Here is a 60,948-nt window from a genome sequence, read left to right as displayed (position 1 = left end):
TAATTTATTATTAAATTTCATGGAGTCCATTAACACAGTATAAACCAACATTCATGATCTTCATTAAATTATATATAAATATCATTTATATAAAATCTAAAACTTAACTCCCATTCCAGTCCATTTAGTTTGCTCAACAAACTAGAAACTAAATCATCCTCCTTACTTTGGTAGCATGCATAGATTTCTTTTAAAAAATTCATGATACCCCTTTCCAGATCATAAACCAATATTCATGGGTCTTTAAATATGTTATATATATTATTTTAAAACCCCCAACTAAACATGCATTATCTAATGATCCAATGTGTGCAGAGAGAATCCATAATGAAGAAGAGGCTAGGAGGAATTATGAACATGCTTTGTCTAATGAAGAGATCTTGGTTTCTCAAAAGGCTCGAATCAAATGGAAAAACAACCTTGATAGAAACTCAAAAAATTTTTATCAGAAAATCAAGGCTCACAGAGGTAACAATAATGTTACAGGTCTTACACAAGCTGATGGAACATTAGTGCAGGATGATAATGGTATTAAAGATTTGTTATTACAACATTACACTTCTCTGTTCTCTTCTAGAGAGCACGTTAATTCTCCTGATGCTGCCTTCATTTGAAGAACTCTTCTTGGGGAAGTTGCTGACAGCTTGGAAGCCAATATTTCTAGGGATGAAATCAAAGTGTTAATTCACAGTATGGGATTGGATACAGCCCCGGGGCCTGATGGTTTTACTGTGAGGTTTTTCAGGGAGTACTGGGGCATTGTTGGTGAAGATATTAATTCTGCTGTGTTGCATTTTTTTCAATGCTCAGTTATGGATAAAGGGCTTAAAAGCACCTTCATTACTCTTATTCCTAAGATAAAGGTAGCAAACAAGATTAGGGACTTTAGGCCTATTGCTCTTTGTAATGTCATCTATAAGATCATTACCAAATTGTTGGTTAATAGATTGAGTGTTGTTCTTGATCAAATTGTGGGTAAGGAACAAAATGCTTTTGTCAGTGGTAGGAAAATTCAGGATAATCTCATCATTGTTTCTGAATTATTGATAGGCTTTGGAGCTAAGCATACTCCTCCTACTTTAGCTTGAAAGGTGGATCTTCGAAAGGCTTATGACTCAGTTCAATGGGAGTTTCTGTTTAGTCTTCTACAGCTCTATGGCTTCAGAAATAAATGGATTGGTTGGGTTAAAGCAGTAGTGACAACTGTTCGATTTTCTATCATGGTGAATGAAAGTCCACATGGTTTCTTTCAACCTTCAAGAGGCCTTAGACAAGGTTGTCCACTTTCCCCTTTGCTTTTCACTTTGGTCACTGAATATTTATCTTCCATGTTTGAATTTGAGTATCTAAAGGGGAACTTAGTTGCTTCTCCTGCTGCTGTCAAGGCAAATTGTTTGGCCACTTACCAATTTTTTGCTGATGACTTACTTGTGGTTGTGAGAGCTAATATAGCTTCAGTATTCACTTTGCGAAGGATGATGAAACATTTTGAAGAAGTCTCTGGCCTGGCAGTTAATAAAGAAAAATCAGAAGTATATTTTACAAGGTCTGTTAAGAGGAAGAGTACTATGCTGAGAATTTTGGGATGCAGGCAGGGGTCTCTCCCTTTTACTTATTTAGGCCTTCCTATTTCTGACAGAGGAATTAGGAGGTTGGATTGTAAACCTTTGATGGATAAGGTTGTTGCTGCAACTACAAGATGGGCTGGTATGAACTTTTCAAGGGCAGGTCGCATTGAGTTATTAAGGGTTGTGGTTACTTCTATGGTTTTATACTGGTTTTCAGTTTACAGTATTCCTGCTGTTGTCATTAACTTAATTGAAAGAAAGATGATAAATTTTGCTTGGGGGCATAATGAGATCAACTTCAAGCTGCATAGCATGTGTTGGAAAAGAGTCACTTCTCCAAAATAGAAGGAGGTTTTGGTTTAAGGCAAATTAGTGACATTAATAAAGCTACAAAGTGTTCTTTAGCCTGGGACTTCCTTCTTTCGAAGGATAGGTTATGGGTAGCATGGTTCAACAAACACTATTTAACTAATACTTCCTACTGGTCTGTTATTCCAAAGGTTAATCATTCATCCATTTGGAAGAGTATTGTATCAGTCAGAGATACTCTTAAGGTGCAATGCTCTTATCGCATTGGCAATGATGATAAGATTAAAAATTTTATGGATCCATGGTGTGGGGGTCAATATTTATCAGAGGTTTTTAGTTATAGAACCTTGAGACAGGTATCCTCTAATAAGCAGATTGACTTGAGTAGTTTCATCTTTTAAAATCAGTGGCAGTTCGATGATGTTCCATTTGTTGTTCAACAATTTTTCCAACAATTCAGGATTCATGGTGGTGAGGACCAGTTATTATGGAATAATAAATCTTTTACATTCAAAGCTGCTTGGGACTCTTGCAGGGATTCAAAACCTGTAGTTTCTTGGTTTGGTTTGGTTTGGAATGGGGGTAGACCTCGATGGTCTGTGTATAGTGCTTTGATTATTCAAAATGCTGTCCTAATAGGTGCTAATTTACAGCGTAGAGGAATCTCTTTAGCTTTTAGATGTTGCTTGTGTGGCTGCAATGAAGAACATGTTGATCACATGTTTGTGAAATGTGTGTATGCTTGGGAGGTCTGGTGTGGCTTGGCTGGTATATTTCATTGGAGTGTTCAAAAGCTGAACTCTGTTAGCTCCTTCGCTGCTGACTTGCAAACTCAATTTTACATCAAATCTTGTAGGAACAAAGTGCATAAGATGTTGTTTACAGCTTCTATGTATTATTTATGGAATGAATAGAATGGTAGACTTCATACTGATGTTATTCGATCTCCTTAATTCCTAGTCAAATGCATTGTTTGGGATGCTCTTGAAATTGCTGGAATTAGTCTTCAAGATTTTTTAAGTTCATAGGAGTTTAAGGTTATTGCAGGTTTTGTCTGCTCTACCCTAGATGTGCTTGTGTGTCTTAGTGAAGAAATGTCTTCACTTTATTCTTGTACTATATTGTTTTATCTTATAATTTTTTTTCTTCATTTAGGGGAAAAAAAAAAAAAAAACCCCAACAAAACTTCAGTATTGCATTATAGCCCTTGCAGTCCGAAAAACCACAAAAAACCACGTACTGGGCATTTATGAAAGGTAGAGGATGCTCCAATTTTAGGTTGAGGAAGTTCCAATTTAAGTTGAGGAAGCTCCAATTTTAAGTAGAGCAGGCTGCACTCCTCTTGGAACCGCCTCTACAACATGTGGAGCCGGCTCCACTTCAATGGAGCCGTCTCCATTGAAGGGTGGAACCATCTCCACTCTCCCAGCCTCCATTTTTTCCTTCTCCGGCGTGTTCCAGATCCTCTGTCTTCCATTGCTAGGGTTCCTGAGTGTCTAAACTAGATCCCAACACATTCCCAACATGTATATTACACAGTATGCATCATAAATTTCAATTTAAAACATCTAATTATGTATCACAATTCAAGATTACACAATTTACATAAAACTGTTGTAATTTAAAATTGACATGGAATCTGGATCAGTTTTAAAAATAGCATGCAATCCAACTATCAATTTTAAAAGTTGAATTAATCCCTGGAGACTATAAAGAATGCACAGAACACAAGTTTACAGGAAGGAGATAAAATGAAACTTACCTTTAGGTTTCGGTTTGAAACTTTTCAACGTCATCTCTCAATTCTCCGACGACTACCGCCTACCGGCAAACCTCCTACTGCTCGGTTTCAATCCCACAAACCATCCTTTCCTTCCTCCTTGATACGTCCTTCAGTCCACGACTGAACTCCTAATTGGTTCTCTCAGTTTCCCTCTGTTTTTTTCCTCTCAAGAACCCCTCTGTTTTTCCTCTCATGAACCTTTACGTGAATAGGGTTTATTTTTCAACCCTAGCCGACATATACCATTCAATATATATAGGCATTTACTAAAACCTAATTCTAATTTCCAACTCATTATAAGTCGGTTACCCATGTGAATAATATGAAACCCTAAACTATTTATGACGTATACAATTTATAAACAGAAGACTAAACAACATAGTCCACCTAAACACATATGTAAAAATACAAATAAATCATATAAGCTATCAAATAAAATACGTCAATTCAATCGCCAATTAATCAGATAATAAATTTAAATAAATAATTAAACAATTAATTTAAAATAAATAAACAATTACAATAAATAATGAATTTAAATAAATACACATTTAACCAATTAAGCAAATAAGCACATAATTCAAAGAAAATTGAATATAAATTCTAACTTTATCCTTTTGAATATTAGGGGTATTACAACCGAGGACTAGGAATTCGAAGAGGATTCCAGTGGAGGAGATTTCAATATACCCAGGAAAGAGGGTATTGAATCTTACAAATCAAAGATCACGCGAGAGTGATATTTTTCGCTAATAGTATAGTGAACGATACTTGTAGAATTGGTGTAGATCGACCCACATATAGTTAACCTTTCATATTACCTTTAAAAGAGGTAAATAAATGGAACTCTTCATGCGTTTAGGATCGGATGGAGATCTTATCGGAACGCAGCAATGATATTATATCACGTTTCGGGGAATATAGGGATCAGCTTGTGACGTTCTAAGTTGCTTTATTAAGCTACATTAGACGGTTTGCATTCCGTGTATGAGGAGGATAAAGATTAGGCCTTTGGAATTTGCTAAGGCAAATGGATTCTGTTTTGAGCTATAGATTAAGCTTGTGTTTCGAGGTTGGTTGATTACCTTTGAAACTGGCAAAGGAGATTGTGAATCAATCAGGTAAAGTTGAGTTCTAAAAGAGATTTTCTTGCAAGGAGGAACGATGTTTTACGTTGATTTTATTGTATTTTATTATGTGTACATTATGTGTTTCCTTTTTGTTAATTATTCTAGATTGGGAATGTGGTTTAGTTGGGGACAGAAGTATGTGATCAACCAACTACCGTTTTGGAGGAATAGCGTTAATTACGCTAGGATTTTGGGTATGTGGTTATAGGATTTGGTAAGTATACCAACTTTTAACGAATCTAATGAACCTAGATATGCGTGGTTATTGTACGTTTTCAGGATGGGATAGATAAACCAGCAGTTCGAGTCAAATAATATAGATTCGTTTGATATACTTTAACACCACGATGATATATCGGAGATACTGACTTTGCTGAACATCTTCTTGAAAATTTCAAAAGTTGTTCCCTAGTCGACAGGAGGATTTTGTACTGGTTTAAGTACTTATTAGAATGACACCGACTGAGGATAGTCGACGGACTTAATTATTTATCTGTCTATCCTTAATTAAGAATTTGATTCTTGAGGGCGTGTCGTTCGGAAGAGTTGCTGGAGTTGTGATGCGACCCGAGCGTGTGCACAAAATAATGCACAACACTTTAGGTTTAAAATTAATGTCAAGTGGGCATCATATTTTATAATTTATAAAACCGCTAGACACTTATACTCTGAAGTATATAGTGAGTAGGGATCGAACCCAAGAGATTGAACACGTGTTGGGATTAAACTTGATTTTAGTGCTAATGAGATTGCACAAGAGAGAGAGAAAAAGATTTTTGGTGAACTGATTAAACTAGAAATCGAAAGCATGAAATAGAAATGACAATGCAAGTAAATTAAATTAAATTAAACTAAGAATTAAAGAGATATGAAGAGAGTCTTAGGGTTAGGATTCACCACTAAGCTCATGCAATTAACCATATGCTTTCAATTAATGGGGAATTCATTAGTGTAATTATAGATGTAGCCACATTATCATCACAAATCACTATTGTAAGCATAGATTATCAACATCAAGAATGAGTTGTCTACTTAATGACAATTAAACTAAAGTGTAGAACCCATTCAAGACTACGTCATAACCCACCATACACATTCACAAATGTATCAAATAAGAGCACACATCAATCAAGAGAATAATACTAATTGTAATTAGAAGCATGGATTAACATAATCAAGCACAAATTGCCTACTTAACTACAATTAACTAATAACAAGAAAGCTAATTTGTAGAACAACCCATCAAGATTAAGCCTTTATCCATCAAATTAATTGACAATTGTATAAAATAAGTATCATGTTATGGCCATCACTAAACACAACTACAAGAAGTATTTAATGTAGAATATAATCCTAAAGCAATCACACATAGACATGCAAATTATATATAGAATTAATGAAAGAATTAAGTTCTAATCATTTAATGAAGAATAAAATCCCTAATTAATCATACATAGACATACAATCAATTGGAGATTTCAATGGAAGAATTTATCAATACAAACCCTAATTTATCAAATCAAGCATGTATATATTAAGAAATCGCAAGGCCATACAATTTAATTACAACATAATAATTCCCCAAGAAAAGAAATACAAAGGTTAGGGTTATATGAACTTATGGCTCATCCAAGCCCTAAGTGAAGAACTAGCTCATGGAGGAGATGATCATGGTGTCAACAAGTCCTATCTCCATCTTTTGGCCCTTCTTCTTCTTCCTTCAACTGTAGACAAAGCCTCTGTAAAAAATATTCTTGAAACCCTCGCTTTTTTTCTTCCTTTCGTTTTCTTCCAGAGAGAACGATATCACGATACAGATTAAAAAATAATAATCAAAACTTAATTCTCCAAATAATAAATCACTAAACTAATAAATACTAACCCTAAAAACAATGGGCCTCATTGGGCTTAAGTAATAAACCTATTAATGCCCACTAGGTTACAAAATAAGCCCAAACATTAAAATAAAAATATGCAATGTTGTCAAGTCCTGGGGGATTGATCCCCCACCCTGGGGGATCGATCCCCCAGAGTTGGAAAATTCCTTTAAGCCTTATTCAGCTCCATTTTTGCCCCGGGCTATTTGGTTTGCTTCTCCATCTTTGGGAACATCATCAAAGGCCCGAGATTGACCGCTTTGTGTCATTTTCTGAAAATCTTTGCTTAACTCCAAAAAAGCTTAATTATACCGTTCTTAGCTCATTTTAACTTTATTGCCCTGAAATACACATAAACATAAATTAGGACTAAAACAAAAACTTAAGATAGATGCAAAGACTGAAATACCCTAGCTTAGGTGCTGAAATGTGCAACATTTAAGCACTTATCACACCCCCAAACTTAGATATTGCTAGTCCCTAGCAATGAACTACAACATGGAAATGAAACAAACATATATACAACTATGAACTAATTAAGCAAATAAAGATAACACCAATTTCGTAGGGATCATGGTTGCATTTAGCATATGCAACAAGCCTTTTAAACCCCTAGGTTACCCCTAGTGGACGAGTGAAGTCTCGTGAGGGTTTCCAGAAATGGTACCCACAAACATCAACAGCTCTTTCTTACTTGAGAAGTAACGACACATATCAAATAAGTGTTTAAAGTAGACTACTTCAAGTATGCAAATTTTTGCCATTTCTAACCTATTCTCAATATTTCAACATCAAGTAAGCAAAAATGGTCCTCCACACATCAAGCAAGTTAATCATGCAAATTGAATCAATTTTATCATCCTTTTTTAGTGAACCGGCATCAAAATGTGTTGCTATCCTAGCAAATCAAAGTAATGGCATAGCCTTACCCTCAAACTAGCATACAGATATAGTACCAGACATCAAGACATTGAATGAACCTTGTTATTCAATCAAACATTTTTTTTTTTTTTATTTGATTCCATCAATTTTATATAAATATATGCATGGCCATGTGCAATGTCCAAGTTCCTTAAGCTCTCTAATCACCCCATGTAACAAGCGTTGAGCCAACGACTCCCAAACCAGATGGTCTTAGGGCGTTAAGTGTAAAGACACTCCTAAGGGCGTAATGACTCGGAATGACTAGGCTACGAACTCAAACTAATTATACATCTTACATTATTTCTTTGTCTTCCTTTTTAATCAGTTGACATGTTGAAAGAATGCAGTTTTTTTTTTTTTTTGTTCCTCACCTTTGGTGAGTGCTTTTATTTCTTTTCTTTGCAAGGTCATTTTATCAAGAATGAAAACTTCCAAAGCATACTAGCTCAATTGGGATAAATCAAGACAATAATCAACTAAACATGTACCCTACAAATTGAATGCTAGTGTGCGCAAGTGCAAGTGTAGAATTCTAGAATTAAGTCTCAAAGCATTTTCAACCAACAAGATGATGTGTACCACAAGACCAAACATGATATCAAAAATTAAAAATTTACCCCTAAATGGCATCCTAGAGCATACAAGAAGTATTAGACTTTAACAACTTGTTTTTTAAAAGTACTATGCTTCAAAAGTTCAAAATCATTGCTAAATGCATCTCAAATTGCATCATGCATTTAAAACTCGACTTAAAATAGAATGAAGCATGATAACCTTACCCCCAAACTTAAACTGTACATTGTCCTCAATGTGCAAAGAGAACAATGAAAAATGATGGAAAGAGTATACCGTGATGGCAAAGATTATGAAGTCCAGCAATGATCCAGTAGGAAAGATGTCTCTCCCAAACTTGGATGCAAAAACCTAGCTGTAGAACCATACTAGCAAACTCACATCAAATATCATATAGGATAAGCAATGCATACAATCAAAAACAATATAGAACAGGATGCAAAGAGATATGAGATGAAACCCTGGATAAAAAATGAATATGTATAACCAAGCATAAGGGTATACTAGTAACATATATATATATTTTTTATTTATTTATTTATTTTTTTTTTTGTGAAAAAGAATAAGTATACAAGACATAATAAATAAATAAATAAATAACACGGACTAAATTTAACGTCTTTAGTAAGACAGAATGCGACTTTGAAAAATTTTGAATTTTTTTTTTTAAAAGAAATAATTAAATAAATAAAAACATTATTTCAAAATCTACTGAATTGGTTTTTTTTTATTATTATTATTATTTATTTAGTTTGAGTCAACAATTTAATTAAATTTTTTTTTAAATTTTTTTTTTTTTAAATCAACAATTCATTTTTTTTTTATTTATCATGAATGCACATTTTTTTTTTAAATAATCAAGTCCATTTTTTATTTATTTATTTATTTTTAATCATCAATTTAACACTTTTTTTTTATTTTTTATTTTTTTAATTTTTAATTTTTTGTTTTTTTTCTTATTTATTATTATTATTATTATTTAATTTAATTTTTTTCATTTTTTATTATTATTTAATTTTTTTTTTCCTATCTTTTCTTTTTCTTTTTCTTGACAACACGTGCTCGTCGGAGAATGAAGCACGGCCGGAAGGAACCTGCAAACTCGCCGGCGAAGATCCCAGTCGAAAGCACCAGAGAGATCCACCCGAAATTGCCAGAGAGACACAGCCGCGATGTCGGAGAACGAACAGCCGCGAATCGTTGACGAACCCAGCCGCGAATCGCTAGAAAACGAACAGATGGGACGCCGGAAAGACGAACAGAGGTGACGCCGGAAGACGAACAGCCGCGTCGCCGGCGCAGCGAACAAGCCGGCGAAATCTCTACCCAACAGCCTCAAACGCAACCCACAGTCGGCGAAATCCACAACCCAACGCCTAAACTGCCGGTGAAGCGAACAAGCCGGCGAACGAACCAGCCGCGATGATGTAATCTCGGTGACCCAACAGCCGCAGACGCCAGAGAACCAAGCCAAACGCGTCGGAAAAGAAAAACCAGCCGCGGCGATGTAATCTCGGCGACCCAACCTCGTCGGAGAAATACAGCGATTAACACACCCGCCGGAAAGACCCACTTGACGCTGGAAAGTTGTACAGCCGCGATCTCGGAGAAAAACCCAGCGGCAATCGCTGGCCCAGATGCGACAGAGAACGGCGAAGTAAAATCGCCGGGAAATAACCCACCACCCAACAGCGACGCCGTTGAACGACCTCTTCAACACGGCGCAAGAGAGGATAGAACAGAGAGGATCGAATAGAGAGGATAGTCGAAGAACTTAGGTTAAGAGATTTGAGGGTTGGTAGTGAATGCAGACGAGAGAGAGATGGGAAGGCAAGCTAACGGGCTCGATCCATCAGTTAAGGGAATCGATAATTTTAGACACAAAATTGGCCCTTCACTGTGGAATGAGAAAGTGGCGACATAGGTAAAAAGGGATCGATCCACGTGATTGGGGGATCAATCTACTTGGGACATTTTTTTTTGTTGCTCTCTGCCAAGATGGTGATCCATCTTTTGCTTTTTTTTTTTTTTTTTTCTTTAATTTATTTATTTTTTAATATATACAATAAAAATAAAAAATAAAAATAAAAATAATAACTAAAAAGAATATATACCCTGAAATGAAAAATAGATAAAAATAAAAATAATAATAAATAAAATTAAAATAAAATCACTTACCAACTTAAATTTTTTTTATAAGTAAAACTAAAAAGAAAAATATATATACTAAAATTAAATATATATAAAAATTAAAATTAAAATAATACTACTAAAAATTAAAATAAAATCAAATACCAACTTATCCTACCCATCACAACAATTTTTTTTTTTTCTTTTTGAATTTAAAAATACATAAATGTACAAAAGGAAAAGAAAACAAAATAATAATAAAATGCATTTTTTTTTATTTTTTATTTTTGAAAATTCTACGAACAACTAGTGTTTAACGTCTCTAGCAAAACGTTGGGGCGACTCACTAGTCGAAAGAATCAAAAACTGGATATGAGACATCCTCATTGATCCGTTTATCTATTTTCCCCAATGGATCTTCTCTCGCAACAATGAATACATCTCCCAAAAGAATGATTTGGAAAGAAATGGTGAAAGATGCAATTTGTTTCCTCTCATCCACGGTTTTGAAAATAAAGTCCATAATGAGCGGCCTTGCACTTAGTAAGGTAATGTTTTTCAAAGGCTCGGTTAGATTATTAAGAAACTCATTCTCTTCATCATTTTTGTCAACTTCCACATTGATCGCTTTCTCCCCCTTCACTAAAGTCGCCTCAATGACTTCATGCTCAATATTATAGGGAATGTCCTCATAAATTGGATTAGCCATTGGCGTACTTACCACTTCTTCCTCTTCTTGATAAGAAAGAGTACTTGCGATTGAAGGGAGAGGTTCTTTTGAGTTTTTCCATGGCGGGAAGTCTAAGATGGCTACGGAATCCATTAGAGAATTCACTTCATATATGGAGCTTTCAATGTCAAATGATAGGTGTGGTGGTTCACATCTTGCATTAAGTTTCGTCTAGTGGAGGTAATAGGGAAGAGGATGATTGTATCCACCGCTATGGTAATTGAACCTGCGGTGGTTATTGCGCAATCCGTTGCATTTTTAGCAAGTAAAAATACTAACACTTACTATTACCTGGGAAATGGAGGCGGTCAACTTGGAATATTTGAGCTGACCCCACAGGAGGTAGTACCTTACTCAGATGAGTTTAGGGTACTGAAGGAGGATTGATAGTTGTCTTTTTGATTCCAGGAAGGTCGGAGTGACTGAGATATAAATTAGTAAAATTTTACGGTGCAGTCAAATGGTTAGGAGTTGTAGCACGACATACCAGGTTCATCTTGGTGAGCCGGTACGGATAGAAACATGTATATCACTGTCTCTAGGTGTATCACTTGCTAACAAGGTGGAAAATTGAGGCTTGGGTATCATTGGAGGTTTTAGTCACATCCTATATTAACAGGGAAGTAGGACTAATCAGGAGGTAGATGGTTGGTAAAAAGTACCGACATTGGTTGGGATTTTAATTCCATATAGATTAAGAGTCGTGGATCAAGCAAGTTCAATTGTGGACATCATTGTTAGTCGAGTTTGTTTTAACCGGTCGTGTCAGTTCTACATTGCACTGATAACGAAATTATAGTATGTGGTTATCTCTTATGGGAGTTAAACACTGCTATGTCAATGGAGTTTTCAAAGGTGTTAGAGCACCAACTATGTTTCACATCTCTAGATGGGAAATTTGATCGCAATATAATATTGGATTATGGCAAATATGCTTAGGATATATATCCTACGTTGGCATGGGTAATTGAAAACGTTACTTAGCTTTTCAGTTATTATCTGTGCTATTGTTAGTACAAGGAGGTTAGTGCGACAATGTTTGGAATTTTGGATATTATGTTGTACCGATCTCTCACTGGTTGGTCTGGCATGGAAGCGAGGTTATATAATAAGACCTTGACTTTATTTAAGGATACATCGGAGAGAAATACTCTCTTTTGTAAAGGATTGCGCTCGATTTGTAGGCGGCAGTCAGATTTTGTAAACAGTTGAACTCTTTGAGTTTGTTTTCCAGAAATGGTTGGGCGGGATGTCTTTTATATAGGAAGCAATGTATTTTTGGAGAAAGGTTAGTTTTACGTATTACACTGACTTTTCACGGATTTTGTTCATCAATTTAGGCCATAACCTATAGTTCAGCGTTACCAACTTGTTAAGCGCTGCATGCATAGGAATTTTGTGCATATATTCTATGGTTCTTGGAGGACTATGGATTTGTACTCTGGAAAGGATTTTGGGTAAGGATGAATTGTTGTGTCATACAACCTATGTGTAGTTTTTGGTATTTCTTAAATAACGGTACCATAAATTTTTTTATAAGGATTTGGAATTCAGTGGAGCCTGTACATAGAGGCAGAATCCACAACGGAACAGAAATGAATTTAAAATAAAAGAATTCAGAGATTCGTGAATTCCAAGGATGGAATTCCTTTTGTTAGGGGGGAAGAATGTAATACCCCTAATATTCAAAAGGATATAGTTGGAATTTAAATTCAATTTTCTTTGAATTATGTGCTTATTTGCTTAATTGGTTAAATGTGTATTTATTAAAATTCATTATTTATTGTAATTGTTTGTTTATTTTAAATTAATTGTTTAATTGTTTATTTAAATTTATTATCTGATTAATTGATGATTGAATTGACGTGTTTTATTTGATAGCTTATATGATTTATTTCTATTTTTACATATGTGCTTGGGTGGACTATGTTGTTTAGTTTTCTATTTATAAATTGTATACGTCATACATAGTTTAGGCTTTCATATTATTCACATGGGTAACCGATTTATAATGAGTTGGGAATTAGAATTAGGTTTTAGTAAATGCCTATATATATTGAATGGTATACGTCGGCTGGGGTTGAAAAATAAACCCTATTCACGTAAGGGTTCATAAGAGGAAAAAAACAGAGGGAAACTGAGAGAACTAATTAGGAGTTCATTCGTGGACTGAAGGACGTACCAAGGAGGAAGGAAGGGATGGTTTGTGGGATTGAAATCGAGCAGTAGGAGGTTTGCCGGTAGGCGACAGTCGTCGGAGAATTGAGAGATGACGTTGAAAGGTTTCAAACCGAAACCTAAAGGCAAGTTTCATTCTATCTCCTTCCTGTAAACATGTGTTCTGTGTATTCTTTATAGTCTCCAGGGATTAATTCAACTTTTAAAACTGATAGTTCGATCGCATGCTATTTTTAAAATTGATCCAGATTCCATGTCAATTTTAAATTACAACAGTTTTATGTAAATTGTGTAATCTTAAATTGTGATACATAATTAGATGTTTTAAATTGAAATTTATGATGCATACAATGTAGTATACATGTTGGGAATGTGTTGGGATCTACTTTAGACACTTAGGAATCTTAGCAATGGAAAACAGAGGGTCTGGAACACGCCGGAGAAGGAAAAAAATAGAGGCTGAGAGAGTGAAGACGACTCCACCCTTCAATGGAGGCAGCTCCATTGAAGTGGAGCCAGCTCCACATGATGTAGAGGCGGCTCCAAGAGGAGTGGAACTTGCTCTACTTAAACTGGAGCCTCCTCAACTTAAATTGGAGCCTCCTCAACTTAAATTGGAGCCTCCTCAACCTAAAATTGGAGCCTCCTCTACCTTTTACAAATACCTAGTAAGTGGTTTTGGTGGTTTTTCGGACTACAGGGGGTAAAATGCAATACTGAAATTTAAGTGGGGGTTTTTAAAATAATATATATAACATATTTAAAGACCCAGGAATATTTTTTTATGATCTAGAAAGGGGTATCAGGATTATTAAAGAAAACTATGCATGCTACCAAGTAAGGAGGAAGACTTAGTTTCTAATTTATTGAGCAAACTAAATGAACTGGTATGACAGTTATGTTTTAGATTTTATATAAATGATATTTATATATAATTTAATGAAGGTCATGAATGTTGGTTTATATTGTGTTAATGGACTCCATGAAATTTAACAATAATTTACATGTTGTCACGAAATATGGAAGTTTGATTACTAATGGTTGTTCTAACAAATTAAACGAACTAGTATTAAAATACTATTGGGACTTTATATAATGTCCTCCGTCTAGACTTCTGAGTGCCATTATACTAGGTGTAGGAATTATGATTGAGGATTAAATGAACATCATGAGATTTAAATATTAATTTGCATGCCGTTAAGGATTGAGGAGGATAAAAATGCTAGTCTTCGTTTTAGCAACGTAAATGAACTAGTATGGAAGTATTGGTTGGGAATTCTAGTACAATGTGCAATTTATATTTCTAATAATCATTATAACATGCTATGGATGTTAATTGTAGAACTGTATTAAATTTTTGTTCTGTCAATTATATGGAAATGGATGGTGTAAATTGTTTATTATTATTTTAACAATTTAAACGGAGGATCTGTGATTCATGATAGGATCTTAATACTATCTGATTTCTATTATGCTAGTTTCTGGATATACTTGATGTTCATTTGAGTGTGCATCATTTGTGAATCATATACATTATATGCACCGGTATGGGACGGTGGCATATCAGAAATGGATTAGATCAAAAAGCTAAGTCCCACCTCTTCATACATACGGAATGGATTAACTAAAATAGTTAAATCCTATATGGATGTATGTCCTATCAACTAAAACAGTTGAACGACATAACGGATATTTATTCTATCTTTCTGCATTAGGAAGGAATTTATGTATATACTTATGGTACCGTGATACGAGCTTGAGTCTCCTAATCACGGTTAGGGTGCGTATATCGCAAAGGTTGAGTAGTTAGATAAAACTGATATTCCCTGGTAGGTCTAGGTACTTGGCCGCTGGAAAGCGTGTTTTATATGTCACCTTCTACCTAGGCTGAACTATATAATAGGCTAGTGATCATCCTATAGTGTGTGTGTGTATATATATATATATATATATATATATATATATATATATATATATGGACTATTTTAGATATTGCCGAGCTATCTACGATGTATCTGCGTATCGGGTTTATATACGGATTGTAGTAGGATGGAACTTGCATGTGGGCCTGACCCACTCTTATTTTTCAGGTGTTCGTTAGTACTAGGCTTAGGGCTTAATCGTGTGGATGCAAATACAGACACTCACTCTTCCGATTACATAGGATTTCCTTTCTTATTTTAGTTTTGGATTTTGGTTTTGTATTTATTGTTCGTTTGGAGTTATTAGGGGTCCACTAGATGGATTCCCGAGTTGTACGGATTTGAAGGATTTAAATGATATTAATTTCTTATTTAAAGTTTGAGAATTTTTATTTTAGATTTCGTTCAGCGCATAATTATTTTTATTCTTAATTCAGTTTTTATTTATGCTTGATTACATATTGATTGTCTGATATCCCTTGGATCTGTGCTCGGACTTGATCACCCGTGACTTTAGAATCGAGGCTCCATGAATGACCTTGGAAAATTAGACTTGTGGGAGCTTCCATTAGATTAGAACACTAACCCTAATTTCTAGAGAGAGAAAATATATTCCTTTTTACTTCTTCCATAAAGCTTCCCTAAAATATACATAGACCATGTATATATAGGCAATATAAAGATAAGAAAAAGGAAACAATAAATTCTTCTTAATCTCTAATTCACATGTCTCGAATCTAATAGGATTCCAATACTAAGTTGGGCTATGAGTGAGAATCCTTTGAGTTTATTATTTTCTTGGTTACAATGAATTAATAATTGGCTCGGTCTATGGACCTAATTAAATTAATTCATTAATTAATTTCTACTCCACTAAAAGAAATTAATTGAACTCCAATTAAATAATAAATAACCTTTAAGTCAATATTGCACTTTGACCCTTCTATGCATAATTAGTTATATGATAAATAAAGTCATCAATCCGACTACATAATTAATATATTTATTTTGGTACCTTTGATTATTTCTGGCTCGATCACAATAAAACATTTGTTGAACAAAAATAATAATTTAAATAAATAAATATATAATAAATTATTTTGTCTAAAAACACACAAAGGCCTTCGAATATAATTCGTGATCAATCATATCAATACAAAATAAATACAAGTAGCATTGATGCAAATATTGAGAATATAACCCTCTAACTATTAATTACATGACTACTTAAAGTGTCGATCTAAGGATCCCGAAGTATCCGTCGAACAAATCAAAGTAATTATTAATTAATGAAAGAGTCTATACTTCTCTCATACTTAATAATCAAATGCCATGACAGTGATAGGGAGCAATTGCATATGACGACTCTCGCAATATATCTCAACCTAAAGCGGATCCAATTCAAGTCTTAATTAATTATGAGTTCATCTATAATTACCGACTATGAACAATTTATAAATACTATTTATATTCATGTATTGATCGTCATCACATACATATGTAAATATATCTTGTAATGAAGTGGACATTATCAATTCCATAATGAATCGAAACATAATACATTGAATTCACCAATCGTATAAAGTATAAATATTTCAGATACGTCAGGAACATATGTCACTTTAATCCAAATAGGAATTCACTATGCTAGGGCATATAAATCCCAACAATAGTGCCTTAGGTCATGATGGTCGAGAGATTTTTTTGGTTATAGTGACTGAGAGACTCTTGACCATTGATCGAGACTCTTAGGCCATGAATGGCTATGAATTCAATATCTTATATAATGTCCCGAATTTTTTTTGGGTTTTTTTTTTTTTGAATTTTTCTATTATTTATTTTTCGTACCTCGTTTTGCATGCCACGCAGGCACCGAGGGCCGTTTAGGTCATTTCTCGAGCCGAGAGTTTTATAAATGCATTTTTAATTATTTTTAAGTTAATTAGAAGTGACAGAATCATTTTTAGAATTTTTTAAAAGTCGGGACAATTTCGGGCTTGGGAATTTCTCCCGCTTTTGCCATTTTGGTGAAAGGTGTTATTTGCATTTCACATACATATACATATACATATACATGTACCTATACATTGAGGTAGATATTTTAGGGATAGTGATGGCATTGCAAGGAAAGGAAAAAGGGTGTAATGGTAACTTAACCATAAGTTAGTGATTCACATATATGTCCAAGCCCTCATTTTCCCCCTATTTTGGCCAACATCTTCTCTCTTTCTCATTCATCTCTCTCTCTCTCTATATTTATACACATATATATCCTTTTTGTTAAAAGCTTGGATTTGAAGTACTTAGAGTGAGAATTTGAAAAAGACCAAGAAAGAGAAGTTGGAGATGTTACCCAAGTATTGACTTTAGAGGGGGGTAAATAGAGTCTATTGCAAACAATGGCCAATTTTCGGTTTAATTGTTTAGCAAATTCTAATAAACACCTTATAACAATTATGCAATAATCAAGATATAAACTCAAGCAATTAATATCACAATTGTAAAAGAGATAAAGGAAGAGAAATGCAAACACTTGACACAATGATTTAGCGAGGTTCGGTAACTCCTACTCCTCTATTCAAGACCCCTCTTGAGATTTTTCAATCCTACTATGGCTCCTCCTTGTGGGTGGAGAGTAAATCAGTACAAGAAGCACACTGCTTCTAATTCTTCTTGCTAAGAGAACACTCATCTCTTAGACTTCTGTTGAGTCACACCAACCCTTACAATTAATTGTAGATAGAAAATTGTTGCACAATAATATATCTCTTAAAGATTGATATGCAAATCAAAGCTTACAACTAGAATATAAATAAATACAAATGAAGCTCAATACTCTATGAATGATATGTATGAGAGGATGAAGAAGATGAAAAATAAAAGCTCTTTGATACTCAAGAAGGTTTAACTATTTCTCTCCAATGCATACCCACAATGTCCAAGCATTGTATATTTATAACCCCTTTGAAAAATATATCCGTTAGGGATGAAATCATTTTCCATACCTGAAATGAAATTTTAGTCCATTTGATTGGTTACATGAATCATCTGTGCGGTCACTTAGAGTCATCTGATCGGTTACATTGGTGAAGCGATCGGTATGATAAGATTTAAATGTCATCTGATCAGTTACATGAAGCATATGATCGGTCACTTAATTGAACTCATCTGATCGGTTACATTGGTGAACTGATCAATCAGTTGATAAAACACAAAAGATGCGAGTTTGCTGTTTTGGCATCCTGTCGATAGTATAACTGATCTGATCTGTCAGATGAAAAATAAAAAATAGTTCTCTGTTTTGGTCATCTGAAAGACAGCATGTGTTCTGTTACTTCTGCAGTCACAGTCGATCAGATAAAAAATAAAAAATATTTGTCTGTTTTGGTCATCTGATACTTCACATTTAAGTAAATGTCTTTACAATATTTATACGTCCATTTACTTTAAGTTTACAATGTAAATAAGGAAGAACCCCATATTTGGATTCTATAAAAAATTTAAGACAATTGAAATCCAACTAAATCAAAATGTAGAAAATCAGTTTTAGTACAAATTGGGGTTCCTGACAGTTTTTGTAAAACTTGATCCTCCATGTAGGCCGATGTAGAAATGACGAAAAAAATCCGATAAAATCAGATTAGGCTATTTGAAGTATAAAGAGTAATTACTGGGAAAAATTATTTTGAAATAATCATTATTGCAAAAATCTATTTTTCACACATAGCCAAAAACACAGTTTTTCATGAGTCACATTCAAGGATCCTAATGTCCAATACTAAATCATGGTAATAAAGGCTTCATATGCCTTAGCCTTTATATTCTAGTGACCAATATGAATCATGTGATTGATGTGCATGGTCCTAGCATTTCTAGCTCAAGTGATGAGTTCTTTCAAAGCTTATGCAAGCTTGAACTAACTCATTCTTTAGCAATGGCTTCATATCTCGAATATATATGATGAAGTTCATAGTCTATTGCTAATGGATGTAAGAATATATGAATGATGATATGATATGCATGGTCCTATAAGAGATAAGCTTCAAATGGATTCATAAACACTTTGACATTGAATCATTAACACTCACCAAGCTATCTACCCTTTTCTTCAAGCTTTGTTCATGATCGTTTAGGCTTTGACATATTATTGCCTTCTTCCTTTCTTTTAGTTGTTTGTTTGCTCATTGTAGTTCAAGCTATCTTTGGATGGACTTGCATTTGGTTCTTTGCAATTTCATGTCTCTTTGTAACCATTCTTTTTCATTGATGTGATCTTTATTACTTCATTGAAGTCATTCTTTGAATATGAATCATCTATAACACTCAATGTAAATATTAGTCCATAAACACCATTAATGATTTGTAATTATCAAAATCACTAGATTGTCCTTAGTTAAAGACTTTATGCTATTAGGAGAGATTGGAGAGAGCTTCCATTTGACAGCAATATTGAAAACGCTAGGGGGATTTTGAAATTTAGGGTTAGCCTTTGGGCTTGTTTGGTTAGCGCACTTAATGTATGAATTTCTAATGCTCTAAGCTTTATCTTTTATTAGATAAGTATGCTATGATTTCTCCTATTTTCATTCTTTAGTGTAAAATTATGAGTTAAGATGATGGTGATATGATGATGTAGTGAAACTATGCTAGAAATGATGTGTATTATTATACTTGTATTGTTTAGTTGGAAGATTTCTTGATTACATTTAAATGCTAGCATGTTTGTGATGATGTGAGTATATGTTGAGCATGCTTGTAGCCAAGTTGTAGAAAATGTCATGTTTATAGTTGGTTTCTATAAAATGATTTACTTGTGATTATATTATGGAAAATGTCATGGTTGTAATTAATTTCTAAAAGATGTTATGTTTATGCCATTATTGCTATATAGATGAAAATGAGGTTTAATTGATGGAATTTAAGCATATGCATGACACAGTGGGAAAGGAAAATGAGAAAGGGCTTGAAATGAAGTTTTATGAAAAGAACTGGATTTTGCGAGTTTGATACTAAGCTTGACCTAGATGGAGCGTATACTGGCTTAGGACGCGTAAAGTTGATTAATAGGCCCCAAATGGTCGACAATTTAGAGGCCATGATAGTTAACCAATCTCGCCTCGGTAAAGTCAATTAGCGGTTTTCGGTGTGAGTTAGAGTCGGTAGAGTCCAAGTTTGGGGACATGGTGCATTACATTGAATTTTCATCCACAGTGGTGATATGATGTATAAATGTCGTTGATGAGTTGATTTTGTGATTAAATGCCATGAAAACCCCAATGTATGATCCCGGTTCTCTTTTATTCCCATTACGTCTTACATGATTCAAGGGAGTCCAAAGCTGGCGCGTTAGGCATCTCCTACTGAGCTTTAGTGCTCACCCCTTCATTTATTATTATTTTCAAATCACGATAAGGAGGAACTCGATGACGTTCCTCCACATGTGTAGTTGAAAAATCATTTCTTTTGTATTTTTTGTAACTAATATATTAGTTTTGTAAAACATGAGTCAACTTGTATCATTTTGTGACCATTTAAAAGGTAATGTACGTTTATTCTTTTGGGGCATGTAATTATGTATCCTAAATATTTCTTTTGTTTAAAATGGATAAGATGGTATGGTTGGGAATGAATTGCAAATCTAGGGACATTTATGTCTTTTTGTCTTGTTATATGGTTGTAAATCACATTGGTTATGTATCCATGTCCTATTGGTACTTTTGGATAGATTTTGATAGGTATGGATGTATCAATCATCAAAATGGAGGTATAGGAACCAAACCATGGCATTTTGGGAAGAAAAGAAAAATTATGAGGATTTACGATCTATCGCACATACATTTACGATCGATCGACAAAGAGCCAATTTTGAAACTGTTGGAAAATTTTCTAAGAATGTGATTTATGATCAATCGACAAAGAGCCATATTCAGGGTTGTTAGAAAATGTTCTAAGTATAGAATTTACAATCGATCGCATACCTTTACGATTGGTCGATAGAATGCACAAATACCATAGTTGATGACCAAACTTTGACTGACCATATCTTCTTCATTTCTAACTCAAATTAGGTTATTTTTTAGTCTAAATTGAAAGATTTTGAACCCTCTTTCCATTAGTATAGTCTTATTTCGTAGTTATGACTCAAAATGACTATTTTACCCTTTAACCCCTAGAGGTCCGGTGTAAATTCGAAGTTGGGATTTTCACCTTTTCATGAACCAAAGAGGTTAGAAACAACTAGTGTGACTTCATTCTGACTCCTAACACTTAATAAGGTGCATAATGACAATATTACCCTCAAGAGTTCTTTGGTTCGAGTAAGGACCCGGTTAGTGATTCGGCCTCCCGTGTTCGGGTCGTTACATCTTATCTTAATCATAATGACCTAAGACTTCCATTCTACGCTACTCTTGGCCTTAATTCCGATCATCATGATTAGAAATTAATCTTCTATCCCGATGATCATAGCCAAATCTAGAGTTCAGATCTCAGGATTTTCGACTACGTGGCATGATGATTTTCCATCATAATTTACGTGCTAACAATATTCTTCCATTTCAATTATAAAACGCAACTTTCATGCTACAAAACATAACATTAATCATTTCCGCTTGATTTTGTATAAGAAAAATGATACTCCTCACAATAGGCCTCACCTCAATGCATCCAAGAGTGTTATTCAGTTCTCCTTCCCTTTTAGTCTCTTATTTGGAGTGAATATCATTGTTCTTTTGTATAAACACTGCGCTAGATAGTCTGGGTAACTAATTTAATGATTAGCTGAATATGTGTTGTAGTTTTAATTCATGTGGTGCAGTGAATAACCATTTTTTTTTTTTTTTTTTTTTTTTTTTTATCGTTGTTTTCGTTCATTTCTTAAGCAGAATTAATTTTTTTTCCTTTTTATTAAATTAAGTAGAACGAACATATACCGATTTGGATTGTAAATGAATCAAGTTATTCATATAAATTTGGTTAAGGAATTAAGCATGTTGACTATTGTCTCATCCATATATTGGAATATATGTACATCTGATTTTGCGGGAGCAATATTCTTTTGAATGGATCCAAATGCTTCGGTTGGTTTTTGGGGGTGAATCATTGCGAGCTTGATTGTAGAAAGACAAGAATGCAAGGTGTCGATGATTTAATTTGGAGTCATACATGCATTGTGTTTGGAACCTTAACAGCAATTTATTTAGGAAAAAAAAAAACCTTAACAGCAATTTGTGCTTTCAACTGTCAAACTTACAACGGTTAGTTAGGGATTGTTTGTTTGTGGCTAATCATCTAAGGATTGGGCTTGGGCTTGTTTTGTATTGTAGCTTTGGGCTTGGGCTTGTTTTGTATTGTAACTTTGGGCTTGCTGGATCCCTTTTGTTATTTGATCATCAATTACTAAAAAAATAAAAAATAAAAATTTATATGTCAAAACCTAAAGCAAGATTTTGAGCAAACACAAAAGAAACAGACTTAGCCCTCATTCTACCACATCATTTGTCATTAGTGTATTAAGAGTACTTATGATCTTACACCGCCAGAACTAAGTAAGTTCCATTCTATGAAAAAAAAAATTAATGATATAAGAATGTATATATACCTTGGTTACTGAGATAATATTATTGCGAGTCTTTAATACTATGAAACGAAATTCTAATATCTTTAATTTTTACTGAAAGATTCTGTGTGCAGTTTGTATTAATTCATTTGTTTATATTACTTAAAATAGAGGCTAAATAACCAATCATGTTACTCTTAAAATTACAATAAAGAACCCACTATTAAAATAAAAATAAAAAATAGCACTAATACATTTTTTCTCAAATTAAAACAGCGCACATCCAATGCCTACTCCCATATCAAAATAAAAATATGCATGCATTTATGAATATGTGATTATATATAATTTTTTTTCTTTCGCATTTGGAGCTTCTCTTTTATTCAATTTTTTGAAGCTTGTTTCATTTATAAATAACTTCCTTATCTATTTATGGGCCTTGCATGTAAATATTTACAGTTCTACAAAACTCCATATACTTCTAAAATCCTCTACATTTTGAACGTAACTACAAGTTTTTCAATATTTTGAAATCTACCAAATCTCTTTACAATACTCTCAAGTCTCGATCTCCACACAAATGCAGAAGACTTTAAAACTCCACTCTCTTATGTACCATGTAGACTTGTTTTTTGGCATCTTGATAACACATTGGACGATGATACCAAAACTATGATTGCTCCCCATGCCCTTATCATCCATCTTTTTTATTAGTTTCAAACTAAGTGTTTTCTTCTTTTTTTTTTAAACCAAAGAACCCTCTCAAATATCGATGGGTAAAAGAGTGGATATTTGGACCAAAATGTCATTTTATTTAAATCTTAATTCTCCTGAATCTTAAAAATTCATATCTCACAAATCGTATATTTAAAAATTATAAATAATATATACACAAAAAACTTATAAAATAAGAATTCTAGAAATATAAGATTTGTGCAACAAAATTCAATAACCAAAGATAATAGGCAATCTAAAAATCTGCTCCAACAATATTATTTTATTTTTTAAAACTCGGGATATTTGTAAAACAATTTCCATGCTTATTTGTTTACATATGGATCATAACATATAAAAAATTTAGTCCCAATAGAGATCGATTTCATGAGATATCATATTTTTGCATCAAAGTATTTTCATTTTTTATTGACTTGCCATTTAAAAAAAAAAATCAAAATGAATATTCGGTCTTTTTATTCACAATTTTTTATATGTTATGCTCCATATGTAATTGAATAATTCTTGAATTTTTTTTTTGCAAATAATTCGAGTATTTAAAAATAATAATAATAAGATTATTGCAGTAGATATTTAGATTATCTATTTCTCTTTGGTTATGACATTTTGCTGAACAAATCTTATATTTCTGAAATCTTTGTTTTATTAGTTTTCTGTGCATATGTTATTTGCAATATTTGGATGAACGGTTTGTGGGATATGAATTTTTGAATTTTACAAGAATTAAGATTTAAATAAAGGACATTTTGGTTCAAGTATCAACTCATTTACCCCCTTATATAATTTAGGGGGTTCTTTGGTAAAAAAATTAGATAACGAGGGTTTATTGGAAAAAGTTACAAGTTAAGGGTGGTTTACTGTACTTTGATCGCCCTATTCTATTTTACAACAATCTTAATTTATCCTTTTTGCATTGAACTTATAAAAATAATTAAATATAAAACATTATCACATTATCATGAATCACCAAAGATAAATTAAATAATTTATTCACTACTAATACCATAAACAAGTAAATATATCTATACATATAAATATATATATTAGAAGTCAAAAACTTTCCCTACCCAAATAAGAAGTAGGAGGAATTTTTAGGTTGTCCTACGTAGTCCTGGCTAATCAAATATTCTAATTAGCCCAGACCATGCAGTCTGGACCACCTAATAATTTTGAAGAAGGGAAGTGAACAAAAGGGACCAAACCTAGCTATATAATGCCATTCCTCGCTGCCCAGAATGTGCAGAGTGCTAGGCTAACAGCCACATAATGATTTTTGGAATTTCCTGGCATCCAAACATGCGAGGGTGATAATTGTAAGTGGTCTAATTACTCAAGCATGGTTTTCCCAACCTGAAAAAAGGCCCCTCTAACTCCATCATCATTTAGACAAGGGACTAAGATGGTTCGGCCTAGGTTAGGACTCCAAAAACAAATTAAACAATATGTGCAAAAAGGGGTTGGGACTTGGTGGGTTTTAGTTATTTGTGTTGTGTTACAACAAACACTGCACCCATGTCCATTGCTTGTAGCAAAACCTGAGCCTCCCCGACAATGGATATGACTATACTAACCAAGTCTATCGACCATCAAATTTCCACAATTGGATTATATGTTTGATTGTAAGACCCACATTATCCAACGGCTAAATTTGTACACTCACAACTGAACTGAACTAATCTTAGCAATATTTTCAATGGATATACCAATGAGCATTCTTATTTAAACATAATGCATATGAAATTAATTTCAATCACGAGGATCAAATTTTTAGGTTTACCACTGATAATGCAGATGAAATGTTTGTAATTGAATATCAAACACGGCAACGATTGTTTGAACTGGCTATCTGGTTCTTTCTTTGTGCTCTGTGTTAGTTGGTCCAACTATTGTTGGGCCTCTATATGTTTGGTGGGTCAGCCCACCCCTTTTTATGTACATCACTCCTTTATATCAATATATATCAAACATGGCTAGACAAATGTGTTGTTTAGTAGTATGGAATCTATATTTTTTAATGGAACTTGAAAAAAATTAGTTTAAATTTAAACTAAAATATGATCTCCTTTCAATTCTAAGGCGTGAACACAACTTTAATCACATCTACTTGATTTTGTGTAGGAGATAGTGTTATTTGGCTCTCTTTGTACGATTAATTTTTTCCATTCTTTAAATTAGATAATACTAATTGAGATTGTAAAAGAATAAAAGTTATTCCAATTTAAACTGGTTAACTAAATTAATCGAGTTTTCATTTATTTATTTATTTATTTTTGGATAAATGTAATTAAGCAGATTTGAAACATTTTTTTCTTATTAAGATTTGTAATCTTTTTTATCAAAGGGATAAACAAATATGTATTGGTGATACTAGAGGTACAATTGTGAAGGAAACAGAGAAGATGCTTAGTGAAGGAGGAGGAGAAGAAGAAGACCAATCATCAAGATTGAGATGGTGGTAGGGCAACTATACAGTATCTTATGACAGCTCCCTTTTCTGATTAGTTATTCATTCATAGGATAGTGCTATTTATAGGCCTGGATTCCCTTAGTCACTAACCAATGGTTCCTTATGTTTATGGTTCTTTGCATGCATGGTTCAGGATCACGTGGGTAGTCCTGAGGGGCCTATGAGCCTGAGAGGTCCAATCCTCTCCTCGAGCCTTGCACTATGTTGCTATGTCGTTTCTCTCCCAATTGGGGTATTAAATGTTGCTTGGCCGCCAGTTAGTCAAGCCTGATATAGCATTGAATGTGATTTTAAAGTTTGCTGTCATAACATGTATAATCCCATCATCTTGTTGATTGGGCCTCGCTGAGAGCGAAAGCATCTCTTGACTTTTCATCCACCAATCCAAGATCCTTCTAAGTTTCCCAAATTTAGATCCTTTACAGCTGTGAAGGCCCTACCTTTGTTTCATACTATCTATGAACCTGTAGTATTTTAATGGCGAACTCTTTGGGGCTCCAATGTTTCGGTGTGTTTCGAGCCTGGTGTGGCACTAGGGCTTGGGATGCTCGAGGATTGGCCCTTCAAGGCTTGGTGGGCCTGGTGTGATACCAGGACTTAGGATATTCAAGGGTTGGTTCGTCGAGGCTTAGTAGGGCCTGCTGTGATATCAGGGTTTGGGGTGCTCAAGGGTTGGTCCCTCGAGGCTAAGTGGGCCTGGTACGATATTAGGGCTTGGGGTGCTCGAGGGTGGACCTAGTATGATACCGAGGCTTGGGGTGCTCGAGGGTTAGCCTCTCGAGGCTTGGTGGGCCTGGTCTGATACCAAGGCTTGGGTGCTCGAGGGTTGGCCCCTCGAGGCTTGGTGGGCCTAGTGTGATACCAGGACTTGGGATGTTCGGGGGTTGTTCCCTTGAACTTTTTGACTTTTCAATTCTACCATGGGGCTTTGATTAGAATTATATTGGCTTGTCAACGTGCTACGTCAGCGTTTGATAAGTGACACCCACAAGATTTAAGATTGGTTTGTACCTGTAACGACCCGAACCAGTGGGTCCGGACCGTTAATCGGGTCCTTGCCCGAACCCGAGGTCAACTAGGTCATACCACTACTCTTCTAAGTCCACACCTATCATACAGGTCCATCTAAGGTTCCAAATCATTTCCATAAACAACTTTGCCAAAAGGATCAACTGTCACAGGTCGAAAGGCAATGACCAGTCGGCTGATAGCCCTTCATCGGCCTGCTGACGAGGCAGGATCAGCCCGCTGACCTACAGGGTCGATCGGCTAAAACGATAGGGCAAAAATTTGCTCTCGGGACTTTCACCGTTTCAACCGTCGGTCAACTGATGATAGGGGATTCGTTCGGTTGATGGTGAGGATCAGCCGGCCAAAACATGGCCCTAAACCCTGAAACTCACTGGAATGGCCACTGGTTGTGCTTTTAAAATACTAAACCTATATCGGACCTGTTTTGCAACCCATTTCCGAATTCATAGCAACAATATGAGTTATAATACAATTAAACGGCATCAATAACTTGTCAAAACATAGCCCCCCTTTCCCATTCATCATAGTATTTACATTGTATCTCAATTTCCTCCAAAATACCAACAAAAGTTATGATTTATAATATATGACCTTGGCTTGCAAAAATGAATACACAATAATCTAGTTTAAGACTATACAAAAGAATGGGCTATGATACAAAAGATAACAAAATGCAACTTCTAATCTTCTTCAAGCTTGTGGAGGATTATCATCCGCCACTTCTTTTCCGAGTCCTGAAAAATGTTAAATAATGGGGTGAGCATAAAGCTCAGTAGGTAGTGCCTAAGACATACCTCTTGTGACCCCGTGAATCCAAATAATGAATAGGGATAAAGAATTAGGGGTCATGCTTTACTGGGAGAGTAAACGACATTTAATTCCAACTCATAAATAAACAATGTCATGCCATGAAGTATGATACCATGCTTAAAATCACTTTCATTCTTCACTTTTCAAACCGTTAATGTAACCCGTCCCTCGGTACCCCCTTGGCGACACGAGAGAAGAATTGGCTACTGTCCTTGACCCTTGGTAACCCCGCGGCGTCATTTAGAGCCTAAATAGCTCAACTACGATAGAGCAGTTTCCCTAATTCCCTCTAGGTTATACTAACGCCACGGACCCTCGGTACCCCCTTGGCATCCAGGTTTTTCACAAAATCCATTTCTCAAACATTTTTCCCAAAAACCCCTTTTTTATTTCATTTCAAATCATTTCCCTTCATTCATTCCCAATGACATGTATGTATGTCTCATGCTTTCAATACTATGAAAATAAGAAATCTTCCTATAACACAATTAAGCATTTTTTACCAAAAATTCAAAGAAAAACATATATGTTTACATACATCATTTCTAGCCAGTGAACAACACAATAGATATAGAAAATCAACATTTAGGCATGTTTTTCATACAAATCAACAACACATACATATATAATCATGAACCTTATACACCATAATAAAATCATTCTAGGGGTAATTAACATCAATTAAACATGTTAGCAACAATTAACAAGAAATTAACTCACAAAGGAATAAGAAAATATGAATTAGAGACCCCTACCTCTAATTGGATGAAAAGCCCCTATTTCCACCTCAAACCCTAGGACTTAAAGATCCCTCAATTGAAGGTCAAATGGGAATAGGCTTCAATTTACCGCAAACGGTACTTAAAAATACTAAGTATTGAGAGAGAGATCAAATTTTGAAGATTTGAAGTAAAAGGAAAAAAAAAAAAAAAAGAAGAGAAAATGAGAGGGAGAGAGACCTGCGGGAGTGAGAGAAAGAAAAGGGAAAGTGAGGCCAAAAATAGGCCTTTTGGTCCTTTTTCTAAATAAACATGTGGGTCTCACTAAGTTTTTTTTATTTTTTTTTTATTTTTTTATTTTTTTAATTCTCAACATACACAGAGAAATACACCATAATTAAAAATGAATATGATATAAATAGACTCAATCAAAATATCCATATATAACAATTCTAAAAAAATGCAGAAATAAACACCTTTGTATTTCCAAAGTCCTGAACTCAATGAAATGCCTCAAATAATTCTCTGACACAACCAGTACACTATGTAGTAGTATACTATACATAAAACCGTAAAAGATAAAAAATATCCTTAACGACAAAAATTTTCCAAAAAATAAAAAAGGCCAAAAAAATTGAACACATCGCAGTACCTATATGGTTTCTTCAATCACCTGCGATAATGCGAAACACGATTTTTTCTACCAGGGAGAGAAACAGCTAAATCAATTATCACCACAAAAACCAATAAACAACAACCGTACACGTGGCAGTAAAATGAAACAGATTGCTACAGAACCATCGAGATAAGTACACCTCAACATTTCTCCCCATCGCCCGTAAGTTTGTGCTCAACGCAGCTAGCTATTCAACTATTGAGTCATGGCGATCGAGGTAGGTGATGATAATATATATATATATATATATATATATATATATATATAAATTAAAATTATTTTCAGTTGCTTAATCACAATTCTAATTTATTGAATTATATTGATTTTAATTGACGGTTTCCAAATCAGGCATGGTTCATGGAAGAGAGTGATGAGGATAAGAGGCTGCCTCATCATCGAAACCCTAAAGAGTTTGTTTCTTTGGACCACCTTGCAGGTCATCAATATTCTCTCCATCTTAACTCTCTCTCCCTAAGACTTTCACTTTCTCTCTCTAGAATTCACAGTGCCAATTATACAGATCTCGGAGTCCTGTACTGGCATTTGAACCCAAAGGATTATGAGAAGGATGAGGAATTGCAGAAGATCAGAGAAACCAGAGGCTACAATTACATGGTATTTTCCTTAAATTTTGCAAACACTAATAGTAAAATTATAAATAGATATATAATACAGTACTAGTATGAGTATTTTGTAGGATATGCTTGATTTGTGCCCAGAGAAGGTAGATAATTACGAGGAGAAACTGAAGAACTTTTATACGGAGCACATACACGAGAACGAAGAGATACGCTACTGTCTTGATGGTTGCGGTTATTTCGATGTTCGAGACAAGGATGACCGTTGGATTCGCATATGGATCAAGGAGGGAGATCTCATCATCTTGCCAGCTGGCATTTACCACAGGTTTACCCTGGATACCAGTAACTACGTGAAGGTAAAAAATTACTCTCATTTAATTATGAAATTTTAATTAAATATTTTAAGAGTCTTTTAAAAGTAAAATATACGACGCCACCACTAATAGGTAATTTTTTTTTAATCTCCAATAGTCTGTTGAGATACATAAATGTATAAAATTGTTATGTATTTTATACAGTTATATTATCATATTTTATTTTTTCTCCTTTTTATATTTTTATACAAAAAGTTTAAAATAACTGTTGAGCTCAAAATAAATAATTTAAATTTTTAGTGTAAATTTATTATGACATATTATATTTACACAAAAAAATATATATATATATACATATATACACAAACATTGGAGATGTTCTAATATGATACTCTTGCTGCCCCCACAAAAAATTTTTAAAAATAGTAGAGTGGATTTTGAATTGGAACAATTATTTTGGAAAGGTGGATAATTTTTTTTTGTAAAATTATACCATCAACCAACATTTATCAAATATGAAAAGGAAGAGTCAGAAGAAATGATTCCATTCCCTTATTTTTAGTTATCGGAACTGAGAGATATGGGAATACAAATGCATATAGATACAAATGGTCCAATGGGAGCAAGTATTTCCATAATCATTTGGAATTTTTCGTTTCGAAGCGGAAGAGTTGTTTTCTAGCAGTGCTAGATCGATTACGTATTAATCAATATTAGGTTGATTGGTACGAGGTTGTTGACAAAAAAAAATGTCTAACCCACTTCGTTCTCTCTAGTCTATACTTACATTTTAGGGGATGACATACACAACTGAATTACAACAGTGTTTCACTATTTGTGTGTGTTGCAGTTGATGAGGTTGTTTATGGGAGAGCCGGTATGGACTGCGTATAATCGACCGCAGGAGGATCATCCGGCGAGGAAGGAGTACGTCAACAGCTTCACTGATAAGGTGGGAGTGGCACTTGAAGCTCATTAGGGCTCATTTGTGTGATTTTACGAGTATTGATTGATTATTATGTATGACATACATACTTAGATGTTACATATGAAGGTTATTTGCTACTTTAATGGCTATTGTGAAATGTAGAACCGAACTCCTGTGGACAAAATAATAGTGTTATTGCCATTTGAATCATATGTGGGTTTCATTTTTGTTCTTTTTTGGTTACGCTGCACCTCATTTGATTTTTTATAACTCAGATGACGCAATTACCTCTCAAGCTGAAGTGACTCTCCGATAATTAAATGTAACGTTTTAAAAAGATGATGATTGTAGAAAGACATGAATGCACTGTGTAGATGGACTAATTTGCAGTCTTACATTGCAATCTTATTTATCTAGAACCACGGAGACAGAAAAGCAGAAAACAAAATGTCTTTCAAGTGCAAGATTCATGTTTTAGCATATATATGATCTGTAAATAGTTATATTTTGGTAGGGGTATTTGCTGATTTATAAGAGTATTTAGCTATGGAAGCGAGCTCTCTTTCTCCGGTCACTTCATCAATGGGGATTGCATCGGAAATTTCCTTCAAATCCTCCTGCGTAAGCTTCACTGTCAGAGATCCGATGTTATCATCGAGGTTCTTAATCCTAGTTGTCCCTGTATGAGAATTACAACCATCCCAGCAATCAAAATCCCCACATTATAAGCCATAAACAGGTTTTTTTCAAAAGTAAGAATTCCTAAGATTAAAAAAAAAAAAAGGCACATATGCAATTGCCCGAACCTTTTACTGTAGTAACATTCAATGAGGAAAATAATAATTATGCATTCTTTTATACACACGCATACAGACATGAACTTATGCATGAGATTTCTCCATGAACTCACACTACACAGTTTAAGATTGCTGAGTTAGGCACAGAAATATCAAAGAGTATAGTTTTTGTCATGTGCAGGGAAGCCAATAATATTTATTGACATTAAAAAAAAAAAAAAAAAAGGTGCACACACACATATGTTAACACAATGATGAAAGAGGACACATAATATACCAGGGATTGGAACCACGTCGTCTCCTTGATGGAGAAGCCATGCCAGAGCCAGTTGAGGAGGGGTGCAGGCATGTTTTGCAGCCAAGTTAGCAAACCGACCGTACAAAATTTTGTTCTTCTCCAAATTTTCCCCAGTAAACCTCGGATGCATAGTCTACAAAAGACATCAAATGATTATGAATAACCGGAGTTAAATGGTACAAGCCCTCATCTCCCATTCTTGGTGTAAAAACAAGAGATTCCCCCTTTCAGGGGGTCTGGATTGGTTGACAAGCAAGATATGAACCCAGATGTCATCTCTTGTGCAAGTGATACCATTCTAAAAAAGTAATCATATAATTTCCATTATGTGTAAGTTTAAGATAACACACTTGATACTAGCATGGAACAGAGAAAATCGAAGTGAATTAATAGACTGCAGTAACGTACCAACAAACTCCCCTCGGGCAAACTTTCCACAACTGCCTTCCCACCAAAGAACCCGTGACCAAGAGGGCTGTAACCTACTATCCCAATACCAAGCTCCCTGGGTTGAAGAGGTACGAAAAGTTGCAAAATTTAGTAAGTTCATATAAATTGTTTGAGTTGCCTTTTGCTCTGTTCTTAACATATTTATTCCACCCAAGACCAAAAGTTTCCACCTAGAAAAGCAATGGGTTTGGTTTTATGCATGACACAGAGAAAGAGCTAGATATCAACTGACCGACAAAGTGGAATTATATCCTCTTCGATTTCACGAGTCCACAGAGAGTACTCCATTTGTACAGCAGTAATAGGATGAAGAGCATGTGCCCTCTTTAAAGTGTCTACACTAGCTTCAGACAACCCGATGTATTTTACCTTTCCCTCCTCCACTAGCTTCTTCAGCTCTCCCATATTGGGTTTTATGATTAATTAAAAATGAATCAGATAATAAATTTAGTACATAGATTAATGGAATGAATATTGTTAAGAGTAACCAATAAATAGAATTTCTCTGGCACTTACTGTATCTTCTATTGGCACTGATGTGTCCACACGATGCTGATAGTATAGATCAATATAATCCACATCAAGTCGCTTGAGACTTGCTTCACAGCACTCCCGCACATATTCAGGGGTACCTCTCACCACAAAATGACCAAATTCCGGCATGGTGATGCCAAATTTAGTTGCCAGTTGAACCTGTTCCCGGGGAAGCTGCTTCAATGCCTTAAAGTATGAGAAAAGAGTACTAAATCAGTAAAATATAAGATAATAAATGTAAGCCAGCCCATACTTCATCTGTAAGATGTGTATCTCAACAACACCTAACGCAGTGATACCATACCAAGTATGTTGCACAATTGGTTTCAAATACGTAAAAAATTCATGACCAAAATGAGGATGCAGTAATAAATTGACCTAATATTTTATCTTTGTGATTTATGTTGTCTCTTTCTCAATTGCTCTGCCAATGTACCTTTCATTGTAAACTGAGAGGCAGAGCGATAAAAGTTAATGAAGAACTGCATTAAACATTGGACAATACTTGCATCCAACCCAGGTTGGATGAAGTTTGTCCAACCTGGGTACGTGGCCCAATTTTAAGGACCAAAATATCCTACCTTCTCCCTCTTCATTCTCTGTCACTGCCTCTCACAATCTTCATTGTGCAATTCTTTGCAATCTCGTCCGTAATGACACCAATTGGTAAGAAACTCTCTCCGATGTCGTGACGACCGGCCATTTTCGATCATTGGGTACTCACAAATCCCTCACTTTTTTCCTAAAGCACCATTAGAAAGCATGGGTATTTTTGCTTGAATGTTCATGTTCACAAAGACAGAGAAACGGAGAATCCCGGTCCTTGATGACCCATCCACCTTGATGGAGGAGGATCGATGTGCAGTGTCCTCCTTCACCCACCGCCGCGCATACCTCCGCTGCAACATCAGATCGTACCACTGATCCCTCTTCATTCTCTCTCTACATCTTCTCCTTCATCGCACCGCCGCGCCGACCTCCGCCGCACCACTGCCAGCCTTTCTTTCTAGTAATTCTCCCCAAGCAGTCAGATCGTACCCAAATCAGCTGCCCAAATCAACTCACCTTCACCCAAATTAGAGCTCCTCTGCCAATTACAAACCCAAACATACCACTGCTCACCCACCAAACACAACTCCATCACCAATTATAAACAAGACCAAATTAGTCCCATACGTTCGCCCAAATCAGAGCTCGCCGTCCAGTAGATTGTACTCCTCGCGATCTCTCTCATATATGTGTGTGTGTACATATATATATACATGCAAACACATACCCATTTATATATATACCCAATTTATGTATAATATTGGGTATATGTCCTCCCAACAATTCTGTGTGCAAATATGTGTATGTGTATGTGTATGTGTATACATGTGTGTATAATCTTATATGTATATATATCACAGAGAGTTGGTGGTGGTAAGCGGCGGCGACAACCTTGATGATGGTATAGGGTGTCTGAGACATGGGTGAAGGAGAAGAGGTAGAGAGAGAATGAAGAGGGGGAAGATAGGGTATTTTGGTCCTTAAATTGTTAGAGTAACGGGTCAAACCCGAATTAAGTTGGGTATTACCCAACTTAATTTAAAATTTATTTTTTTTGGACACATGTCGCTATATGATTGGGCCACGTACCCAGGTTGGACAAACTTCATCCAACCTGGGTTGGACGCAAGTATTGTCCTTAAACATTTACTACGTTCTCCTGTAGTTTATTCCATCATGATGTATTTACTAAATTCAGGTTTGAAGTTAGGTATAAATTTGTCTAAAAAGAAGGTACCTTGCCAATCATGATCTCATTGTCATGACTATCTCCATAAATGTCAGATGTATCAAAGAAGGTGATACCCTTATCAAAAGCCTCCTTTATAATTGAACATCCAACATCATGTGAGAGAGGAGCATTTAACATTCCAGAAAGTCCCCCGCATCCAAAACCTAGTCTAGAAACCTGCAGACAGAGGACACCATCAGACAGATATTGTTGCCTTTATTTGATTAAGTATACATTCTAAGGTATTATTCAGCCCATATTCAAATTTTCACATGCATGGTCTACTGGGAAAATTAATCATGAACAAAACTTGCAAATTTCACTCTTTCTTTTTTCTTTTTCTTTTTCTTTTTTTATAAGTAACAAATTTCACTGTTTCTTATGCATGTAGTCGCTAACGTGGGGGCTTTCTGTAAAGTTCAAAATTACTTGCATCAAAGCAGCAGCGAGAATAAGGTATAGCTGACAAAATACTGAGTGATATGGACCATATGGTTAAAATAGGTAACCTTCTTCGCAGTAATTTGTATGAACTTCAGCCAAAACTACATATTATCAAACCCCTAAGTTTTATCTTAAGTTCAATTCCTATAATCAAATTTGGAGGGGAGTTTAAATACATATTAATTTTCACATTTGTGAAGCAAATCATTACATACCAAAATAGCAGGTATTATGAAAGCACTTTTTCGCTTCTTTTATCTTTGTTTGCATAAATTAAAACTTTACACTTTAGGGTAACTAAGAATCTTCAGCTGCAGTCAAAACAGTGTGGTATCCAAACAAGCCCTGAGTACTTCAAAGTATGCAGTTACCACTAGTCCAAACTAGCACTTTATGCAGTCCCAGGAACATTAATGTGGCATAAAAGGAACATTTAGCAATTTGCAAACAAACTTCTAAGAATATTGTGATGGAACAAGGCGAAGGGGTTTAGTAAATTTACCTCGGGTTTAATTGTGTAGAAAATCTACTTAACAGATAAGAAAGATCACCAAACAGCAGACTGAGAATGTGCAAAAAGCTGAGGACGTGTATTTGAGTAAACAGAAAGTTTTTCCTTGTCAATTTTGATTGAACAAATGACAACGCAAAGTACAAAGAGATTCAACCGAAACCTCCTCTTTATATGATCCAAGTTCTCTTTAAATACATTTACTAGAGTAAATAGTCTAGAGGCCCAACAACACTGAAATAAAGAATTTACAGCCTGAAGAGAAGAGACTTCAGTTGTCAAATTTATCAACAAAAAACTGCATTACAATGTATAAGAAAACATGCTGCGCACACAATTGACACAGAATTGAAGTACCCAAGTGAAGTTTAACATGCTGCACACACAATTGACAGAAAATTCAGAAATGAGTGTTGGGTGTTGCTAATTATTAGTAATCCACATGGGTTTGGGGGTAGAAAAGAATTAAAGCTTTTATTATTATTTATTTTTACCTCCAAGCCTTGAGTACCCAATTTCGCTCTGGGGACTTGGATCTGGGACTTGTGCTCCATTTCTCTTCAACTTGGTTGAATCTGCTGCAATTAATGAAAACGGAAATATTAACCCTCCGTTTTAAATGAGAGAAAGGAAAATAAATAAAAAAAAAAGAGAGCAGGGGAAAAGAAAAAACATACGTTATAGATAAGGTTGTGTTTGGGTGTGGGTGCTTGACTGAAAAGAGAGAGTGACGGATTATGAAGAAAAAGGAAGAGAAAAACGAAGGAATTTCAAGAGAGAAACCTATTCCTTCTTAATTTGAATTGAGATGAAAATTCTCTACTATTCCCTAAAATGGTGTATTGAATGGAATGGAATGGAAGATGCTAGATTACATAATGCAATCTAAGTGGGACATCTGAAGCTGAAAAGTCCTGGTTCTATCACATCACACTACCACTGTGTTTGGTAAAGAAGAAAGAAGACTATGAGTCCATGACTAACCTCCCAGTGACGATGGTAAGAATCGTGTTGATAGTGGATGCTACTCCATTTGTCTGCTAATTTACCTCCCACATAACTCTATACTTATACTTCCCACCCAACAAATATTAGCTTCACTATTATCCAGATTTGTCGCCGGAAGAGAATGAAAATATTTTGAAAAAACGAGAGAAGAAATTGGACAAAACAATGTCTCTTTAGGCTAAAACCTAAAAGGATAGAATAATCTAGTCAAAACAAAAATTAGTCACAGTACCCAATAAATTGTATTAGTAGTAAAACTCAATATGATTGGTCATAGGACCAGTTAATTAAATTTAGAAACCCAATAAATAATCATGAAATAAATGACCATAAACATTATTACTAAATGACTTTATATCACATTGAAAAATCAATGGATTATAATGTGGAACAAAAGGTTTTATATAGATAATTTAAAATAGTATTGTAATGATCAACCTTTTCTCCATGCTATTTTTTTTTTATATAAATCTCGATTTATTGAAAACGGATAAAACACAAAAATAGCTATACATCAAATCTAAAAATACTGGGACAGCAGATACACCAATATAATAATAAAATATCATATTTTTGGGTATAAATGTTCCATAACATTGTGTATGTAAATGTGATTAGTGATCACGAATATGTTCAGGAGCAATTAGACGAAAAAAAAAAAAAAAACTCTCAACTTGAATGACTCAAATTATACATCCTTTCTTTTTCTGTCTCTCACTACTCTGATGACTGTTGATTAATGTTGCTTTTAAGTCCTTTTAATTTCATTTTCTTGTAAGGAATAATCTTTTTGTTATAAAAAGACCATTATTTTTAAAATATTTACAATTTTGCCCAACCATAATCCGAGAATATCCTGTTGTATCCTTAGAACACAACACGAGCACCACAAACCACAAACAAAGCCAACACACAACACAAAAAGCATCTCACATTTCTTACTTCATAAAATGGTTTCTTTGGCATGGGATTTCACAAAAAACCAGTTGAATATCATCCAAGAGTTATACACCGAACAGAATAAACTTGCAGAGGATTTGGTTGACACTGTTATTTTTTATTTGTGCAAGTAACTATTTATTGTGTGACCATGGAGACAGAAAAGCAGAAAACAAAATGTCTCATTGTACAAAGGTTCATATTTTGGTAGGGGTGTTGGCCAATCTATAACGGTATTCAGATAAGCCAACGTGTTCGCTTTCTCCAGTCACTTCATCAATTGGAATTGCATCGGAAATTTCCTTCAAATCCTCCTGCGTAAGCTTCACTGTCAGGGATCCGATGCTATCATCAAGGTTCTTAATCTTAGTTGTCCCTGTATATTATCAAAATGAGAATTAGAACCACCCCAACAATCAAAATAACACATTATGCGTTCAACCACATTCATAACCTATATACAGGAACAGATACAATTGACCTTAACCTTTTACAGTAGCAATATTCAATGCAAAACAATGGAAAATTATGCAATTAAATACATCTTAAACACATTCAGGGAAGAAAACACACACACACATATGTTAACGCAATTCTGAAAGAGCACATGATATACCAGGGATAGGAACCACATCGTCTCCTTGATGGAGAAGCCATGCCAGAGCCAGTTGAGGAGGGGTGCAGGCATGTTTGGCAGCCAAGTTGGCAAACCGACCGTACAAAATTTTATTCTTCTCCAAATTCTCCCCAGTAAACCTTGGATGCATAGTCTACAAAAGACATCAAAAGATCATGAATAACCAGAGTTAAATGGTACAAGACCTCATGTCATCTTGTGTGTAAGTGCCATTTTAAGGAATAAATCGTACAATTTCCATTAGGAAAATGTCCATCTTGGTCATCTCTGAATCAGAATAAATAGCAGGACTCTTTACATTATGCGTAGTAAGTTTAAGACACTATACTTGAATGCAACAGAGAAAATCAAAGTGAAATTAATAGATTGTAGTAACATACCAACAAACTCTCCTTAGGCAAACTTTCCACAACTGCCCTCCCACCAAAGAACCCTTTACCAAGAGGGCTATAACCCACTATCCCAATACCAAGCTCCCTGCATTGAAGAGGTAGGAAAAGTTGCAAAATTTATGAAGTTAATATAAAATGTTTGAGTTGCCTGTTCTTAATATATCTATTCCAACCAAGACCAAAAGTTTTCACCTAGAAAACATATAGGTTTGGTTTTATGCACGACACAGAGAAAGAGCTAGATGTCAACTGACCGACAAAGTGGAATAATATCCTCTTCGATTTCACGAGTCCACAGAGAGTACTCCATTTGTACAGCAGTAATAGGATGAACAGCATGTGCCCTCTTTAATGTGTCTACACTAGCCTCAGACAACCCGATGTATTTTACCTTTCCCTCTTCCACTAGCTTCTTCAGCTCTCCCACCTTAGGTATTATGATTAATTAAAAATGAATCAGATAATACATTTAGTACATTGATTAATGGAATGAATACTGTTAAGAGTAACCAATAAATAGAATTTCTCTGGCACTAACTGTATCTTCTATTGGCACTGATTTGTCCACACGATGCTGATAGTATAGATCAATATAGTCCACATCAAGTCGCTTGAGACTTGCTTCGCAGCACTCCCGCACATATTCAGGGGTACCTCTGACCATAAAATCACCAAAATTTTTCATGGTGAGGCCAAATTTAGTTGCCAATTGAATTTGTTTCCGGGGAAGCTGCTTCAACGCCTTGAAGTATGAGAAAAGAGTACTATATCAGTAATAATAAACGTAAGCCAGCGCATACTTCATCCACGAGATGTGTATCTCAACACCACCTAACACAGTGACACCATATCAAGTGTGAGGATGAAGCTTCAATTATTAGCACTGTTGAGGGATATTTTCAGGAACTGTACAGATCAGGTAGCAAGACTGATTTTGAGGATAAAAAGATAATGAAGAACTTCACTAAACATGTACTTCCTGTAGTTTATTTCATTCTTATGTATTTGCTAAATTCAGATTTGAAGTTAGACATAAATTTGTTTAAAAATAAGGTACCTTGCCAATCATAATTTCATTGTGATGATTATCTCCGTACATGTCTGATGTATCAAAGAAGGTGATACCCTTATCAAAAACCTCCTTTATAATTGAACATCCAACATCATGTGAGAGAGGAGCATTATATACTCCAGAAAGTCCACCGCATCCAAAACCTAATCTAGAAACCTGCAGACAGAGGACACCATCAGACGGATATTGTGTTCTTTCTTTGATTAAGTATACTTGCTAACGGACTTACTTGGCCTATATTACAATTTTCACATGCATGGTCTAGTTGGACAATTAATCATATGAACAAAAATTGCAAATTTCACTGTTTCTTATGCATGAAGTTGCTATCGTGGGGGATTTCTTTAAAGTTCACAATTACTTTCATAAAAGCAGGAGCAAGAAAAAGGTATAGCTGACAAAAACTCAGTGATATGATTAAATTAGGTACCCTTCTTAGTAGTAGATTGTGTGAACTTCACCCAAAATCACATATTATATAACTCCTAAGTTTTATCTCAAGTACAATTTCTATAATCGAATTTGGAGGGGTGTTTAAAAACATAAATTTTCACAATTTTAATAGCGATTCAGTACATCCAAAATAGCAGGTACTCTGTTAGTGTTTTATGAAAGCACTTTTTTCACTAAGCACTTTTTTAATAGCAATTCAGTACAACTTCTCCTTCTGTTTTCAATATTATGAAAGCACTTTTTCCCTTCTTTTATCTTTGTCTGCATAAATTAAAACTTTATACTTCAAGGTAAGTAAGAATGTTCCACTGCAGTTTTTGCCAAAAAGTGTGGTATCCAAACAAGCCCCGAGTAGTTCAAAGTATGCAGTTCCATGGACATGAATGCGGCATTAAAGGAACATTTGGAAATGTGTCGAACAAACTTCTAAGAATATCATGACTCATGAGGTGAAAATGGGAAGGGGTTTAGTAAAATTACCTCAGGTTTAATTGTGTAGGAAAGCTACTTATAAGCTAAGAAAGATCACCAAACAGCAGACAGATAGTGTGCAAAAAGCTGAGGACTTGTATTTGAGTAAACAGAAAGTTTTTCCCAATTATTGCCTAATGGTCATATTGGCTTAATCAAATAGCCTACAATTTGAATGTCCTAAACCTTCAATTTTAGATACACAAGATCGGCTTGTAAATGCCGTTTCTTTTTTATTAATCACCAGAAATGTTATTGTCATTTTTTTCCTATTAAGATACTTGACAAATTTTATTCAGCACATGAGTAGTTTCCTTGTGATAATGGTTAAATGAAGTGCCCTTCTTAGTAATAAAGTGTATGAACTTCAGTGGAAATCACATAGTATCTAACTCCTAAGTTTTGTCTTAACTATTACAATACCTAGAATTTAATTGGAGGGGAGTTTAAATTACAAATTTAATAGCAGTTCATTACATAACAGAAAAAGCAGGTTTTTGTTAGTGTTTTAAGTTTGAATTGACCACTTCTCTTTTAAATTAATTTTTTAAAATTTTTTATTTTGCTAATTTTATCTTCGTCTCCATAAATTATACTTGAAGGTAACCAGACAATCTTCAGCTGCAGTTTCTAATACAAAACAGTGTCGTATCCAAACAAACCCCGAGTAGTTCAATGTATACAGTTAATTCTAGTCCAAAATACATGAGTGTGGCATAAAAGGAACATTTAGCAACATGTCAAACAAACTTCTAAGAATCTTATGGTGTAACAAGGGGAAGGACTCAATTAAAATTACCTGGGATTTATTTTGTGTAGAAAAGCTACTTTATCACCTAACAAAGACCACCAAACAGAACACTCATAATGTGCAAAACAAGTGAGGACTAATCTTTGGGAAAACAGAAACTTTTGCCAATTATTGATCCCTAATGATCATATTATCTTTAACCATGTAGCCTAGTGATTTGAATATTCTAAAGCTTCAATTTTAGATACACAAGATGGATTTGTACATGCCCATTCTCTTTATATTTTCTTTTTTAGTCACCAGCAATATTATTGTCAGATTTTATTTTACTTTATTTTATAATAATTTACTTGTTAATATTTATTAAACATGACATGACAACCCAAAGTGCCTAAGAGAGAGGAAAAGATTAATAGCTTTTTGCACACTATCTGTCTGCTGTTTGGCCTATATTCGAATTTTCACATGCATGGTCTAATTGGACAAATAATCATGAACAAAACTTGCAAATTTCACTGTTTCTTATGCATGAAGTTGCTAACGTAGGGGATTTCTTTAAAGTTGACAATTACTTGCATAAAAGCAGGAGCAATAATAAGGTATAGCTGACAAAAACTCAGTGATATGATTAAATAAGGTACCCTTCTTAGTGGTGGATTGTGTGAACTTCACCCAAAATCACCTATTATATAACTCCCAAGTTTTATCTCAAGTACAATTTCTATAATCGAATTTGGAGGGTGTTTAAACACATAAATTTTCACAATTTTAATAGCAATTCAGTACATACCAAAATAGCAGGTATTCTGTTAGTGTTTTATGAAAGAACTTTTTCACTATTAGTGTTTTAACTGTTAGTGTTTTATGAAAGCACTTTTTTAATAGCAATTCAGTACAACTTCTCCTTCTGTTTTCAATATTATGAAAGCACTTTTTCGCTTCTTTTATCTTTGTCTGCATAAATTAAAACTTTATACTTCAAGGTAACTAAGAATTTTCTGCTGCGGATTATAATGCCAAAAAGTGTGGTATCCAAACAAGCCCCAAATGTTCAAACTATAACTTTAGCAGTTCCATGGACATGAATGTGGCATTAAAGGAACATTTGGCAATGTGTCAAACAAACTTCTAAGAATATCATGACTCATGAGGTGACAAGGGGAAGGGGTTTAGTAGAGTTACCTCAGGTTTAATTGTGTAGGAAAGCTACTTATAAGCTAAGAAAGATCACCAAACAGCAGACAGATAGTGTGCAAAAAGCTGAGGACTTGTATTTGAGTAAACAGAAAGTTTTTCCCAATTATTGCCGAATGGTCATATTGGCTTAATCATATAGCCTACAATTTGAATGTCCTAAACCTTCAATTTTAGATACACAAGATCGGCTTGTAAATGCCGTTTCTTTTTTATTAATCGCCAGAAATGTTATTGTCATTTTTTCCTATTAAGATACTTGAAAAAATTTTATTCAGCACATGAGTGGTTTCCTTGTGATAATGGTTAAATGAAGTGCCCTTCTTAGTAATAAAGTGTATGAACTTCAGTGGAAATCACATATTATCTAACTCCTAAGTTTTGTCTTAACTATTACAATACCTAGAATTTAATTGGAGGGGAGTTTAAATTACAAATTTAATAGCAGTTCATTACATAACAGAAAAAGCAGGTTTTTGTTAGTGTTTTAAGTTTCAATTGACCACTTCTCTTTTAAATTCCCTTTTTTTTTTTTTTTTTTTTTGCTACTTTTATCTTCGTTTGCAGAAATTATACGTCAAGGTAACCAGACAATCCCGAGTAGTTCACTCTATACAGTTAATTCTAGTCCAAAATACATGAGTGTGGCATAAAAGGAACATTTAGCAACATATGTCAAACAAACTTCTAAGAATCTGATGGTGTAACAAGGAAAAGGACTCAATTAAAATTACCTGGGATTTATTTTGTGTAGAAAAGCTACTTTATCACCTAACAAAGACCACCAAACAGAACACTCATAATGTGCAAAACAAGTGAGGACTAATCTTTGGGAAAACAGAAACTTTTGCCAATTATTGATCCCTAATGATCATATTATCTTTAACCATGTAGCCTAGTGATTTGAATATTCTAAAGCTTCAATTTTAGATACACAAGATGGATTTGTACATGCCCATTCTCTTTATATTTTCTTTTTTAGTCACCAGCAATATTATTGTCAAATTTTATTTTATTTTATAATAATTTACTTGTCAATATTTATTAAACATGGCATGACAACCCAAAGTGCCTAAGAGAGAAAGGAAAAGAAAATATGAATTTACTTGTCATACTTTATTATTTTATTTTTACCTCCAAACCTTGATTACCCAATTTCACTCTTGGGACTTGGATCCGGGACTTCTGCTCCATTCCTCTTTCCACTTGGTTGAAGCTGCTTCGATGAAAAAGAAAATATTAACCCTCCAATTTATATGAGGGAAAGGAAAATAAAGGAAAGAAAGCAGGGGAAAAGAAAAATATACGTTATAGATATGATTGAAAAGAGAGAGTGATGGAAAAAGAAGATCGCGAAAGAAAAAGGAAGAGAAAAATAAAGGAATATCAAGAGAAAACCTCTTCCTTATTAAATTGATATTGCCTTCTCTAAAATGGTAGATTGAATTGAGATGAGATAATGAAAGTCCTCTAAGTAATCAAAGAAAGGCAATGCAAAGCAAGTGACATCACAATTTGGTAAAGAAAAAAGAGACCAAGACTAATCAACTAACAGCGATGGTTGTTGATATTTGCTGATCCTCCATTTGCCTGCCAATTTACCTCAAACCACAAAAATATTAGTTGCAATCCATGTACCGTGGATGCAGACAATGATACCTCCACATGACAAATTTTTAAAATGTAGAACACCGATATGGACTTTTCAAGGGACCTAAATAAATATAACTTCAAATTACAATTCCAATATACTCTCAAGATATATCTTTTCCAGGTGTAGATACCTGATTCGCATCGGTTGAATAGTCAAAAAAAAGTGGTCTAGGAATATATCACGAAGTATTACGAGGAATGTAGAAAGGTGGAAGAAGGGAGAGAAAACTAGTCCAGTCAGAGAATTGGAACAATGGTAGGGAAGAAGTTGCCGTTAGTTCCTGCCCCCCTTTTTCGACATTACCTTCTTTTTATAATCCTAGGTCATCCGGGTGGTACATTGTTGGGCCTCCATGCTGAGAATGGGTCAGGGTCATTCCTTTTTTTGGTCATGTTGCCCTAATCCCTACATTTTTGGATCCACTGCCAAGTGTACCTTTCCTGGTGAATAATCCAAAAATGGCAGGTTGTAAAGGCAATTGTACTATTCCAACTGTCTTTTGCTCTTATCCTTAAACTGGGTCTTGCCTTAATGGGCAAGACATTACTAATTTTCCATCCTCCATTCCAAAATCCCTTCTGTATCCCAATGTCGCTTGAAGAGCCCTACCATAACTCTTCGTTGCTTGGATCGAGGTTTAACACCCACCAATCGATGGTTCATGGCAGTGTCAGATCGAGGTTCAAGGCCCGTCGATCGACAGATTGTAAAAAAAGGTCAGATCGAGGTTCTAGACCCGTCGATCGACAGATTGTGAAAGAGTTGGATCGAGGTTCCAAGCCCGTCGATTGACAGATTGTGAAAGGGTCAGATCGAGGTTCAAGGCCCGTTGATCGATGATTTGTGATTAACAGATCGAGGTTTAAGGCCCATCGACCGACAGATTGTCAAAAGGTCAGATCGAGGTTCAAGGCCCGTCGATCGATAATTTGTGACTCGGATCAAGGTTTTGATCGATGATTTGTGATTATCAGATCGAGGTTCAAGGCCCATCGACCGAATGTAGGGCTAAGATTGAGGCCTAGTGATCGACTATCACATGCCTTGCTGAGGTGGACTTTGTCAAAGTGTTGACAGTTTGACTTGGCCCTTGGTGACGTGGCTTGGCTACGTCCACATTTAGTCCCCCTGCACGTGGCGTTTTTGAATTTAAAATAAAAGGATAAAGCGGCGCGTGCATAGAAGACGTAATAATGTCTTGCTTTGGAAACCGATGTCTTTTCGGCTGCTGACAGTTACTTATTTAATGGGGAGGTGATGAGACACAACTGTTCGGTGTCTTCGTCTTCTCCAAAGCTCTAACCGTGGTCTATATATAGAACCAGGTCAGAGAGAGGGGAAGCCATTACAGAAAGAAAAGAAAAAAGGGAAATACAGTGCCAAGCCAAGAAGCAAAGTGGAGTTAGCGTATTATGTTAAACAAACGCGTGTGTGAGGGCAACAAAGCTATTATTGTGTGTAAGAGTGGGTAAGATATTCGATAAAATGACAAAGAGAAAACAGTTGAGCAAACCCGGTGAACCAGTGCCGGAAGTACTGTCGGAGGAAGAATGGAAGAGGGCTCCGTTCTTTGGACCTATGGATAGGTTCTGGACAGCTACAGGAGACATAGCCAGTGACGAGATTAACAGTGATGTGGCCTAGTTAATGGAAATCGATGTCTTTTCGGCTGCTGACAGTTACTTATTTAATGGGGAGGTGATGAGACACAACTGTTCGGTGTCTTCGTCTTCTCCAAAGCTCTAACCGTGGTCTATATATAGAACCAGGTCAGAGAGAGGGGAAGCCATTACAGAAAGAAAAGAAAAAAGGGAAATACAGTACCAGGCCAAGAAGCAAAGTGGAGTTAGCGTATTGTGTTAAACAAACGCGTGTGTGAGGGCAACAAAGCTATTATTGTGTGTAAGAGTGGGTAAGATATTCGATAAAATGACAAAGAGAAAGCAGTTGAGCAAACCCGGTGAACCAGTGCCGGAAGTACCATCGGAGGAGGAATGGAAGAGGGCTCCGTTCTTTGGACCTATGGATAGGTTCTGGACAGCTACAGGAGACATAGCCAGTGACGAGATTAACAATGATGTGGCCCAGTTAATGGAAGGAGAAGTGGCCGTGGAAGCAAGAGCTCGGCCACCGGCTGACTCTGTGCACCGATTTGCTATTGAACAAGGGATGTATCCCTTTTGTTTTATAGAGTTCAAAACGCCAGTGGGCCCATGTGCAAGATGGGATGAGTGGTCTGAGCACATCTTCAGCCACAAAATGTATATGCTATGGCTGCGACAAGCACGAGTTGCACGAGCCATACGTCTGTCCCGCAAATTGAAAGTGCCTCGCGATACCCCAGGATTGGAATTGCTAGTGTCAAGATGGTGTAGTGCAACCCACATGTTTGTGGCGAAGTGGGGAGAATTTACACCTGCATTGGAAGACGTGGCCCAATTACTTGGCCTGCATGTCATGTGTAGAGGATTTACAGTGCCCCTGGCGATGGATGCAGCGGAGAAGGGTATCATGGCTGCATTAGAGGAAGGGTTGGAGAAGACCAAGAATTATGGATCCTTTTTTAATGGGAAGAGGGCTAGACGCGAAGAGAGAGCGGAATGAGCCAGAAAAAGTACAACAGGAGCCTGGATACGCTACTGGTTCAAGGACCTGCAGCCTTCCTTCAAGGGGGACAAGTCAGAGCGTCCCTTTGTTGATGGAGACAAGATTGGACATCCTGCAGAACTCGCAGCATATGTACAGTGCTGGTTGTCCAAGTATATATTCCCAGGGACCCCAGACGATACACCCTTGAGTCGATGGTACCTGATAGCAATGAAGATAGCAAGTGGGATTGCGATCCCATTGGGGCCGTTATTCTTGGGGACATTGTACCATCGATTGGACATGATTGCTGAGGATAGCACGCGCTCGACTGGTCGCTACCCCATGGTGTCCTATGTAACAAGTGGGTTTTTACAGATGTTCTTGTACGAGAGATTCCCCGCGTATGGCCCTTTACCCTTGAAGTTGAGCGACCATGGGGCACGAGGAAGACGTTGGTCAGGACGGATGTGTAGGCAGGCACTTGGGGAAATGATTGACTCTGAGCAAGAGTTTGTGTTCAGACCCTATCGAGAGGAGATAGCAGAGGTGGCGGACATGGGGATTTATTAGGAAGATGCAAGAGTGTTCACGCCAAGGCAAGAAACGGGGGATGCAGATGAGCAAACTTTTGCCTTGGTGGTGCTGCCAGGACATCTGCCCCGGCGATTTGAGCTGGGCGATGTGAGCAAAGTGTACAACCTGAGGCGGGTACCCAGGCAATTTGGGTATGATCAAGTTGTTCCAAGCGACTATGGCTTGGAAGAAAGATATGATGAATTTGAAGAAGTCTTATTCCGGTATAGTGTACTATATGACCTATCCGAGGAAGAAAATGGCAGTATCGTGATTCCTTCGCGAAATCGCCATGGGGATATAACAGGAAAATACACGCGATTTTGGGTAGATTGTGTGAGGGCCTTCAGGAGGTTTTGCCTGCAGACTCCTCGCCCTTTTGCTCCTATGCCTCTATACAAGGATGATGTGTCCCTGCGCATGCCCGGGCCAGGAGTGCGAGGCCATAGATCGATAATGGCTCCTTTAGCTGCAGAAATGGGCGATGTAGCGTATGATGTTGTGCCTATGATACCCCCGGATTTCCGGATGCGGGTTGGCCAGGCCCACGCCCGATTACCCGAGGATATCAAACCAATTAGTAATAAACGAACACAGAATACAATTAAGGAAACATGAATAAATAAAAATTTGCTAAAAAGAAACTAGAATATTAATCCAAATATTGAAACCTCAGAATAAAATTAAATTAATAAAGAATTATTCTGATACATCCAAATTCTCAATTTATAATACAACTCGGGAATCCATCTGGTGGACCCCTAAAAACTCCAACACTGAAACCATCAACTGAAGAACTCCACTGCTAAATCATGAAGAAGCTCATACGTCGTCAAAAGAATGAAAAGCCGTCTCTGCTCAGCACGAACAAGATCTAAGACCTTGAACCGTCCGTTACCTGAAAAATAATAGTAGGTCAGGCCCACGAACAAGTTTTATCCTAACTACAATCCAAATAGAGACCCAATACGCAGATACATCCTAGATGTCTCAACCATATCTATATAGTCCAAAATAGATAAATATATATCCACACTACAGGACTCTCACTAAACTATGCTGAGGGTTTCAACCTAAATAGAAGGCAACATGCAATACGCACCTGAGTGGGCATGACTACCTAAGCCTAACAGGGTATACCTCAACCAACATAGCTAGCTACGCATCCTACTGCATATGCGTACCCTAACCGTCGACTATGAGACTCAAGCTCAAATCGCGGTACCATAATTTACATATATAAATTCCCATCCAAACTAATGTAGTGCCGCTTAACTGTCGTTGCCATGACATGACATAAAATTAGGATTTAAATGTTTTAATTAAATCCCTATCCCATTTCTATATACGAGTTCCCTCCAAATATAATGTTGTGCCGGTCAACGGTTCATTGCTCAAGACACAACATGTAATCAGGATTTAAACGTTTTAGTTAAAACCCTATCCTTCGTAATACAGAAATATAAACAACCATCAAGTATGTCGTTCAATTGTTTTAGTTTACAGGACATGAAACCATGTAGGATTTAATTGTTTTAGTTAATCCATTCCGTATGTATTAATGGGTAGGAATTAGCGTTGTGACCTAATCCGTCCCTCCGTATGACACCATCTCATACCGGTGCATACATGCAAATGATCCGTTAATGATACAACATTATAAATAGTACATCAAATAAAGTCCACAGTATCCATATAGTTGATAAACACAGACTTTAAACAAGTCATCAACTAAAAATTCAAAATTCATCCATGTAATTAACGAGACAAAGTTTAATAGTTCATCCAGTTAAAATCCAGAATCCATCCATATAGTTGATAAACACAGAATTTAAACAAGTCATCAACTAAAAATCCAGAATCCATCCATGTAATTAACGAGACAAAGTTTAATAGTTCATCCAGTTAAAATCAATCCATCTATGAAGTTGATAACTTAATTTATTTAACTTAAATTTCAACTAACTTAAAACACAGTCCAGCAGTTGACAACATTAGCAATTAGTTAAGTGTCAATTATGTCAAAGAATGATTTAATATCATTCCAAAAACCCACAGAGCATATCACATTTAATTATATTTAAGAATAACCATACAAATCCTTTTAACTTGCTAGCATTACGACATGTAGTTAAACCTTCCCTATCCGTTTATGGCCTGTGATTAAATAACCAAAAATCCAGGGACTAATATATTACAAGTCAGATAACTAACAGAGTATATTATATCAAATTACTTTAAAGTATAATTACATCGACCCCTACTACTTGCTAGAACAGCAACATACCGTCAAATCCTTCCCTCCCATGGACAACATACAATTTAACCATTAAATTTTCTAAAGTTAGTTAAGTTTAATTGCAGAGATTAACCATCCTGGGACTATAACAGATTAATTAAAATTACTTAGAAACCCATTACACTTTCAGAATCACACCACAGCCCCTGAACCTCAAAAAAAATCACAGAACCACACATATTGTGTAATTTTCCATAGAGCAGGCTCCCCCACAAGAGGGAGCCTGCTCTCCCTAGTCCAGAGCCAGCTCTCCCACAAGGGGAGCCGGCTCTCTTTGCCCTAGAGCCGGCTCTCTCCTTTGGAGAGCTGGCTCTCACTCCTTTGAGAGCCTGCTGCCCTTCTGCAACTTTCACGACCTTCTTCTTCTTCGTTGGCCCCTTCCACCTCCTCTGTTCCTTATTAAAACTGACCCTCAGCATCTTAACTTACATCCAGTTATTATGTAAGTCCTTTGTTTACCACAATTTGCATTAATAGAACAATCAAAACCATTACCGATTCAACATGCTCAAACATCTACAGGTGAAACCAAACTTGCACAAACAATTTCAGTTTAATTTCAGAACATACAGATAGTTAATTTAACCTATACAAAGCATACATGATCTGTTTAATATCTATTTAAGATCCTAGAGAACATCTAAGAATGCACAGATCACAAGCCAAAGGGAGAGAGAGATAATAGAACTTGCCTGTGATTTCAATTATGAACTCTCGGCATCGTGTCCATTGTTCTGGAAACATGAACCACTGTAAAGCCTCCTAGTGCTCTAAAATAATCCACCAAAATCCCACCTTGGTCCCCACTGTTCTTCTCTTTGCCACCCATACAGTGTTCTGTTCCTTCTACCCTCTGTTTTTACAGAATTATCTTCACGTTTTTGTGCTATGAGTTATGAGCATAAATCCTAGGTTACAACATAATGGTTGTATTTATAGACTTAATCCTACAACCCTAATCCTTGTAATATTAGAGATAGAGCCCTAATGTTACCCCAAGTCGGCCCATAAAGCAACCAAGATTTATCCATGTTGGTTAAGCACACAGTCTTCCTAGAGACCCTAGTAAACTAACGTAATAACCAAAAACTCATTTAACTTATTGATATTAAAATTAATAATTAATAAATTAATCCATTTAAACATACAAGCCAATTAAATAACAATTTATCAATTAATTCAATTAAAAATACAAGAAAAAGAAACAATCTATTTAAGTCAACCAATCAATTCACACATCAAGTAATTCAAATTTCACACATAGCCACATAAGCACCTAAAAATAATAAAATAAATATTGAAAAAAATAAAATAAATAATAAAATTTCGATTATATCCCTTTCAAAACTAGGGGTATTACAGTGCCCGAGGGGTATGTATCTGTTGCACCCGTCGAGCCAAGAGCAAGTAGAAGGGCATCGACGGAGGCTCAATCCAAGAAAATGGACGACAGTGAAGAGCCGATCGCTAACCGGAGACGGTAAAAGCGGAAAGCCTCTGTAATCCAAGTATCAGAGGATGAAGAGTCGATGAGGGAGACAGAAGAAGGTGGAGCTCAGTAGTGATGATGCCTCACCGAGGGTAGAAAAGGTGGAGACGGCGGAGGCATCGAACGCGGGCGAAAAGTTTAGTGGAGGTATCGGGGCAGCGCTAGCTGCCGGGGGCTCGAAAAGAGATATCGTCAGACTACTGATGACAGCTGAGAGCTCTTTGCCTCTGATCCGGACAGCGATGGGTAAGTAATGAAACAATGATGGTTCGATTTACCATGTGTTGAATTACAATTAATATTATTTGTGGGTTGCAAGACGTCAGTCGGAGATTGTAAAGAAGACGCAGATAACCATCTTGCGTATGCCATGAGTGGAGGAGCCCTCGATACCAAGATCGCTGATGCCTATGCTACTATTAGAATACCTGGGTGAGGGGGCATCCAATGTGAAGGAGAAAGAGGAGATAGTAGTGGAAGAGCAAGCCTCAAGAGACACCATAAGGTTAGAAGATATAGAAGCTGAGATACAAATGGGCCCTCACGAGGTGGAAGTGCTGCAATCGCAATCTTCCCTGGAAAGCTCAAACAGACCTTGAACAGGCAAGTGTCGGGCGAGGAAGTTGAAAGTGGCAAGGATAGTGGGATAGGTGGGGTGCCCCCAGTCGAAGGGAGGCAATAGATTGGGGTGGATTGTGCAATGGTTGTGACAGAGGAGACAGATAAGCGAGGAGTGATGATTAGGGTACACTTCATCCCTTTGCTAAAGGCAGCGAACCGAGCGCAGCCAGCGACGGTGGAGGCAATCGGAAGGAGACATCCGATGTTGGGTACGAAGCCTTAGGGCGAGTACTCGAAATATTTGCGACTGTGGCACGAGGGGAGGGGTCGGAGGAATTAGTGCAGGAGGCCTGCGAGCTAATTGAGTTGCTCAAGGATCGAGTGGAAATAGAATGGCTGAACAAGAGATTAGACGCTTGCGAGCGAGTTGTGGGGCAAGCTCTCCTGGCAAAGGAGATGGCAGAGGTAGATGCCCGAATTACGAGAGACAGACGTATGATGAAGGAGATTCAGGCTCGCTTGGCGATGGCAGAACAACAACGGGCTTTGGTCGAAGAGACATACAACGAGCTTGGTGGCAATGTAACCATTCTGCTAAGTTATGAGTAGGCTAATGATTGTAGATTAATGACCAGCAAGTCCATTATGTATTATCTTTTGTTATTGAATGAAAGTTAAGCAGTTATAGAAATAGTGTGATAACAAACTTTCATATATTATTTCTAATATGGGACTAACACAAAGTACAAAAGAACTAACTGTGGTAAAGCTTTAGCCAACTGGAATTTATGGGTTCAGCCTTGCGCCCATCACCCTGTAGTCTGCAGTAACCACTGGGTTGGACCTCGATGACAACATAGGGCCCTTCCTATTTGGGGGTGAACTTTGGGGCAGAGGTGTTGTGCATAATGTGTTTAGCAGCTTTAAGAACAAGGTCACCTACCTGAAAAGTACGAGGTCGTACATGCTTGTTATAAGACTTTGCCAAGGTATGTTGGTAGACCTTGAGATGTTGGCGTGCTAACTCCCGTCGTTCATTTAAGGCCTCAAGATGAGTGAAGTGGTCAACCTCGCTTCGAGCAGCCAAAGCAGCAGCAGGAATAGCAATCTCAACTGGGAGAATAGCTTCTGTGCCGTATAAGAGGGAAAATGAGTTTGGCCTGTGGCGCGCTTTTTGGAGGTGCGATGGGCCCAAAGAGCTAAGGGAAGCTGATCGACCCAATTAGATTTGTGCTCGGCGACCGTGCGACTGATGATTTTAAGGAGAGATTTATTAGTTGCTTTAGTTTGGCCGTTGCCTTTGGGATAGTAAGCAGAAGATCGGCGTTGTATGATATTATATTGCTGAAGAAGCTGAGCAACCCAATAATTAACAAAGGGGGTGCCATTGTCTGAGAGGATGATCGCTGGGATGCCGAACCGGTAAATGATATTCTTACGAATAAAGGCTGTAACAGCGATGTCTGTGGCATGGCGCAAGGGGATGGCTTCAACCCACTTAGAAAAGAAATCTGTAGCTGTGAGGATCCAATGCAATTGACGAACTATAGGATTGATTGGGCCAATGAGGTCCAGACCCCAAATGTGGAAGGGCCAAGGGGCAGCAAGTGGATGAAGTACTGTTGGGGGAGTATGGATCCGATGGTGATGGTATTGACACGGTTGACATCATTGAACAAGCATCTTAGCATCGTGCTCCAAAGTTGGCCAATAGAGCCCTTTGTGGATCAAGTGTTGAAACAATTTATAGGCACCCTGATGCTCGAGGGAGTGAGCTTGATGAAGTGCTTCACGGATCTCAGCGCCAGCAAGGCATCGCAGGAGGTGCCATTCGCGAGAGAGGCGGAACAAACGACCATCACAAACTTGGAAGCGTGGCGCTTGGTGCTTGAGTTTGGTGACCAAGGTCGGATTGTCTAGGTGATGACCATATTGAAGGTAACGAATGAAGGGGGTCCGCCAATCAGCTAGCTCGAGCTCGAGGACCTCAGTTTCATTAAGGCATTTCTAGCAAGCAACGCATGCGCGTTGCAACGGGGTAGCCTGACTGGACATTTAAGGCCAGTAGTAGCTTTGGCGCTGTAGCGGCCAGTAAAGAGTGATATCAGTAGTGGCACAATGTTGCTGATGAACACGGTGAAGAACTTCACTAGCCTCGGTGTCCCTGAGACAGTGACTGAGGATGCCAGAGGGGGATCGATGATAAAGGACTCCTTGGATCAGATGAAAGCGTTTGAGCTGAGCAAGAGGTAATGAACCGGTGAAGGTCTGCATTTGATCGATAATTAGGCAATGCCAATCAGTGATATCTTTAAGAAGGAGCAAACTGGCCATGGTAGGCTGCGTTTGTTTATGAACAGTGATCTGTTGGGTGGGGCCAGAGATGTCGAGTTTGGATGTGAGCGTAGCAAGAGCATTGGGATATCGATTGACAGATCGAGAGACATGAGCCAAGTGAACGATGGTGAATCGAGAAAGAAGCTTTTGAATGATTGTGCGATACGAGGCTAAAAAGGGCTCGTGAATTACAAACTCACCTGAAGTCTATTTGACAATCAACTTTGAATCGCCATCGATGCATAACAGGGAGATTTGCTTATCGAGTGCTATTAATAGCCCCAGGATGAGTGCTTCATATTCAGCTTCGTTGTTAGTGCACTGGAAGTCAAGTTTGGCAGCAGCGGTGGAGGTGAGGGACGGGCAGGAGAGCATAATGCCCGCGCCTCCGCCCTTTGCTGTGGAAGAACCGTTAAATGACAAGTGTCATTCCTAAGCTTGCTCGAGAGAGGCGACCTGCAGGTCATCGAGAGGTAACTGTTCATCCACCGGCTCGTGAGTTGCGTTGGGGAATTGAGCGAGCAAATCTGCGAGAGCTTGACTTTTGATGGCCTTCGGCTGTTGGCAGGTGATGTCAAATTCTGCTAGGGAGAGAAGCCATCGTGCAGCCTTGCCTATAAGCACAGGTTTGGAGCGAAGGTGCTTGTAGGGATCGCATTTAGTGATGAGAATGATACGATGGGCGAGGAAGTAGTGCTGGAATTTGTGCACTGCAAAGACCAAGGCGAGACAATGCTTTTCAATAAGGGAATACCGTTCTTCAGTGTCAAGGATCAGATGACTAATGTAATAGACCGGGCGTTCTTGATTATCAACCTCCTGTGAGAGCAGTGCCCCAATGGATCGAGGTGTGGAAGTAATATACAGGAAGAGGGGTTGGTCTTTTTGCGGAGCATGCATGATCTGCGGGGACAATAGCACGTGCTTGATCCGCTCGAAGGCTGCCTGATGAATATCCGTCCATGAGAACTTTGTTTTTCCCTTAACAAAGGTACTAAAGGCATGTGTTGCCTCCGCGAGGGATGGCAGGAATCGACGAAGATAAGAAACTTTACCCAGAAAGCTTTTCAGCTGCTTAAAAGTCATTGGAGATAGCATGTCAAGAATTGCTTTGGCTTTTGCTGGATCAACTTCAATACCCTGGCGAGTGACCATAAAACCCAAGAACTTGCCATGGTTGACGCCAAAAGCACATTTGAGGTGATTCATTTTGAGATTATACTGGCGGTAACGCTCGAACACTTGGCGTAAGTCATGGAGATGATTGGCTTTCTGTTTAGACTTGACCACCAAATCGTCCACATAATCTTCAAGATTGTGATGGAGTAGATCATGGAAGATAGCAGTCATGGCTCATTGGTATGTGGCACCTGCATTTTTTAAACCGAAAGGCATGACAGTAAAGTGGAAATTACCAAGAGGTGTTCGAAAGGCTATTTTTTCTGCATCGCCCTCGGCCATCCGGATCTGATTATAACCACTAAAACCATCCATGAAAGAGAACATTTCATCGTTGCAGTGCCATCGACCAGAGTATCAATAATGGGCAAAGGGAAGTCATCATTTGTGAAACCCCTCGATTCTAAAATCACGGGTGATCAAGTCCGAGCACAGATCCGAGGGATACCAACTGTCAATATGTAAACAAGTAGGAATACAAAACGAAATAAAGAAAATAAATAATAAGCTGAGTAGAAATCTAAATACGAAAAACCTCCAAATAAAAGTTTAATAAAATTTAAACCTTTAATTCCGTACAACTTGGGAATCCAACTAGTGGACCCCTAATAATCCCAAATGATAAAACTTTACAGAATTAAAATTCAAAACTAAAATTAGAAAGAAAATCCTATTTAGTCGGAAGAGTGAGTGACTGTACCTGCATCCCCACGAACAAGCTCTAAACCTGGTACTGTCAAACACCTGAAAAATAAGGGTGGGTCAGGCCCACATGCAAGTTCCACACTACCACAATCCATACATAAACTCGATACACAGATACATCCTAGATAGCCTAACAATAGCTAAAGTAGTCCATATAGATATAAGTACACACTATAGGACATTCACCAGCCCACATAATCCGTCTAAACCCGAGTAGAACAACCAGGGAAACATCATCAGACCTGGTTATCAATCCTAGGCGATATACGCACCCTAACCGTGATCAGGAGACTCAAGCTCGTATCACGGCACCATAAGTATATATTTAAATCCTTCCTAATACAGAAAAATAAAGCAACCATCCATTATGTCGTTCAACTGTTTTAGTTGACAGGACATGCATCTATGTAGGAGTTAACTGTTTTAGTTAATCCATTCCATATGTATGAAGGGGTAGGACTTAGCTTTTTGATCTAATCCATCTCTGATATGTCACCGTCCCATACCGGTACATATAATACAAATGATCCATAAATGATGCACACTCAATTGAACATCAAATACATCCAAACAAAACAGAAATTAGATATTTGCATGATTCTATTATACATCCAGTATATGATTAATATCACGAACATTCGTTCAAATTGCTACAGTAATGATAAACAATTTAAACCATCCATTCCCCATATAATTGACAGAACAGGAAGTATATTAGTTCAGCAATTAACATCCATAACATGATATAATGATTTTCAGAATTCTAAACTGACTACATTATATTAAAATTCCCAACCGATATTTCCATACTAGCCCGTTTGAATTACTGAAACAAAGGCTAGTAAACACACCCTCCTATCTCCTTGACGGCATGCATGTTAATATTTAAATCTCTTGACGTCATTTAATCCTCAAATATAACTCCAGAGCATAATATATTGATACACAGAAGTACAAACTGAACACATTATATTTGAATGCCAAAACTACCTCCATACTAGTCCATTTAGTTTTCTAAAGCGAGACTAGCAATTACAACTTCCACTACTCTTGACAGCATATAATTTAGTATCTAAATTTCATGATGTCTATAACTATAGTAGAAATCAACATTCCTGGGACTTAATAATGTTATATAAATCATTGATATAAAATCCCAAAATTACCTTTCAATTCAGTCTATTTAATTTGCTAAACAACTAGCAATTAAATCTTCCTCCTTCTTTGACAGCATGAATATTATTTTTTCTATATTTCATGATGTCCATTCCCATAGCCTACACCAATAAGCCTAGGTCTTTAATGTGTTATAAACATCATTTAAGAACCCCCATCAAAGTTCAGCACTGCCTTTTAGCCCCTGGAGTAACAGAAATCACAAAAATCCACATACTGGGCACTTACAAAAATTGGAGCCGCCTCCAATTTTAAGTTGAGCCGGCTCCACCCACATTGGAGCCGCCTCAACACTTTGTAGAGCCGGCTCCACTTCAATGGAGCCGCCTCCATTGAAGTGTGGAGCCGCCTCCACTTCCCCAGCCTCCGTTTTTCCTTCTCTGCTTCCTCTGTGTTGCCTTCTTCGTGTCCGGCAAAGCCTCAGCCCTTTGTCCCACCTTTTGTTAAAGATTTCTAAGGTTTAAATTAAGTCCTAACAATCTTAGAAACTTCTCCAACTCCAGAATGAATTACTTGACACAGGCTTAAACCATGAACGAAACAATTTATGCTTCATCTGTTTATCTTCTTCTTCGCTTCCGGCGAAGTTCAATCCTCTATTCCAAATGTTCTTAAAGTTCTTAAGGTTCAATATAAGTCTCAATAATCCTAGAAACTCCTCAAATTTTATCGTGAATTTATTGACAGAAGTTTAAACCAAAAACAACCCCGTTTATACAAAAAACGATTTCAGATATTTAAACATAACAAGTTACAATCCATTATAACATGCATCAACTATCACTTTTAAAATTTTAATTAATCCCTGGAGTCTATATAGAATGCACAGAACACAAGTTTACAGGAAGGAGATAGAATGAAACTTGCCTTTAGGTTTCGGTTTGAAACCTTACAACGCCGTTTATGGAGTTTCTGACGAACTCCTACTGCTCAGTTCTATCTCATAGTAACCATGCCTTCCTCCTTGACATGAGCTTCAATCCAAAGCCCTTTCCCAGTTCCCTTCATGTTTTCCCCTCAACCTCTCTGTTTTTTCTCTCTCCAGACACTACGTGAAATAGGGTTTTCTCAAACCCTTGCAGACACATATATTGTTCTATATATAGATTTTTATTTAAACCTACGTCTAATTTCAAATATGACGTAAAAGTCAGCTAAACCTAAATTCTTAACCCAACATGAATACATAAAACATAAAACCAATTTAAACAATTAAACTAAAATAAATACACCCTTAATTAATTAAGCAACTAATAAAAGAAAATCACCATTAATCAATTAAGAAAACAAAACACATAAGTTATATAAAAAAAAAACAATGCAATAAAAACCAAAATTTAATTCCCATTCATATTTCATCCTTTTGAAAACTAGGGGTATTACATCATTTGGGCAGGCCTTGTTGAGTTCCCTGAAATCAACACACACCTTGATTTGGCCATTCTTCTTCTGCATAGGAACGATGTTGGCCAACCACGTGGGATGAATGATAGGCTTGATGAAGCCGACTGCTAACAACTTTTGGACCTCATCTTTAATTTGCAACTCAAGCTTTGGCCGGAAGGTTCGCGAGCCTTGTTTAATTGGGCGAACGTTGGGCAAACGTTGAGATGATGGGAGACCAGCGAAGGGTGAAGCCCTGGCATCTCGCTGTATGTCCATGCAAATACATCGTAAAATTTCTGCAAAAGATAGACAATGTGAGATCTATCTTAAGAGCTGAGTGTACCCGAGAGGAACGTGATGCGAGGCGGCTCATTGGGATGGGCAAGATTAACTTCAACAAGATCTGGCAGTGGTGCTTTCTCGAGAATTCGAGGCTGATACGCTAGGGAGTCAGTAGAATGAACCTTTGCTGACCCCGGGTACCGTCATAAATGGTAGATGACACGACCGTTGGGGAGGCGAGCGCGTTTGCGTTCACGTGGGGCATTACATGTTTGAATGGGAGAGGGTGGGTAAAAAATGCCCTTTTGGGCGTCAGCCCAGGTAGGTAGAGGAGTGCTGATAATGGTTGCATCGCAGTCTTGCACGCAGTCATCAAGGTCATTTAAGAATAATGAATCAGTGTAATGAGCCTCAAAGGTAGCAAAGGGGCGATCTGAACAGGGGACGGTGACAACCTTGTTATTCCAAATGCCTTTGAAACATTGATGGTAAGTGGAAGGGACAATACCAAAGCGGTGCATCCATGCGCATCCCAGAAGGATGTGATAAGAAGTGTCGCTGTCAATAACATGGAACTTCGTGGAGGCTTGGAATTTGTTAACAGCTAGATCAACATTAACATAGCCCATCGTGCGATGAAGATCATTGCCAAATCCTACAACTTTGATTGGCTCTTTGATCAGACGATCCTCGGAGATGCCGGCTTTGCGAAAGGTGGAGAGGGGCATGACATTAATGGAAGAACCTTTGTTAAGAAAACCGCGCTTGAATTCTACTCCCTTGATAGAAGCCAGCATATACAATGGTCGATTTTGGGCACCTGGGCTCTGTTTGTCAGCATCCAAGAAGGATAGAGTTTTCTTTAGTGTAGGAGAGTTGGGTTTAACAGAGGCGACCAAAGGATACATATCCGCTTCTGAAGAAGGCTCTGCCTCATGGCCTGAATTTGTTTCTGCAAGTTCATCATAGCAGGTGATAACAGCCACACGATGATCGGGGTACGGGAACCTACGAACATCCTTAGGAAGGGTGACTTCAAGATCACCAGTTGCCATTCGCCGCTGAAAGAGGTGGCACAAGCCCCAGCAATTAATAGTGGGATGAGTAACATTTTGATGGTAAACACAGAAATCAGCATTAGCTCGATCTGCCGGGGTAGGCTCGCGACGTGGGGTAGGTAAAACAACGTTGCCATCCTTGACCCATTGGGCGAGTGTATTCTTAACTTCCTCAATACGGATGGGGAAAGGTGGTGGTTCCTCGCTTTGTGGCTTGAATTGGGATTTGTCAAATCGCTTTCGGGGGTGTTCCTCAATGGTCGCTGCAGGTGCAGGCCTGCGATTAGAAGGTTTTGGAGCTTCAAACTTAGGGGCATCATATTTTGGAGGTTTATACTTAGCAGCGATTGGATTAAGATCCTTGAGATTCCGGGCTACAATCTTGAGCTTGCCAAAGCTAACTATCCTTAGGTTGACAAGGTGGAGCTTGTAAATCTGCAACATGCCTTGGATGCAAATATCAACCAAGTCAATTTCATTACTACTTTCGAAGCATTCACCTGCACTATTTCTGAATCGATTGATAAAGGCGAGGATATCCTCATTGTCTTCTTGAGCCTCCTTCGTGAGAGACAAGGTGGTGACACGTTCTTCAGCCTGGAAAAACTTGGTGAGGAAGCGATCTTTCAGTTACTCCCAGGTGCTGATGGAGTCTGGTTCGAGGTTGAAATACCAACGGTATGCCCGATCAATTAAAGATTTAGAGAACTCGCGTAGACGAACCACATGATTATCACCGAAATGACCCAAAGCCTCAGTAAAGCGCATGACATGCTCCCTAGGATCACCGGTCTTGCCATTAAATTGGGGCAATTTGGGGACCAAGTATCCCTGCGGATATGGAGTCTGTGCAATAGCAAGAGGGTAAGGAGGCTCGCTGCCAAAGTCTAAGGCGCGAGAAGTTGGGGTGCCTTTCTTAAAAAGATCACGCACTTCAGAACGTGTGAACACCTCTTTTGGGGCAGAGTAGGAATAGGAGGGGAGA

At 36.8% G+C, this 60,948-nt stretch overlaps 4 protein-coding genes across 10 annotated transcripts; 2 read left to right on the top strand and 2 right to left on the bottom strand.

The window, feature by feature from the left end:
• The first annotated feature begins 1,220 nt into the window (after positions 1–1,220).
• On the top strand, positions 1,221–2,791 carry LOC132273131 (uncharacterized). The gene is made up of 3 exons (XM_059774156.1): positions 1,221–1,802; positions 2,069–2,233; positions 2,285–2,791. The coding sequence occupies exons 1-3, from the start codon at positions 1,221–1,223 to the stop codon at positions 2,789–2,791; spliced, it is 1,254 nt and encodes a 417-aa protein (XP_059630139.1).
• A 26,430-nt stretch (positions 2,792–29,221) lies between these two features.
• Positions 29,222–31,176, top strand: LOC132275098 (acireductone dioxygenase 1-like). Its single transcript, XM_059776492.1, has 5 exons — positions 29,222–29,338; positions 29,470–29,557; positions 29,642–29,736; positions 29,819–30,058; positions 30,867–31,176. Exons 1-5 carry the CDS (start codon positions 29,327–29,329, stop codon positions 30,993–30,995), a joined length of 564 nt encoding a protein of 187 aa, XP_059632475.1. The 5' UTR covers positions 29,222–29,326; the 3' UTR covers positions 30,996–31,176.
• A 113-nt stretch (positions 31,177–31,289) lies between these two features.
• On the bottom strand, positions 31,290–36,938 carry LOC132275097 (perakine reductase-like). 5 transcript variants are annotated; one of them, XM_059776491.1, is made up of 8 exons: positions 36,436–36,938; positions 36,253–36,336; positions 34,810–34,980; positions 33,006–33,209; positions 32,722–32,876; positions 32,448–32,544; positions 32,019–32,172; positions 31,290–31,623 (listed from the first exon to the last, which is right to left on the bottom strand). In XM_059776491.1, exons 2-8 carry the CDS (start codon positions 36,310–36,312, stop codon positions 31,445–31,447), a joined length of 1,020 nt encoding a protein of 339 aa, XP_059632474.1. In that variant the 5' UTR covers positions 36,313–36,336; positions 36,436–36,938; the 3' UTR covers positions 31,290–31,444. The 5 variants fall into 5 exon arrangements, with proteins under 5 accessions (XP_059632474.1, XP_059632473.1, XP_059632472.1 ...); XM_059776490.1 differs by having other exon boundaries at positions 32,722–32,879; positions 36,253–36,333; XM_059776489.1 differs by having other exon boundaries at positions 32,722–32,879; positions 36,253–36,333; positions 36,743–36,938.
• A 739-nt stretch (positions 36,939–37,677) lies between these two features.
• LOC132275096 (perakine reductase-like) lies at positions 37,678–44,233 on the bottom strand. 3 transcript variants are annotated; one of them, XM_059776484.1, is made up of 8 exons: positions 44,074–44,233; positions 43,810–43,891; positions 39,792–39,962; positions 39,273–39,476; positions 38,989–39,161; positions 38,723–38,819; positions 38,322–38,475; positions 37,678–38,081 (listed from the first exon to the last, which is right to left on the bottom strand). In XM_059776484.1, the coding sequence occupies exons 2-8, from the start codon at positions 43,867–43,869 to the stop codon at positions 37,903–37,905; spliced, it is 1,038 nt and encodes a 345-aa protein (XP_059632467.1). In that variant the 5' UTR covers positions 43,870–43,891; positions 44,074–44,233; the 3' UTR covers positions 37,678–37,902. The 3 variants fall into 3 exon arrangements, with proteins under 3 accessions (XP_059632467.1, XP_059632468.1, XP_059632469.1); XM_059776485.1 differs by having other exon boundaries at positions 43,983–44,229; XM_059776486.1 differs by lacking the exon at positions 44,074–44,233 and adding an exon at positions 41,530–41,566 and having other exon boundaries at positions 43,810–43,893.
• Positions 44,234–60,948: the final 16,715 nt, after the last annotated feature.

Source organism: Cornus florida, unplaced genomic scaffold, assembly GCF_030987335.1.
Source record: "Cornus florida cultivar Cherokee Brave unplaced genomic scaffold, ASM3098733v1 CherokeeBrave_3.0.0_Hap2_Chr09, whole genome shotgun sequence".
NCBI classification, from domain to species: domain Eukaryota; kingdom Viridiplantae; phylum Streptophyta; class Magnoliopsida; order Cornales; family Cornaceae; genus Cornus; species Cornus florida.
The sequence above is the reverse complement of the archived record's forward strand: the minus strand, read 5'-3'. Positions and strand labels throughout refer to the sequence as shown.

Excerpts from the sequence above, each read along its gene's own strand:
- LOC132273131 (XM_059774156.1), top strand. The coding sequence starts at position 1,221 with ATGGTGAATGAAAGTCCACATGGTTTCTTTCAACCTTCAAGAGGCCTT. Across the intron at positions 1,803-2,068 it reads CAGTTTACAGTATTCCTGCT|GTTAATCATTCATCCATTTG; the intron begins GTTGTCATTAAC and ends GTTATTCCAAAG. Across the intron at positions 2,234-2,284 it reads GTTATAGAACCTTGAGACAG|TGGCAGTTCGATGATGTTCC; the intron begins GTATCCTCTAAT and ends TTTTAAAATCAG.
- LOC132275098 (XM_059776492.1), top strand. Across the intron at positions 29,737-29,818 it reads CCAGAGGCTACAATTACATG|GATATGCTTGATTTGTGCCC; the intron begins GTATTTTCCTTA and ends AGTATTTTGTAG. Across the intron at positions 30,059-30,866 it reads ATACCAGTAACTACGTGAAG|TTGATGAGGTTGTTTATGGG; the intron begins GTAAAAAATTAC and ends TGTGTGTTGCAG.
- LOC132275097 (XM_059776490.1), bottom strand. The coding sequence starts at position 36,312 with ATGGAGCACAAGTCCCAGATCCAAGTCCCCAGAGCGAAATTGGGTACT. Across the intron at positions 32,880-33,005 it reads CAGTGCCAATAGAAGATACA|AAGCTAGTGGAGGAGGGAAA; the intron begins GTAAGTGCCAGA and ends GGAGAGCTGAAG. Across the intron at positions 32,545-32,721 it reads GATATAATTCCACTTTGTCG|GGAGCTTGGTATTGGGATAG; the intron begins GTCAGTTGATAT and ends TCTTCAACCCAG.
- LOC132275096 (XM_059776484.1), bottom strand. The coding sequence starts at position 43,869 with ATGGAGCAGAAGTCCCGGATCCAAGTCCCAAGAGTGAAATTGGGTAAT. Across the intron at positions 38,476-38,722 it reads TGCCTAAGGAGAGTTTGTTG|ACTATGCATCCAAGGTTTAC; the intron begins GTATGTTACTAC and ends TGTCTTTTGTAG. Across the intron at positions 38,082-38,321 it reads CGATGTGGTTCCTATCCCTG|GGACAACTAAGATTAAGAAC; the intron begins GTATATCATGTG and ends GATAATATACAG.